Source organism: Melopsittacus undulatus, chromosome 1 (assembly GCF_012275295.1).
Source record: "Melopsittacus undulatus isolate bMelUnd1 chromosome 1, bMelUnd1.mat.Z, whole genome shotgun sequence".
NCBI classification, from domain to species: Eukaryota; Metazoa; Chordata; class Aves; order Psittaciformes; family Psittaculidae; genus Melopsittacus; species Melopsittacus undulatus.
Window position 1 is genome coordinate 142,320,718 of NC_047527.1, and position 50,630 is coordinate 142,371,347.

A 50,630-nucleotide genomic window follows, 5' to 3' on the forward strand; every position below is an offset into this window, starting at 1 on the left:
AGGCCAATAAATTTCTATCATGATACACCCAACTCAAGAATTCCCATGTTTTTTTCCTGCAATCATATATAGCATTTTTTTACTTCATATTTTTCCATTACTAGATTTTACACAATAATTATTTGGGTTTAAGACCAGTTCAAAGAAAGGGACAGTGTAATATCCCTCAACATCAGCAGAAAAGAGTGTCTGGCCATGTACTCACTAACAGCCTACTCATCCAGTCAGGAACATTTACTAATGTACATCTGGAGAGGGACTCTCCATTAGGGACTGTAATGACAGGACAAGGGGAAATGGGTTAAAACTTAAACAAGGGAAGGTCAGGTTAGATATAAGGAAGAAGTTAGTCTGTAAGGGTGGTGAGGCACTGGCACAGGGTGCCCAAGGATGTTGTGAATGCCCCATCCCTGGTAGTGTTCAAGGCCAGGTTGGACAGAGCCTTGGGTGACATGGTTTAGTGCGAGATGTCCCTGCCCACGGCACGAGGTTGGAACAAGATGATCTTAAGATCCTTTCCAACCCAAACCACTCTATGATTTTATGACCTCTGAACCTTAGCTTTCAAATGTTTCTTCCTTCTACCAGTATTTGGGCTTCACTCTTGATTACCAGGATTTAGAAAGTCAGAACAAGAGAAAGAGTTCTGAGTTGCCTTCTGAGTTCACTTTGCCTGTAAACACGTATTTGACATTTTCTGTTATTTCACATACTGCTGCACTGATATGCCAAATAAAAAGGAGGTCTGGTTTAATTATCAGGGTTCAGCTTCCATCACATCTGCTGTAGCAACTGTATTAAACTTCAGTGTAATAGCTAGAAGAGCAGAAATGCAGCATCCATCAGAAACATGAGAACAATTTTCATCTTTTTCTTTTTTATTTAACCACGTAAGTACATTTCAACAGTTGGCATAAACTTCATAAAAATACAGTTCCTTTTTGTGCTGTAACACTAAGTCACAATGTTTATATAAAGATTTCCTCCCCCCACTTCCTTGAATTCAATTAACATTTTAAAAAGTGACTTCCCAAAAGCCCTTTTTGTGATAGGTTTCCTTATAGAAATGTTTCCAAAATCTATTCTGTAAAAGTTAAAAAGCTAATGCATTTTCAGCCTTCTCCCTCGCCCTCTCAATAAACAGATCTCTAAAAAAATAAGAAGTCTTAGAATACTCATCCGTTGTTACACTACTACTTTATCATAGGATCCCATTTAATTGATACTGATACACGTGTGACGGATGCTATTCCTATAGCATCTAATATTGCTAGATGCTAGTAGGGCTAAAAAGACCAGTCTCACCAATAGACTGATGTCTGAACCAAAGAAAAACAAGTGAAAACAAAATCAAGACATGAATGATACACAGAGAAACATTCGACTTTAGAAGTAGAATGACACTTACTGTGATACTTCTCAATGGCAATAAACACACACAAATTCTATCAAGTCAGTTAAAGGACTGGGTACCTCAAAAGTGAATCCTCTATTACCTAGAATATTGGTGTGACACCAAGATGACAGGAAAACTGCACAACCAGTCTAATAGAGTTGGGGCAATTATACCCACACAACTGACTACACCCATACCACAAACTAGGTTAAATTTCATTCCTCTTTAATGCTGATGATAAAATCCAGGTAGGACCTATTACACAGGGAAAGAAAATAGGGCATGAATTTTGAAGGTAATTTCTCATCAAGTTAGACACTGAAGGTCTAGTTAAGGCAGTGAAGGATTTATTTTAGAATCTTTCTAAGGCTATGACAGATTTTTCCTGAATAAAGCATTTTCCCTTAAAAATGTCATGTATGTTATGCCAGCTTATTCTGAATGCATACGAATGCTAAAAATCCTTGGACACTGAGAAGCTAAACTATTGCTCACTGCAAATATTACCCTTATTAGTCATCTTTTTTAATATCAATAAGATTCCAAGAACATGCACCTAAATAATGAAGTTTCAAGTCTGCCTACAAAGTTTTCTCCATTTCAAAAGCAAGCTTAAAAGCACTTGTTAAGTGATCCAAAATGATGAATGTTCTTAATCCTCTCAAAGAAAACATGTATTTCTCTCAGACATGACTAGTGAAACTACGTGACTTTTAAGAGAATTTATAGTATCACCTTGTCCAGAAGGGAGACAGGTAATGCAAGTGACATGAGAAATGTGATGCCAGATGCTATAGCACCATTCCTTTGTTCCTAGCTGCTAGCACCAAAGCTTTAAACAAACCTGCTTTGCTAAGACATTCTGACAGTCCCATTTCACAATAGCATTGGTTTTGAGAATGGAGTTACTTTCCATAGCTACTTTTAACTCTTTTTGGATCAGTGTTAAATAAAATGTGCAAACATGTAATCATTTGCATAGCAAATCTCAAGGGACTGACCCTGAAATAGAAATCCAAACTGTTAGGTTTAAGATATTTCTATAATCAGAATTCACTTAAAATGGTAAAAAAAAAATACACATTTTTCCATTTTAAGTCTAGTAGAAAAGGTATTTCTGATGTAGAATTCTTATAGTGACTACTTTAAAAAGCTGAAAGACTGGTGGCTCTTTGCATTGAAATGTTATTCCCTTGGAATCTTTAAGACTCTGTAGTTGCTGTTTTCAAATACTGTGAAGAAATATGGCCTGGAATCCTTGCTCATAAGGGTACACAAAGGAACTCTGCCACTATTAGCAGGATCTTCAACATCCCAAATTTCAGGCATACTGCAGCCAGGCCTGGAAAACAGACGAATAAGAAAATAAAAATGAAGAAATGACAACAAAAACCATATAGTTTAGAAAAAAAAAAGGCTGCTTTTGTGGTGATATTATTATTAAGAATCAATGTGGAGGAGGAAGCTCATAAACCAATTCAAATTATACAATACACATTACCCAGGACCCTTAAAACCTCCTTTAAAATGGAGGGTGATGTTCACACTCAGTATTTCTAAACAAAACTCAGGAAATAAAACCACCTTCACAAAAAGTAGTGACTCTTTGCTTTTAGCCAACATCAATTCCCTGCAGCCATCTTTCAAAGGTAGAACTGCTGAGAATTTCCTAATTTTGTCAAAGATAACAGCAAAGAAGAGAACAGATTCTAAATGCAAACAAAACAAAATCAAAAATCCAAAGTAATCATGTTCTAAAGGACAAAAAGGAAAAGGTAAGGCTGAGAAGGCACAGAGGTTTTCTTTAAGGACAGCTTAAATGTGACAAAATTTGCAGTGACAAGCAATGGTCATATTTTAGTGCTGAAGCTGTCTTTTACTCTGCACCTTTTATTCATACTAGGCTTTCATTATACACACACATCAGTTCTTGCCATCACAGGATAATGACTTGTTTCCTTTGTGAATCTCTTCTGTATTTTACACTGAAGTTTAAAACTACACACAACACGGCTTCCAGCTGCACACAAACACCACGGGGTTGCTAATGTGGGTAAGTTAATTATACTTATCAATATCTGGACAAAATGTGTTTTGGACACTTTAATAAAGCAGAGATCAACACTGCAAAGCTCCAACGAATACTGGGCTATGTATTTGAGCAGCACCTCATTCTTGTTAGAGAGAGATGACTCACTTTTTTCTGCTTACACACAATGACTCTTCCAGAATGTAGTAATTTGCTCCTAGTTTTATCAATTCTCTTTTCACATCTTTTGCAGGTTTTCGACTGTACATGGAATACACTACTTTAGTTCTGGCCCTTCAAAAAGAGAAATACAGAAGTTAGCTAGCAACACAGCATGAAAATGGAAGCTCTAGCTTTAAGCTGGACAGGAAGGCTTTTCATTTCACAAGACAGCTAGGCTAAAACAAAGTTTAAATTCATAGTGCCATTTACTTTAATGTGACCATTTCTTCACAAATATGATTCCAAGAACAATGTATACGGCCCTTTGGGTTTTTTTGTTCTTTAGTAGGAGACAACTTTGTAACAAGATCCATAGTTACTGTGAACAGAAAATGTAAAAATGTTAAAGGAATTCATTCCCCATATAATATTCAAGGCTAGGAATGACCTTGCTTGGACTGGAGGTGATCAGAAGAAATTATCTGCCCAGAGTCTCCACAAAAAGTTCATATTCATCACCCTTGTTTGGACATTTTTAAATGCAGATTGCAAGCCCTGATGTCTGCCTATGCTGAATTAAGCAAAATCATCACTTGTAAACCCTGATCCTGTTCGTATTACCCAGCTGTATCTGCCTTTGATTGTGCAAAGCATGACATTGTTGACTCTTGCTCATTTTCTGATACTGTCTCATCTCTATTTTCCCCGAACATGCCCTGTATTTTTGCCATAGAATATTCCAGTTGGAAGGGATCTATAGTGATCATCTCTCATCCAACTGCCTGACCAGTTCAGAGCTAACCAAAAGTTAAAACCAGTTAATGCTAGAGACAGAACTAAGGAACTACAGCATGTAAAACTAATCCTCTCCTTTATCCCTCTGTTTTCTTGTTGCAGTTTTGGTTTTGTTTGTTGTTGCTTTTAACCAGTTTTATGAAATTACCAAAAAATAATGCTATGATAAAAAATATTTAACAAAGGAAATTGATGAGCTTTTCAAATAAATCCATTTAAATTTGGAAAATAAAGTATAAAACTCAGTAATTCCATAAAATTTCAATTTCAACTCATCTTAATAATTCAATAATTATCTATATTACCATGAAAAAATTGACAACTAAGCACTAAAAGCTGGAAGGAATAATGCAACAGCCTATCTTGAGAAAAAAAAAAAATCAAGTCTGTCTGCAATGTAAAGAGTAACCAGAATGGAGAAAGGATGTAACAGCACACATTAATTCCAGTTCCATAATTATAACCTGATTTTCTTTGCCAGTAGGTTGGAAGCCATATCTATCCTACAGTATATCCTTTCTGAGAAACACAAATCCTGAAGAAACACTGAATGTTTTCTTTCAATCTGACTAAAATCACAAATAGAATTCTACGGGGTTTGAATAAATCTTACAATACAATAGGAAAACATTCCTACTGTACATCAAAATTAAGAGAGTGAATAGCAAATAAAAAGAAACCCTCAACTTCAAAATCTACCTTAATCCTGCATCTTCATAGTGAGGATGATTTACAATAGGCCGAAGTGTAGACAATTTAACACTTGCCATGGTGGGCATTGCTCCTGCAAAAACTGCATCTGAAATACAGAATGAAAGGCATGTTTGAAATGAAGACTCAAGCAGTAAAAGCAGAGAAGCAACCTTCAATATCTTAACAGTAATCCTGTACAAAAAGCAAACCATTAAGAGGGGAGAGTCCTCATTAGATAATTAAACATCTAAGAACAGAGATTTAATACATCTTTTTTTCTTGAATAGGTAGAGTAACATATTCATTATGATGGTAAATGGGGAACATCATACATTATTCAACAGTTTACCTTGTCTGGTATTGACTTTTATCCACTCTAAAAGTTCCTCCTGTGGCAAATTGCTAAATTCTCCCATGATGTTCCATTGGGTTTGAAGGTTTGCTGATCCCTCTATAGCCATCAATGCTAAAATAGCAAAGACCAACGTTTTGGGCTGGATTTTACAGAAGAGCCATCCAAACAACTGCAATGCAAGCATCAATTAATTCTAGACAACAATTCTGCAATGTTGTATGTAGCACAACTCATTTTTATTTCTCTATAAGAAACCTAACATATATTATAATATGAAACATCTCTGCTATTGCTTGTCCGCGAAACTTCAGTGAGATCTCATAAGTATTCATATTTACTGAGTGTAGGGCATCATATCTGTAATTCTAAAAGCCAGAAAGCCAATGTAGCTTTTAAAGTTGTATTATATGTCAATATGTCAAAGTCTGCAAGTAAAGATGATTCAACAATGCTAACTGCACTTTTACAGTTTTTATCTCCTATTTATATCAAGAGTTCCTACCTGTAGTATATGGATTAGAGATTGTACTACAAACTTCCAAAAACATCAGAAAAGCAGACTTTTGGGATATAAGGTTAATGCTGCTTTATATCCTACTCTTCCACTTCTTGAACTGAAAAAGGTGTCCCTTGCTTTTTTGTTAAAGATAGTTTGCTGGAGGCTCTGAGCAAATACTCATAAATATGTGAAATGAGTAGTTAATTACAAAGGCAGTAAGCTGTAAAGAGCTGTGAAAACACAGTGTAAACAGTCAAACAGTGTTTGCATAAAATCAATAGTCAATAAAAAACTTGCAATGGTACAGAAGTGTAAATACAGTAAAATCTAGTCAATGACTTCCTATGCACAAGCTCAATACACAGCATTTCAACCCCTATAATAATGCAATTGGACGAATTGCATGAAATATGACATTTGCTTTATTTGGGGAGAGGGGCAAACAGAACTTGTGTAACCACATTTTTGAACAAATAATATAACCTGGTTTATTTCTAACTAGTACACTCAGATTCAGCAATTACACACACAGAAATCTGCTTTCAGATATATATCTGGGTGATATTATAAGTAGTGAGACAGCTACATGATTAAAAACAGACCTTACCTGCTTTGAACACACCAAGGAAGCCATAACACATAGATGTGGCGTCAAAAACAGTTTCAGTCTCATGATTAAAATAGCTAGGACACTGTATGCCAACAGCTGCAGTGCATGGTATACCAGCTGCAAAAAAACCCCAACAAACACACAGAAACAGAATATTTGCATACTTTCCATTTGTGCAAGGACAAACATTAACAATAAACCCAAAAAAAGCTGAAGAAATGGCTAGCTACGCAAAAGAGCCTAAAACATAAGCAGGCAATAACACACGTAACATTTCTTGTATAAGCTCTTTATAGAGGCAAAGGGACCTTGCCATTTAATACCTAAAATACCTAAGGTTTGAATGAAAGAAGCAAATAAAATCATCCTTGGCAATCACAAAATCACAGGCAGCTTTATTTAGTGTTTTCAGAAACGGTTAAACAGTATCAGAGATGTCACCACTCTTAACACTGAACCTAGAACTTCCACAAGTGCTGTGGTAAATTAGAGATAAAAGTACTGATTGCAAAAATGGTTCTGATTATCACATTTTGAATGGCATGAGACTCCATAGCACAAGCCACAAATAAACTGCTGCTAAGAACATTTTACATTGTCCTCACTCATTTAATTGCAAATAAAGAATCCACACAAGCGATCTACCATTCAATTATATTTCACAGAATCCTAGGGGTGGCTTGGAAGGGATCTTTACAGGTCATCTAGTCTAACCTCCCTGCCACAGGCAGGGAAACCTTCCACTAGAGAAGGTTGCTCCAAACCCTGTCCAATCTGCCCTCTAACACTGCCAGGGATGAGGCAGCCACAGCTTCTCTGGGCAGCCTGGGCCAATGTCTCACTATCCTCAACATAACTAATATTTTTGTTGTATGCAGTCTAAACCTGCTCTCTGATAGTTTAAAACCATTATGCTTTGTCCTATGAAAATAGGCCCTGTTACAAAAGTATGTCCCTATCTTTCTTACAAGCCCACTTTGAGTACTGAAAGATAGCAGTAAGTTCCCCCTCTCTTCCCTAGGCTGAACCAGCCCAGCTCTCTCAGCCTGTCTCCAGAGCAGAGCTGCTCCAGCCCTCACAGCATCTCCAGGAGCTCCTCTGGACCGGCTCCAACAGGTCCACATCTTTCCTGTGCTGAGGACTCCAGAGTTGGATACAGTACAATTTTTGGCATACCTTTATCAAAAGAACCACATATAGAATCCTTTTCACTATGGCATGTCTCTAAACAGAATTTTAACATCTGTCACATGAAACCCCAGTAAAGGAATCAATCTCCTTCTTAGTCTATATTGGGAAAACGAAAAGTCCAGTCTTAACTACAACATCTTTCCGCATTGCTACAGCAAAAGCCTAACACCCCTCTCTTACACTGCCACCCCACCATTAACCAGTATATTTCTTTTTGTTCAACATTCCAGAGTTATTCTGGTGACGTACGAGACCCAGAGGGAATAAAAGATACTAATAACTTAGCTTCAAATAAACCACGTATCAGCATCAGACTATTGCAATCCATATATCAATACTGGAATATCTGCATTAGCACACAAATAAAATTGTGTAGAAAAAAGAATCTTACCTCACCCTGGTTAAAATGTTCCTCTCTGAATGAAAAACAGAAAACCACATTATTTATGTACTACAGAAGCCCTGGTTTTACTTTGAAGTTATCTACAGCAGCTATAGACGACTAAGCTAATCCAGTAAACATAAGTCAGTGCCTGCACAGATTATGTTTTTTCCCCTCTATAGCAAGCTTTGAAATATATTGCAAATCAGTTAACTGTCTTCCTCAATACTTATATCTATTTGGAAAAATTTGGAAAACTGAAATTAATTTTAGCAGCTTTTTAATTACTTCCATTCATTATTTTATCTATAGAACAGCTTATTAGGGAAATTAAACCTCAGCAGCATAAAACAGGAAGAGCACTGATACCAAAAGTAGAGTCACTTGTTTACCCAGGTACTATATAGATTGATTTTGGATTCTCAGAAGGAAATACAAATGTGAAGAGTCAAAATCAAGTATACTTGTTCTTCAAAAACACGTGTGAAGGCAGGATACTAAATCCTGCTCACAACTGTGGAAATTTTGGTAACAGTCATTAGACGATGGTAAGCAGAAATCACCAAAATGGTCAATGATATGTCAGGGAAATGACAACATTCAGTCAGGCAAACTGATTGCTCTTGATCACAGCACCAACAAATGATGCCAAATGGCTGTGACAGGTAGAGCATGGGTTACAGATACTTAGAAAATAAAACAGATCTGGTTGGGATCCCTTCCTAAAAATGAAATTCAGGTATCTTCATAACCTTGAAAGAAAAAATTAATGGGGAAGAATTTTCATTCACTAATTATAGGAGAAAAGCAAATAGGTACATAAATAAATACTGATTTAGGAAGAGGGTTAAGATGTCTAAAACTAAGTTAAGCAGCTAAACTTACTTCTAAACATCCTATAAGAAATACCACATAGAGCATATCCAAACCATTCAGTGACTGAACTATACATAATTTACTTCTCAAAAGGACCAACATAATGTAGAATTATGAATTATTTATCAGACAGCAAATCAAACTTCCAGCAGTTAATTCAGTTTTACATTGAAAAGGAAGACAATATTTACCTTTCACATTGGCCTGCCTGAGATAAGGACCATGTAAGATGTTTAATTGCCTGAAGAAAACAAGAGCCAACAACAAGTATGAATAAACTTTCAAAAGCATTCTAAAGCTTCTAAAGCATTTTCAACATTTGCTACATTAAATTACACCTGAGTAATCTCATTTGGAAGATAATGGTGAGATAAAAGGCATGCAATGTTTTAGTTGAAACTTCTTTTTGAGGATGTTTAATTAGCCAGGCGGTTAGCAGTTATCCCATCTGTTCCTGTATAAACTGTAAGCTGTTTTTACACAGATTATACATAATCAAATTTACAAAAACAGTTATAAACTTCAGTTATAGCACTCATCAGCTTAAGTGACAAAATTCTGGGGGGCACTTAACATCAAAGCAAGTTTTATCACTGACTCAGGACTGAACCTGTACAGAAATCTATGTAAAGAGAACACAGAATTTTAAGTAGATATTTTTGAAACCCTGCATTTTATCTAACTGCATTGGCTTTACATGGTAAGGTTTTGGTAGCAGAGGGGCTGCAGGATTAGCTTCTGTGTGTCAGAGCCAGCTTCAAAACAGATTTACCAATGGCCAAAGCTGAGCTCATCAGCTGATGCTGGTGGTTTCTCTGTTGATTTAAGAAAATATAAAAAATACTGGGCAGCAGTGGGAAAAATGGAAGAGAAACATCCCTGAAGAAACCAAGGTCAATGAAAGAGGTCCAGGTGCCAGAGCAGAGGTTCCCCTGCATCTTCTGGAGATCACAGTGATGCAGGTTTTCCACCTACAGCCCATGGAGGACCATGCTGGAGCAGATGACCACCCTGCAGCTTGTGAAGACCACATGCCAGAGCAGGTGGACATGACCTGAAGGAAGCTGAAACCCATGGAAAGCCCAGCTTCTGGAATGAATTGCAGCTCCTGGCAGGAATTGCAGCTCTTGGAGAGAAGCCCACACAGGAGCAGGTTTTCTGGCAGGAGCAGCAGCTTATGAGGGACCCACATTGGAGTAGTCTGTTTCTGAAGAACTGTACCCTATGGAAAGCACCCTTGCTGGAGCAGTTCTTCAAAGACTTGCACTCTGTGAAAGGGGTGCACTGAGCCTGGGAAGAAGGAGGTGGGCTTGAAGAGAAGGTGGTTTATGTTTGATTTTTGTTTTTCACAATTCTAATCTATTTTTAACTGACAATAAATTAAATTCATTTTCCCAAATTCAAGTCTGTCTTGCTCACGACACTGAATCAGTGAGTGATCTCCCTGTCCTTTTTCAAGGCTTTTTTTTTCCCCTGAGGATGGGGAATAAGCCTGGCTTGGAAGGCACCCAGCCACCACATTAACTTCTTCCCATCTCAAAGTATGTAATGATCCCTTCAAAACAATCAGAAAAGTAAACTCAAGGTAAAGATGATTCATTAAATCAATCACTTACCTTTTTGATGATTACCCCCAAAACCACCAGAACAACTGGCAATAGAAGAGTCTTTGTGTACCTTACTGGAGTCTACGATGAAAATAAACTGCATTAATTGTTTTCCATTCACTTACAATTACTTTAATGGTAATTTTAAAGAAAACTATATAGAGTTCTTCCTTAAGCAATATGTAAAATTAAATACTCAGCATGAACAAGCAAGCTTAAAGAAATTCAAACTCCACTCAGCAATCACACACTAATAATACTGGGGTCATTAGAAAATTATTCCCAGTTCTCTGGCAAGCCATCCAAAGACTGAAAAGCAGTTGTATCTCATCTGAATTTGAGTGCTGTATTTTGAAATTTAGACTGCTTATAGGTTATGCCTAACTAGATACTGATGAACTAAGAAAAGTCTACTAACATTAAGAAACTAGGATGCTTTTCTGTAATCTAAAACTACCACAAGATCTTTGCAGCTCTCAGTTTATTTTCAATATACTCAAAACCAGCTCCTGACAGCCACATAAAATCTGAAGTAACCTTTCATATATCCCTGAGCAAGCACTTCTTTCATTCAAACAAGCACACTTCTTAGATCCAAAATCAAAACTTGGTTTTGGTTTCACTTCATTTAAAAGAAATCAAACCAGTTAAATTTAGCTGAAGTCCATTAATTAGTCTAATTTCACGACTAAGTACTTGAACTTCTGATGGCAGTAGGAGGTTATGGCTCTCAGATGTTTTAAGTTATGACTTAAGATAGAACAAGTTCCCTCTCCCATAATCATCTATTTGATCTAATTACCTCTTTTTCCATGAAGTCAAATTCTGCAGCACAGGTATACATTAATGTATCAAAATCCTTGTAGCCAATAAATTTAGATTTTAATATGTTTCCTATATGAGCCTGGTAGGATATACAGGGGGGAAAAGAAGAAGAAAGAAGAAAAGATGTAGTAAACAAAACCTGACCTGTTTTCCACAGTGAAGTACTTTAAATATATATGAAAAACATTTTTAATTAGAACAGAAATTTGTGCCATTTACAACACTGTTATAGGAACACCAAAAATCTATTACATGACATCTTTGAGTGTAACACAGGTTTGGACTGTGTTAAGTAAAAAGGAGAAAACAACTGAAAAAGGCTGTTACCATTGCAACTGGGTTCAACAATAATTATGCATACTCCTATTTTAAGGTATGAGCTTCCCATCTTTTGCCCCTGATGCATATCTGTACACAGGCTTTTAACAGTAGCATCTGACAATAAAGAAGCTGAAGGGAAGCAAGGAGCCCTAGTTACAACAAGCAATTCAAAAGTGTCTTAAAAATTAGCTTCAGAGGAAAGTGAACTAAGAAATTGAGTAAATAAATGTGTAGGTAGAAGATATCCAAAACAAAGCTCTCTAAATCAGATTTAAAAACAAACACACCAGAGTGTTTACTAACATATGACTAAAAATATTTGTCTTTATACAAACTGTGGTGATAACACCTAAAAAGTAGTAATATATAGCAAATGAGAAAGGAAATATTCAATCCTTCTCCCATTTATGCAAAACAAATCTTGGGATTTTAGGAAAGTGAATCAGTAAGATACCAATTCAGAGTTAAACATTTTTTGGAAGACACCAAACAGATACCCGGATAACTTACATCGTCAGCTATCCCAAACACTAAGGAAGTTAGGGATTTCAAGGTGACTGTCCCAAATAACCAGGCACATCCTTCAATGACCTTAAAAAGAATATATATATATATTCAGAATGAAATGAACATGTCTCAACAAACTTCTAAGGAAACATTCCCTTTTTTAAAAGGCTCACTAAATTTAGCTACAAGTTACAAATTTCCCTATCTTATCACCAATAAACACAATCATTCCTAACCAATTACACTCCCCAAACTTCAGTACTCTGGGGTGTTTTAATGTTTTATTTGTATTTTCTATTGCAGATGAAATAATGCTGTGCAACTGATTTATATTATGGCTGTACTGCTGCACACAGCATTGTAGTAGAGGTGGTGTCATAGTTAAACTTTAAGTAGGGGCAACAATTCTGTTTCACACACACCAGTGTGTAAAGCTTACTTCTCACAATAGCCTCTCCATATTATCAGGCTGTACTACTCTTGTCATTCAAATCTCTGGAAGAATTTGCTGATTTATAGTACCTTCTCAAGATAATCTCAAGTTAGAATTTGAAGAAAGTATAAAGCAAGTATGTACAGTTACTACTAAACCAGAAGTTATTCCTGTATTTCACTAAAACAAAAAGCCATATTCTGAAATTCAAAATATAGGAAATTCCTTACCCATACATAGACTTCTCTTCTGCTGCTTTTCAAGACTTTTGGGCTCAATTCAAGAATTCCCTAACAATAAAATCAATGTACATTTTCAGGTATCATATAGTAAACAAGATATTCTAGTACCCTGGATGAGAGGTTTTCTTCTGTTTGTTCTACCACACAGCTATTTATTAACCCCTCCTACATAATTAATACAAACTAAATATGAATATATAATATCATGATTTCATCCTGCATTGGCAAAATACACTAAGATAAAATCTTTTACTGCAGTTTATAAACAATTAATGGAAGACTATTCTCCTTAACGAGTACAATTCTATATTACACAGTTCTAAGCTTTTTTAAATCAAAGCCAACGGGAAACTGAATTATATTTGCTGCTACAGCCCAGGCTTCTTGAAGAAGCAACAAGACTCAGAAATGGAGATGATGTGTAGTATGCTAAACTAGATTTGTCCACACAATCTTATCTCCTGTTTCCTATGTACATAAATCCCTTAAGAGAATCTACAGGAAACTGAAGGAGGTTGACAGTTGTTATTCCTATTTAAGGAAATATTAAGATAATGAATTATTAGATTATGAGCCTTCAGTGAGTAATTTCACTAACAGGGCAGTATGACTCAGCAGTTTTGAATAATCTTAAACCAGTTTTCATCACTTGTCCTGCATTTCTGGTTTCACAATCAGTAAAGAAGCATTTAAACTTGTCCTTGCTTATGTTCCTGTCTCCCAATTACTCTGGTCAAGAATACATACGTGACAAATATTATTTTATAAAAAGAGGAGAAATATAATAACAAGAGAACTGAGCCTGAAGCACTTCTGGTGCCAAGCTGAGAGAACTGGACTGGGTCAGTCTGGGGGAGGCTCCTTGAGGGGAGACCTTAGAGCAGCTCCAGTGCCTAAAGGGGCTACAAGAAGCCTGGAGAGGGGCTTTGGACAAGGGCCTGTAGGGACAGGACAAGAGAGAATGGTTTTAACCTGACAAAGGGGAGACTGAGATGAGCTCTCAGGCAGAAGTTGTTCCCTGTGAGGGTGCTGAGGTGCTGGCACAGGGTGCCCAGAGAAGCTGTGGCTGCCCCATCCCTGGCAGTGCTTAAGGCCAGGTTGGACAAATGTGTAAAGGGTGGGTGTCAGGATGATGGAGCTAGGCTTTTTTCAGTGATATCCAGTGATAGGACAAGGCACAATGGGTGTAAACTGGAGCATAGGAGGTTCCACGTTAACATCAGGAAGAACTTCTTTACTGTAAGAGTGACAGAGCACTGGAACAGGTTGCCCAGGGAGGTTGTGGAGTCTCCTACGTTGGAGATATTCAAGGCCCGCGTGGACAAGTTCCTGTGTGATGTACTCTAGGTCACCCTGCTCTTGCAGGGGGGTTGGACTAGGTGATCTTTCGAGGTCCCTTCCAACCCTTGGGATTCTGTGATTCTGTGACACAGGGGCTTGGAGCAACCTGCTCTAGTGGAAGGTGTCCCTGCCTGTGGCAGGGGGCTGGAACTGTGTGAGCTTTAAGCTCCCTTCCAACACAAGCCGTTCCATGACTCTAACTTAATTTCTCTTATGAAGAGGTCGTGGTATAAAAAACATGTTTTTTTAAATTAGTATTTACCCATTCATAACATATCTTGTAAGTATAATTCTGTTTCCCATGTGAAAGATTTCTCAACTATCTGGTAATGCAGCAGTTTCACATTTTACATCAACACATACATAACAGTACAGCACTACAGTCTTAGTGTGTTAAATGATTTTTTTTCTTAACTTACCCAGATAACTACTAAAGATGCAGCATAATATGATGTCAATAACATTGAATTACCAAACATCAGAATAAAACACACTACAAGAGCTACCTGAAAGAAAATAAAAATAATTAGATTTAAAATAGAAAAGGTTAGAATTGCCCAAGTCTAATATTTACCCTGTATCAACAGCTTTCAATTTAAAGACACCTACTTCACAGCAAGTGCAAGCCTAATACTCCAGTGTACAGAATTGGTCTGTAAAAAATTATTATAAGGACTTCATGGCAACAGATAGCCAAGCATAGATTATTATGCTAACTTATATTTTAGAAGTACTTCAGAGACAAAAACACTTGATCATAAAACTAGCTCACCTCACGTGAGACAACAGCTACAGTTTTGAAGTTATTCCTAACGTACTCAGTAAATTACTGTATTATTTCTCCATCTTGTTTGTTATCTTTCGGAATCCTGGCCAAACACAGAAATTAAGAACAAAATGTTTGTTGTCTTCTTTCTTCCAAACTGAGAAGTATATATTTAACATATACTCTTCACCAAAGGCAAGGAAACAGCACTGTGATTATACGCACTTAATTATATGAGGTTGAAAGTCACGGCTGATACACAACTTTTATCTGCCATCCTGATCTCCTACTGTGCTTTCTTTTTAACAGAAAACAAGCTGAATTACATTTTCTATCTTGGAGAGCAAAATCAATGATCAATCTGTCTTCTACATAGAGGAATAAAGAACAAGAATGTAGTTACTTTTAAAATATGCAAGCTTTTCTATTCCCCATCTCACATAAGCTTTCATTTTCCACACAAAAGAGGGGGGTGACTGCAAAAACTAAAACCACCACAAAACATGGACTGGCAATGTACACGGCCTCATTAAGCTTTCTCTGTGATATAACCTAACTGCCTAGCTATCTGAAAAGTGCTTTTTATGACACTTTGGCACCAAAAATATGATACAGCTATTGACATAAGTGGAAAGGCTTAAGTATTTCATACTGCTTCTGTCAGAAGATTATTAAACTAAGATGATTATTTGCAAGTTTTCTTGGCAAGCATTTGGTGTTCCAGGTTTATATCAGAAAGATAGAATTTGCCACTTCCTTTATTTTATCATTTCCTGTATTTCAAAATACATTTGAAAACATATGAAATGCAATTTAGCTCAAAGCTTTTCTGTGGTAAACATTCTCTTTTTGCTGAGTTTGCAAGTAATCTCACTTTAAACAGCAAAACTTGTCAATATCTTAACCTTAAACCTGAAAATCAGATAATTATGCAGAAACTTGCATACTTTTTACTTATTTTCCCTTGCTTTCTCAACAATTTATGAAAAAACAGTTTTCCCTCAGACTAATAGTTTATCTTCTTTGTCCTCCTTTCTAAACATCTCCCCAGCCACAAAGTCTCTGAATGGTCAAGACTACAGTACTCTTCCAAGTCCAATTTTAATTGGGGTTCTTCACCCCAAGTGATAAAGAGTGTATTCTCTAATTATGACTTAATAACACCTATTATCTTGTTTCTGCTAACCTACGGTCTGAGACGAAAGCTGCCTTTTCTACCTTTTATTGCTCAAGCTTAATTACTTGGTCTGTTTTCTAGTGCATTGCTTGAGACAGTATCTTCAAGTCCATGAACAGAGACAGAAAGGAGAGAATAATATTTCTATACATCTTTTAGGTTGGCAGGTTTTCCGGAGTTCAAAAATTTCTGTGCACCACAGGGATCCTAGTTTCTGACACTGTGATATAAATATGCATAAGATCAAATATTCATATACAGGCCCCTCCATCCCTTATTATTGTATCTTTTCAACCACCTTGCAACTAAGGAAAACACTGCAGACAAACAGGGTCTTTTGGTGTTCTGACCTATTTGAGGGGATTTAAGTTTTTTTAAAAGCATTACCATATGAGCAGCAAGTATCTTCTGTAATTTGCAGGAGTCAATATAACCCATAATACACACAGCAAATAATGAAGCTATCTAGAATCAAAAGTGAAAGAGAAGTTAAAACAGTCTGCAGTGGTATACACGTTCATACAAAAATGAAAGATTATTGAAACAATCATTAACTATTCATACTGAAAAGAGATTACTCAAAGAATCATTAACTTTTTTTTTGCTACTTTTTTGCTAAGTACTTATAAAAACCTAAGTCACCAAAACACAGCATTAACACATCATCTTTCACCCTTAGATGTAAAAAAGCCAACCAAACAACCAACCAAAACTCCCCAAACAACCAAAAGAACCTTTCATCAACATTTTTTAGCCTTAACTTTTCAGCAAGGTATAGGAATATCCATAATTTGCTGCTGAGAAAAATGAGATTCATTGATTAGACAGCTTAGTTATTGTGAATGTTCCATTCCTGGCAGTGTTCAAGGCCAGGCTGGAGGGGGTCTTGGCTGACATGGGTTAGGGTGTGGTGTCTCTGCCCACAGCAGGAGGGTTGAAACTAAATGATCTTAAGGTCCTTTCCAAACCTAACTACTCTAGGATTCTACTAAAAGCCACCTGGGAAATTAATGACATTATGAATGTGTAATTCCAAATTTTAGGCCCAGCATTTGAATGTGTTACAGTGATAACTTTCTCACAATATTTTACAGAATTTAATGGCTTCCTCTTCTGCAGTTAGAAAACTTTCATACCACAGCATATATTGGTTGTACAAAGCTGTCAACTCAAGCCAGGCAACATCCAAGTAAGACAGACAAATGAAAAGGGATGGAGATATAGACAGATTTCAATCAACGGGCTATATTTCAATTAGTTTTAACACTAAGAAAGTGTGCTATATGACACTATCCTTCTGTGCACATTAGCATTTGCTGTATTTCAACACTTGCTAAAGTTATCTCAACTGTTTAAGCTCTCAGACAGTAATATTATGCCACGATTGACAGGCTTATCAAAATTAAATAGGAAATCATGCAAAATCATGCCAGATATTACATGCCATGCAAACATTGCTCCATTTAAAAATTTAGAGAGCCTGAAGAGATCCAAGATAAATGCCTTGTTTATTTCTGTACTTCAATATATTAAGTTTGCTCTTGTTCTGCACTTGTTCTAATACTGATCTCAGGCTGGTGGCTGCTTTTAAGGGAAAAGTAAATTTTCTGCTCCTAGAAACAGAATGCTGAGTGGTGTAAATGGTTAATTTTTAAGTTTTAAACTAGAAAAATATTGATGTGCTAAATGGTGTCAATCTTTCCTGAGTGCAAAAATGAAATCTGGCTAAGAGGAAAGCATCCGTATAGTTGTGAATCCAGTGGCTGTCTGTCCATAACAGTCAATTTGCCTAGATAAAACAAAGAGGTGAATATAATCTTACCTGTGTTAGGAGAACAAACTGAGCAAACTGCCAGGGAAGCATGAAAAAGATATTAGAAACACACAGTGCAATCAAGCTTCCTGTATTAATATTCGGAATCCTTGGGAAAAAGAGACAGAACAGGCATCAGTAAGTAAAATTACACAGGTGTTTGCACATTATTGAAAAGTACAATTGAGACTGCAACAAAACCAAAGTTACCTTGGAACTTAGCTAGCAATTGCGATCAACCACAAATAACACTGCTCAAGTAATTTTAATATCCATTCTCCATCAGTTTCTAAAATTAATAGTTCTGATGCTTAATGTTTCTTAACTATTAAGTCCCTCGTTACCAGACAAGCCTTCTCCTGGCAGCATGCAATACAGCAGGCCAACCTATGTCACTTGCAGCCGTCCACCTACAGGCATGTCACCACCATTCCCATTTCAGCTGGGATCATAACTGTTCTCAGAACAGTCTGCATTTGAAAGCAATTTCACTCCTCTGTCTCCCATTTCTTCCATATTTATATATTTTTTCAGCATCTTTTACAAAGCCTCAAGATTAACTTCTATCGGAAGTCATGCTGAGCATGAGTCTAATGCATTAAGTAATACATGATACAAATGTGATACAAGTGATATGAATAATGGAGAATATAAGTTCTAATCTCTGTTCCAAAGATAGTTCCTATACTTCATTGGAATACTGCTATACATTAAACAGAGCTGCTCTTGACGCAGGAATTGTAACTGAGAAACAGGAACTTAAAATGTTTTATCCCTTCTTTCGAACCTTGTTCTGAAATGCTTAGATTAATACATACTTCTCATCAATATGCAAGCCCAACTACTATTTATGTACCAAGATTTGAAGAACAGGAGTGACTATCTAATCCAGAAGTGTGATAATTATAGGTACAGAATATGCGCTCTGACCACCTTAACTTAAAGAGTAACTTCCTCTGTTTCTGTTTGACCTCACAATATAGCATTAAATGAACAGATATGACATCTAGCAATCACTCTACAAATCCTCAAAAAATTTTTCTACACAGTATGTAGCTTTTCCTCACCTAAAAACCACAAGTTCGTGACAACCAGGAAATATTTTTGGTTTAATCATCAATAACTACAAATCAGTATGAGCTAATAAAGGAAAAACTGAGGCTACATGTATAATGTTCATCTAAATCACAAATATTTTGCAAATCTGATGCAATGGACCTGGTGGAAAAGCCCTCAAGTATTAACAATCATGCTTATTTTTCAAAACAGAGGCAAGACAATAATGCAATCATGTTGCAAGCCAGAAACGAGGGAAAAGCAGGGCTAAGAACTCAAGAGCATCCCTGCATTAATGTAATTAGGTTGCTCTAAATCATTGAACTAGTTAATTAGACTAGTTAGTCAGAAAACTGTACAAACATACTAGCTTATGAGTGCCTATAGCATCCTCTGTTGCATAGCATAGGCGTATTCTAAGTGCAACCAACATACCACTCTCCAAGAGGCACAAAACCAATTGATGGAGTATCAGCTTGTTTCTCATGGGAAGGAAGTGACATCAACCAAACATTCTGACTTTTAGTTTAGATACGTGTTTGCCAACACAGTAATTCTGATTTTTATTTTAATCATGTCTTCAAGTTGCAAAGTTTTTTCCTTTTAATAAGTGAGTAATATGACTGCAGTTCTACTGGTGCAGCGTCTGCAATGTAACAGCCACAGGAAAGTTTCTATGTTAATAATATCATTGCTATAGCACACAGAGGCACTTACATAAATGCATTTAAATAAATGTCTTATGACATTCAACATTTTAAATAATTGTAAAGAGCTAAGTATAAACTGAGTAGTACCTGAGGATATAGGTCAAGAGCAACATCTGAAGCACAAGGAATGGGTATGAGAAACTTTCACGAAGAGGTGGAGTCCACATGACACGAGTGCACTAAAAATAAGAACTGGGTTAGATGATAACAGCTGCTGCTACATTTCCATAAAACAATGCATTTGTATATCAGAAAAATGGACCACAGATACTTCAATTAAAAAAAGAAAAAACAACAAAAAAACCCACAAGCTATGTAAGATTTTGCTCACAAACTTAAAAAAACCTCAAGCCAGGAAGCATAAAAGAGAAGGAAAAAGGAAGCGGCTTCCAGACTTGAGGTCTCTGATGCTCTGTTTAATTAAAATAGATCACTGCTGTTCCAAAATTAAATGTGGCAGCTAGAGAACATCCAAGAAAAAAGCCAGAACAGCAGCTGCTTGTCCCTGCTTCTGCTGAAACTAACAACTCACTCAAGAAATGAAAACCATTCTCAAATTCAGGCAGTTACTTGCCACACTTAGATGGAGAAAGTGTGTGGAGAAAGGAAGTGAAGGATAAACCAACATACTCTTCATTATAGGTTATGAACATTTCACATTTCTACTAGTAAAAGCACAGAAAGTGTAATATCCAAAGCTGCCCTTCAAAAACATGCAGGTAGAATTGAACACAAGAAATTAAGCTCTTACAGACCTTATACTAACTTGCATCCTTTGCTTTTTAACCCTAATATAGTAAAGCATAATACAATGAAGTCAACTGAAAAGCCTTTTTTTCTTTTTTATTCTTTTCTTGGGGTTCATGGCAAATGGCTCAGCCATAACTATCATCTTCATTGTTTATATTCAGCTCTATATAAAAAGTGCTTGCAGATGGCACTGACCATCAAAAGTGTGATTACAACTGTACAGAACAACTTTGACATACAAACAAATGTGTTTGAAATGGTTAGCAAGAGATTTGCACTAACAATTAGAAACAGGTTCTCTACAACTACAGGAAAAAAGAAAAAAGAATGTCATTCAACTTAACACGAACCCTAAGGAACCTATGAAATCTTATACAATATTGATGCCAGGATGTTTCTTCTTCACTTAAAATCATTTTTCAAAATCCTGTTTTGCCAAAGAAGCCATCAGAACCAACGTGATACCATTCCTTGTTTACTGTCTTGCTATTTCACAAATATATGAAATTAATAGCGTAAAATAAATGCAAAGTATAGAAGCTCATCACATGAATCACAGTCCTTGCTGTCTAAAAGCACTCTCTGTAAAAGCTGCATCAAGATTACCATTAAAATTAATCTTTCATAAACATATATACTAATATGCTGCCTCCGGCTGACTGCACAGATGTGATTATTTAATACTATTTTCATTAGCAATAAATATAATGATGATTATTCTAAAGCAGTCTTTTTGATTATTTTTCAAGACTATAGCAACATTTCATTTACCAAATCTTTCAATACTAGAGGAGACAAAGACAGGAAAGAAATGATGAGCATATAAAACCATAAAAAGGAAGCATTTCCTTAAAAGTAGATTGACTAATGTAGACCATTCTTCTATATTTGGAATGTAACTCTAAATCATCTGTGGATGATTTATCAAGGCTGTAAACTAACTTTGCTGCAGGTATAAATACATCAGCTCCATCTAAGCTTGAAATCATTAAAACACAGTAGCACAAGCACAACACAAACACATACTGCCTTAGGATCATTAGCTCAATGCCAGAAGGCTAACCACTTCTGCAAAGCATTAGATCCGAGATGCTCAGTCCTAACCTTCCAGAAAACGAAAGCAAATTTTCAGCAAGTGGTTGAGCATCACTGTATGTGCTGTTGAACCACACGCAAGATGATTTCCACAATCAAAGAGTTAAATAAAACAGCTTTCTTATACAAACACATGTGCATGCATATCCCTCACAAGATCCAACAGTATGCACAATGAAGCCAGACCACCTAGATACACGTAAGTACATGTATTAACATAACTCTATATGCACAACAACATCAAACACTTAACTCATTAAGTGCAGTGCAAATGCAGAGAGCCAGCTGAAATCTGACACTGCACCTCTGCAAGTAAGCCCTATTGCTCTCCAGAAATCCATACAGCTGAGCTTGAATCAGGGTCATCCTACTTCAGCTCCACCTAAGCCCAGATGCCATCTGTGTAGAGCTAGGCAGACCTAATTTCATGCCATTCTTCAAAATACACACATTATTGTGTTTTTCCCCCAAGTTACCCCTAGAGATGAGCTCTTCTACAGAGTTTCCTATGGGCAGAACTGCCTGTGAAGTAAATGCTTCCCTTCATTATTGCTACCACTGCCTTTGCAATTTTCAACTTGAAGTTACATTTTATCACTTTTACAGGCTTGGCAAGACAGTGCTCATTCAATCAGTATTTCCTAGCAAAGGACAAAACATTCACCTAACTTCAGAAAGCCATTAAGAATGGAAACCCTCCCAAAAACTTTGTATTTACCCTCTTACAGCACTAAAAAAACAGTGCAGAAACTCTGTAACATTTAGCTGGTCTGGACCTGACAAATAAAATGCTTGAGTGATGGACAATATATAGAGAAACATATTTCAAATTAAACTTAAAATTAAAATAGCTATTTCATCATACAGATTTTTGTTTCATAAGCAAACTGTCAAAGTTCACTATGAATAGAAGCATCTGTGATTTTGTTATGTGCAATTTCATATTCTTCCTACTCAGTTTTCTGTCAAGTTCAGCTCAGTAAAGAAAACAAATCATAAATTTAACCCTTAGCAAAATTATAAGGTAGCTAGTTTCCAGCTAGAAAATCTTAACACTACAGCTGCATTTTAAGTAAAATAGAACAAATATTTATATACATTTATATACACAAAATTAACATTAAAACCCAGAAACACTGCCTAAGTGTATCAGAATAAAAGCATGAATTTTCTTCCAAAGTATGAAACAATGATATGACAGGGAGACTGGGACACAGGGAGATGTTTTAAGTGATAATTCTGTTTGGTTTTTATCTGTAATGCAGCTTACTAAAGAAGTTTAGCATTGGAATTCTCTTTCTGTATATATATAGATACAGTTTCTAAATGCTGTGTATCCTGGCTATAATATACCAGTACTATATTTATTTGCCCTTTTGCCTGTGTGTGTATGTGAGCACTCATGTGTTATGCATTTTTGAGTTGTAGCCCGATTTTACTTTCAGTAATGTCTCACTCCCTTTAAATTCATCCCTTAACAAATAACCAACATCATTATCTTTAAGAAAATGAGTATTAGCTTAAACTTAAAAGAAAGAAAAAAGGAGGTGGTGGTTGCAGAGGGAGACCTACCTCTCCATGGTTGAAAAAGAAACATGCCACAGTAACAAGGCCTCCTAAACGGCTCCCACTGTGGAAAGAACAGAGAAAACATGAAGCAACACTGATGTACAGCTAAGTCTGCTGGGGGGGATGCTTTCAAGCATCAAGGGAAAGCAATACATACAATATGAAAATACTAGTTGGCAAGATAACGTTCATTTCAGAGCAGATCATGAGCTCTTTTCTGCAGAACAGCAATTTTAATGTCAATAATTTGTAAATGGTTATTCCACTCCTCACTAACTTTGCTTTAGATCATTACATCTTGTGCTTCATCTGCTGCATCAAGAGCTTGGCCTTGAAAGTGCCAAATTTTCTTTTTTCTTTTTCCTTTTTTTTTTTTTTTTTTCCTAAACACCAGGCAATATACATGGAGAATTTCTTCCCTTGCAGAAAACTTTAGAATTTGCATGCTCAGACCAAGAGGGAATTTTGGTCTGAATCCAAGACTATGTTAACTTAATCAAATCAAATACATTCAGAAACATATATAATTAATTCATGACACTGTCAACACAAGATACAATTTAACTCTTACATGAAACACTGTGATGTTAACATGAGAAAGTTTTTTAAGCCCCTGAGGATTTTTATATGTTTCTAAACCAATCAAATTCACCTGCTGAATACTTCGTACCATAGAGTCACTGCTAAAACCTAAGCTATTACTTAGATACACCTCATCACAAAACAGCCTTAGGTAAGGTATCTTTTTATTTGACTAGATATTTACTCATGTCCTCTGATAGAAAGTAAAGAACATTTTTGTGCAGACAGGTGCACTAATACTGTGAATGACAGCACATACAAATAACCCTCAGCTCCCTCCAGATCTTTTACCCATCACCAGTACCCAGATCAAACAGAATCAGTGAGTTCTGGGTGCAAAACCTGTAGGTTAAAGATACCAACTGTGTGCTAAAACAATCTCTAAGAATTGTACATTCTTGCACATCATACAACACAAAGCTTTCTTTCATGGATTTTAAAGGCATCCACACTGAAGCCCAAAATGACTAAAAGAATGAGCTTGTATTTAAAAATGTTAGTGTCAGAAACAAAGCAAACTAAAAAATACAAAAAAAAAAACCCAAGTATCCAAAACCAGAAACAAAATTCAATGCCCATGGTAAAGGCTAATATTGTGATAAAACCTTGAAGTCCAGAATACAAAGGTCTTGTTTGTATTATGAGTGCTTCAGAGATAGAAGCCTTTAAAAGGAATCACTATTCTGTCATATGAGGAAAGATCAGCAAATGTAAAGCACAGAATATGGAAATGCACCTTGTCAGTATCTTTTCCAGAAAGAGAAGTGAACGGAGCCTGTTTCACAGAGGGTTACGTATAGTATTTAGTCAGACTGGTTGTCTTCTAGCAGTGCAATGCTACCACTTACGAGAGACAGTAGTTATGCCTTTCTGCAACAGTATAAAGGATAACTGTTTCCACTGAAACTCCTGCACCATGCTACAAATGGTGAAGTCCGTGCCCTTCAGTTGGAACCTACTTGCTCCATGTTTAACAGAGAATAATCTAAATTTAATACATACTTAGTACTCTTAAAAGAAGTGCAGTTACGCTTTGTGCGTAATGAAAGAGCTGGTCTTTCACTCCCTCTATACAGTAAGCTGAAGCTTAAAGTCATCTGGGGAAATGCTGTAATTCATTGTTGATTAACAAGTAAGAAACTTCTCCAAAATACTGGAGAAGTACTGTCAGAAGGAGATATAGGAAATTTTCTCCAGACACAGTATTTGACAACCTGCTTAAGTATTTTGTGCCCTGACTACAAGAATAGAGGGGCAGGAAAGGTTGGGGGGAGGCAGGACCTTACAACTGCACGAAGTACCTATCAATCAAATACCATTCTTTTGTCCATAACAAAATAATAAAAAATGGCTTGAGTTCTCACCATATTGCTTCAGTTATCTTAACAGAGAATGTTTCAGAGCTTGAGACTAACTTGCGTTATGTAAAATTCTAAAGTGCATTTCATAACCATAGACCATACACAGAGACATACTATATCTGGCAATCTTCTAAGCCTGTGGGGAAATTGGTTAAGTCCTACAACAAAGAAGCAGTCCTACAAAACCACATAGCTTTCTGCTAGTGTAACACTTTCCACAAGCTCATTATAGAGTACAGTGAGCACAGATGTTAGAACACATGGTAGCTTAGAACAGAATGACAAGAAACTATCCTACCACCTTCCATCACTAGTCAAAGTTGCAAAAAGGCTAAAAGCAAACAAAGGCTGTAATAAAAAGATCACACATTCTATGAATATGATATATAGGAAAAAAAACCAAACCCCACAGTTATGTAAACTTGAGATAATAGCTGCTAATGAGCTCAGGAATAAAGAGGATACTAGAGGACGGTTTCCCACCATCAAGTAAGTCAGGCCATGAAGAAGCCTTTCAAAATGCATTGCAGAAACAAATCAGTTTTATGAAGAAGACTTATGCCAATTCATCAGATTACCTACTTCAGCGTAGTAGAACTGGATTACTCCAGATTCAGTTCTTTTACTTTTCACACCTATGGAAAAACCTAGATGTTCTGTCTTTGCTTTGAGTAAGAGGAACCTTAATGACTAAGCAGTCATCTTGATCTGGTATCCAGCTACGAATATTCACCAGAACAAAAAATAAGTAAGTTCAAAATCCTACCTGCAGGAAACTTTGTAGTCACTTGTTAATTATCATAACCCCAGAAAGCCAGTGGTTTACACACTGGAAGAACTGCATGCATATCTGTCATGGTTTGAGCATGTTTTGAGGGTGTTTTTGTTCAAGGTTTTTTTCCAGCCAGGTGGAGGAGGGGAGTCCGGGAGGAAGGAGAGACAGGACACCTGACCCAGGCTAGTCAATGAGGTATTCCATACCATAGCACGTGATGCCCAGGATGCATACTGGGAAAGAGAAAGCTGGAGAGGGAGAGCTCTGGAGGAAAATGGAGGAGGGAGCACATGGTGCTCGGCCGGGCAGGGTGGAGTGAGTTATGGGTCGGTGGCTGGTGGGGTGTTGTATTCTTTTCACTTGCTGTTTGCTGTATCATTATTATCTGTAGTAGTAAATGGCAGTAGGGGTTTTGTGTTATGCCTTAGCAATTAAACCGTTCTTATCTCAATTCGTGGGGGCTACATTCTTTGGATTCTCCTTCCTAACTCTCCGGGAGTTGGGGGACTTGGTTTAAACCACGACAATATCCAAGTTATCTTGACTACAGATCTACACTGCAAATCATTTATGTTAAAAACTCAATTACTATCAATACTTGATAGCTATTCATATTCAACACTGGCCAAGTACTGAGAAAGTACTGAGAAATTAAGACCTTGCTAATTTTTCAGTGACATTACTATAGAAAATATGGGTTTCCATACACTTTAAGAGAAAGATGACATGTTAATTATATGAATATTTGAAGGTTACTTACTTCCTCAAAACATGAGACATTAATTTCCTATGTTAAGAAATACAAACATAAATGTTTTACCCACAAACATCTAACAGTTGTACTAAGCAACTTCCTCTTTTCACTGTCAGTTCCTGCCCTGCACCGTTCTTTATCTGAACTATGAGCACAAGCTTTAGGGAGAGCAGGAAAAAAAAAAACAACAAGATAGCAAAGCCAGGGAGTGAGGGAGAAAAACAACATCTCTCAGAGGAAAATGTAGCAGTCTTTTGCTTTTTTGCAAAACTGAGAAATTAAAATAGAGGTAAGCAGAAAAAAAAATGCCACTTCCAGTTTTCTGCTGAATGGAGAGTCTATTTTTGTATGAAAGAATATTAGAGTTCCTGAAATTTAAGGATACTGAAAACAGAAATTCATAGAAAAAAGGAAGTGTGCAGATATCTCCAAAATATCTTAAAAGATATTTTGCTTTCTCACTTACATTACAGTTGAAAGACATGCAATATGACTTCACGCAAAGCGCTGGGAAAACTCCAGTCTTGGTTAAAAGTATACTGCCACCTAAACTCCTTTAAAAAATTACTTGCACTGATAATTTTAAGAGTAGAAACATGTCAAAAGCCATTACAAAATCCGTACAACATTCTGTTTTATCCACAACCTGGTGGTATCAATGAGATACCACTACACTGAAATTTTCCACAATCATTTTAAGCAAAAAGCTTTTCTGTTGCAGTAATTTTTTTAGTTGCAATGTGTATGTAATAAAAAGCACCACTACTGTACAAACAAATAAGCAATATCCCATAAAAATATTTCAGCATTCACATGTTCAAATTCCATATAAAAAAATGACAGCACCAACTAAATAGTTGTCTCAACTGCCTTACCTGAGGTATGTACCGTATATGAAGAACAGCGACATCATTAATCCATTCAAAAGAAAAATCATAGCAACATAAAAGGAAGCAGGGTCTCCCAAGCCTAACAAACAAACAGTTAATACATGTTGTCAAATAGAGAGGAAAGATTACATTGTTTATAAACCACCATACAATCAATATAATACAACACACAGTATACTACCTTAATACATCTACAGAAAGAAGAGAGCAAATCACATCCAATGCTGTTTACTTTGTTTCATTAGAAACCGAGAGATTTTCCAGTAAAGCACATATTTCAATTTATTCATTCAAAAACACTTCTGTGTTCAGACTTTTGTTACTCTCTTTCCCATTATTTCTTTACACCCTCCTGGCTCTAATCATTTCAGTAGTACAGCACAAAAAGTCTTATTCATTCTAAAGAAGGTAATAGAACTTCATAGTTTTGTATGTAGAAATTAGTATTCACCATTGCTGAAAATACAGCAAGATAGTTCTCTAAAGAAAGATGATGTTATGCTCATCAAACATGGTAGTCTCAATAGTTGGCAGTTTTGTTGATTTGGGTTTGTTTTTTACAGAAAACAGGAATGGAAAGTTATATTCACTATTTATTGCTCTGAATGATTCACTTTCTCCATTTATGTCAAGCTGTGAAGAAAGTTCTTATAGCCTTTGTCAAAGGAAAAACACTAACTTGTTGGCACACAAAGACATTTTTAATGATAAAATGAAATGACTTTACAAGCTACCATCTATCACTCAGCTTTAACTGACTGTAGAACATCTCAAAAGTGCCTCTCAGCATGGTACTTTTATCACATAATACTTACTTGACAAGCCAATACTTTAAATGTGGGGAAAAAAAAAACAACCCATCACAAAAAAATGGCAGCATGCAAGCTTTGATATAAAAAAATCAAGGTATACAATTGAAATTCTTATGCTGAATAGCAGGTCACAAGATGAAGAGGATTCTTCCCAGCAGAATCACTACACAAGATTTCTCCCAAAAGGAGTCTTGCTGTTACTGGTTTCCCCATCCTTCCCACTCCTGAAGTTGTACTTAGGGGAAGAAATACATAGAGTAAGATTTTGAAATGTAGGAACTTGGAATGCACTGGGGATTTTACAAAAGCTTCAAAAAATTAACACAGGTACAGTGGCCTCCAATTACCATTAGGAGTTCTTATTATTTATAACACTTCCAACATTATAAAGGCTCAAACTACAAACGTGAATTTTTGAAGCGCAGCACAGCCAATTCAACCTAGGTAGGAGGAGCTATCTAATATACAAAGCCCACAATCTCACCCCTACTGTTCTTCAAAGAACCTTTTTTCATACTTCTCGCTTTTGTTGGGAACCTGCCGAAAACACAGGCTTAGCCAACTGAAAACATGTCAGTGATAAAGACACAGGGACATTTATTACTTCTGAAATACATCAAGCCACTATTATATGCTTCCAGAAGAAGCTAGAATAAAACACAACTCACCCTCACAGCTTTCAACAGGACTAAGCCCTTTTCCTCTGTTTACAGTCCAACACATCTTTGTGGGTACACCAAAGAAATCCATAACGGCAGTATAGATACGGTACCAGCTGGCGAGGACCACCTGGGTGGAAAACAGGATTTGAAGTTGCTGAAAAGGAACTTTGAGATCAGCTCAGTGCTCAAGGGAACCTCCCATGACAAATGGCCCTCATCCAGGATTATTTTTTAACCCAGAATTTCTCAACTACTTTGCTTTTTTTGACCATAATTTCCTAAACACATCTGACATATACCAAGTGTTCATTAATAGACAAAAATTCTGCCTGCTTTAGAATAGAAATAATTTCATGCATCAAACTGCAATATTTGAAAAAATTATATATTTCAATACCATCTTCTGTTTATCAGATATTAAAAGCTCAGATTTTGTTGACAGAGGACAGTTGGCCAAATTAAATCCATTAAAACCTATTAATTTTTTTTCCACCTGGCAAGAATATGAATGGACAAAGACTTCACGGTTTTTACTCAGATAACCTTTGATAGGTTAAATTTAAGCATGCATTAGAAAGGGCTTTCAGATGCAATGTAAGACAGCATTTCCATTTTTTCCATGCAAAGGTTTTAATGTCTTTATAACAAAACCCAAATTAAATCTCAACACCCGACAGAGAAAACATCAGCATTTTATACACAGAAAAATGATGATTCATCTCACAGCAGAGTCACTAGCTAACATTACCAAGCTATGCTGTCAGGATATAACTGACTTTATAGAGTTCATAAATGAGTAATGTGGCCATTCCAGTTGAACTGCTTTGAAAGTTATAACCCAGGGGTTCCTAGGCTGAAAATATGTTTCACCGCTGCAATATTAGCTGTCTCAGCCCTGTGTCACAGAAAACACATACAAAAAGGATGATTCCCTCTTTCCTTTCCCCATACAATTAATAAAACTCTTCATGTCACTTCATTTTTTAAAAGGAAAACATGGGGAATTACACCTTGACCTCTGAAAATATGATGGAGTAAATAGTCCTGGAAACCACTTCTGAACATACTAAGGATTAAAGAAAAAAAAAAAACCCAACCTGATTGGAAGCAGTCAACATGGATTTATGAAGGGGAAATCACACCTGCCCGACTTCATAACCTTCTGAGGTGACCATCTTGGTAGTTGAGGGGATAGATGTGGATGGTTTATGTTTGGGTTTTGGTTTCTTTAAACTGGCGCCAATTTTGTTCTATGCCTTAAGATTTGATGATGGCACAAGAGAACATCTTCAGTAAGAGTGTGCATGATACAAAATTGGAAGGAGAGATCGATGCTTTTGCTGCCATTTAGAGTGACCTCAACAGGCTAGAGAAATGGGTCAACAGGAATCTCATGAAAGGGAAATGTAAAGACCTGAAGTGGGAAGGAACAATATCATGCACCACTACAGACTGGAGCTGACCAGCCAGAAAGCAGTGTTGCAGAAAAGGACCTATGTCTTCTGGTGGGCAATCCGTACTTGAGCCAGCAATAAGCCCTTGTTGCAAAGAAAGCCAAATGTATTCTCAACTGTATGTCACCAAGACAAGAGGCAATCCTTCCCCTCCACTCAGTGCTGCTAAGACTGTATCTCCAGTGATGAGTCTCATTCTGGGCTGCACAAGACAAGGAGGCCATAGAGTAAGGATAACTGAGAGACTTTTAACAAGAGATGATGATAAATTGAAATGCAGCAAATTCCACTTATACACAGGGAAAATGTTTCTTATTTTAAGGATGGTCAGACACTGGAACAGGCTGCCCGGAGGTGGAGATGCTCAAAATGAAATCAGAGACAGCCCTGAGCAACCTGCTCTGTTTCACTCTGCTTCAAGCAGTGTTGAGACTAGATCTCCAGACATCCATTCCGCAACCTCCACTGCTCTGTGATTCTATAAATTCATTACTGTGTGCAGTTCTGGTGTTCTCAACATAAAAAGGACATGGAACTGTTGGAACAAGTCCAGAGGAGGGCCATGAGGATGATCAGGGGACTGGAGCACCTCCCGTATGAAGACAGGCTGAGAAAAGTTGGGGCTGTTCACCCTGGAGAAGAGAAGGCTGCGTGGAGACCTCATAGCAGCTTCCAGTATCTGAAGGGGGGCTATAAGGATGCTGGGGAGAGACTCTTCATTAGGGACTGTAGTGATAGGACAAGTGGTAACAGGTTAAAACTTAAACAGGGGAAGTTTAGACTGGATATAGGGAAGAAGTTCTTATTGTAAGGGTGGTGAGGCACTGGAATGGGCTGCCCAAAGAAGTTCTGAATGCTCCATCCCTGGCAGTGTTCAAGGCCAGGTTGGACAGAGTCTTGAGTGACATGGTGTCCCTGCCCATGGCAGGGGGATTAGAACTTGATGATCTTAAGGTCCTTTCCAACCCTAACTATTCTATGATTCTATTCTATGATTAATACCAATGTTCCAATCATCATGGCTTACTTCATCTGTGGCCTTTACACTCTCACAGTATAAATCTTATATATTTAAAATATAGCTACATATTTATAGACTAAGACTTCCTGCCTCAATATTGTGTCCTGTAAAGTACACTATCTTGAATTCCTGCAGGCTTTCTGAATGCCTGTGCCCTGGCACTTCTGACTAAGTACGCACACATAAATGAACCTGACATTTGCCCCATCTCCAGATGGGCAACAATAGGACTGGGGAACCAAATCCACATCTTTCTTCCTATCACCTGACAGTGGTTTGTACACTGCCACAGAATGCATATGGCAACTCAGAGACATCTGTCTAACATATTTGCGTCACCAGCCCTGAAGCTGACATTACTCTAAGCACATAAAACACTCTTGCTTAAATGTTTTGGAATGAACCAATGTTGCACTAAAATGACCTACTAATTTATCAACTTAACCTTTTTATGTCACAAGTGCTTGTGTCTGTGGCAGATGTTACCACACATGAATACTCCTTAAAAAAGTACCAGGTTAAGTACTTCACGCAAGATATTTTTTGCCCAAAGCTACTTCCCATGGAACAGTTCACATGGGCATACAAACGCAAGTGAATCAGTAAGCAGTACAAAACTGCTAGGTCAATTAGAGCACAGTGGCATTTTTGTAATTTCTACTGTCTCGTATGAGACAAGACAGTGAATGCAAAACTTGGAAAACAAAAGACTGGGTCTCAGATCAAGGTCTCTGTGGGCCAGGCCACTCTTCTGGTGTATGAGAACACCAAAGTCAACCCCTTTTATTAGGTGCCTTTGATTAAGCACTTTAATGCCAACTATATGGGTCTTTGCAGCGCTCATCAGTTGGACTCCAATTTTCATCATCAGTGCTACACACAGAAATATAAACTGCTCCATAACAACGAACATCCAGGAAGCAAACCTGACATCTCTCCACCACAGAGATCAACACATTATCTCTCTACCCTTTTGCACCATGGATGACAGATGAAAACACCACAACTACAGGAACAACCTGACTATGTGGCAAGTTGTGCAGTCAGTTTATCATGGAGAGTAACTGGATTCCAAGGCTATTTTTGATGAAATTAATTCTGAAATCCACTAAACAAATATTTTATTAAAATTTAACCTTAATTCTACTATTACACCAGAAAAAAAAAGCTGGGAAGATCCTAAGATATCAAATAGGAAATGAACACTTTGCGAAAACATGACTGGCTACTGAGTATCAGAAGGAAAAATTTCACTGCCAACAAATAAATACACATAAATCTTCCCACGACTCAGCTCCATTATAATAATAAGTAACGCTAGATAAATTTGGAGAACATACTTCAACAGCCAAGTTGCACCTATTGACAGTTTTATAGATGTAGTTATGCAGAAACAAAGTACTCAAGATATACACTTAAAAAAAATTTACAGGAAGGCATCAAGCAGTAAATTACCATATGGAGCAGAGGAGACTATATGTCCGCTTTGCATGCCCACATAGGCAGAGACGAATTAATTCATACCTTACAATCAAGTTCTATGAGCCAGTACGATCCTAGAAAATCCTGAATGAATGGACAAGCCTGTACATTGTGCCCAGTAATCTACCTACCACTCTTACAGAATGTCAGCCACTATATCTGATTGCTCGTTTTGATTTCATCATCCAATTTACTTAGTCATCTTTCATAGTGATACTGATGATTCTCTAAAAGAAGCTCATTTGATCAGTTACCTTTGATTTTTGCAAGTCAGACTATAGCTGAAGTCAATAAATCTTTCTGAGCTAAAGAAAATAAATTCATAGTATTCAAGTAGGGCATGCGCTCCTAATATTGCATTTCTAGAACTGAACTGCAGTCCCTCTGGAGCTAAAAAGCAGAAACAAACCACAAAAAACACACACAAAAAAACCCAGAAAACAGTGAGAGGGTAACAAAAAGATCTCATCTATAGCATTTAGTTCTTCAGAGCAAGGAATTAAGAGACAAATGAAACCAATACATGCATGTTGTATAAGTACATGCACGTTGAGAACTCTTACACGTATAGCTCCCAAAAGCAGCTCTACTCAGAGAGAGCAAGAGAATGAGTATAAATGCTAAAATCCAACAATTACAGCCATTATTAGTTCTTGATTTTGATGCTGCTTATGCAGTTACAGAAATGTAATTAACCAAAGGAGATCTCCTTTTTCAAAAGTTTTGCAGAACACTGTCGAAACCATAAGAGAAAAAAAACAAACATTCCTGTAATTAAAAACATGTTCTTTTTGTGACAAAAAAAAACCAAAGTAGGAACGTAAGTTAACCAGGTAACAAGTTTAACATCAAGTATGTATAAAACAACAACAGTCAGTCTTCAACAGAGGATTTTTTTCTGCAACATGGAAGTAAACTATTACCATTCATGGATTTTAGGGCCAGAGTTAACTATGATGTGCTAATTCACCGTCTTACATTAAATGCATGCCAAAATAACCTCTCAATACCTGTATATCACTGCAGGCATTATTGTCACATACTACTGGTACCTTATGTGTCGTATTTCCTGAAGTACGCAGTGTCAGCAACATACTTGCTTTCAGTGAAAAGAACAAAAGACAACAAGAAGTGTAGAACTGGATTGTAACTTTAGGGCATGAAATACTGAGACATAGAAAGTATTCACATTTGATACTTGCAGTCTGAGAACTGATCACAACATATCAAGTAACTGTCTGGTTTTAAATCTAACTTAAGTAACACTTCATCAGTCACTGTATCTTTACAGCCACATTTTCCAGAGTAACATTTCTTACAAATTTGTAGGCAAATCTAAAGAAACCAAAGAGTTATCAGAAGGTATCATTTTTAAAATGTAGCTCACCTCTGGGTAAAGATTGAACCTTTGTAAGGTGTTAATCACTAAAGGATACTCAGTTAGCCTGTCATTCATAATTGCCCATACTCCATTCCAAAACGATGGTGCCTCAATAATGATCTTGAAGTAGGAATAATAAAGACCCTACAGGAAAGCAGAATTATTATTTATGATTAAAGAGAACACTTCTGCTTAAGTAACTGCCACATAAACCTTCTGTTTTTAAATGAAATTCTGTGATATAACAAATAGGACAAAATGATTTGACTATCAAGTTTTTCAAATCTCTTCAATTAGTGCCATTGAAACAAGCAATGTGGGTTTCCTTCCACCTTGCTTTATAGTACGTCTGGAGATCTCTCATTTGTGCTGGTAACTATGCACTAGCTCAGTATTTCACAATTCTCAAAATGAAAGCAGCCAAAAGGTGTATTTGTATGCAAAGATCTATTCATTTCAAAAATTATTATTTAAAAGAGGTGCATGAACAAGACTAGAATTGAAAGTAAGCTCTAAGGTACTTGCAGCTTTGTATTTTAGGTCCTTTACAATCATACTTTCTAATTATACTTGAAGTGAACTGTGAAGAGATATATTCATAGCGATCAGCTGCAAGACACACAAATGTTCTGCATGAAAAAGCACAAACCACCTTATTTGCAAGACATCAATATAAATATATTGATATATAAATATATATAAATATATTGATGGTATATATTATCCATATGGTATTAAGAAATTTTGGGAAGCCCACGATCGCAAGATTACAGACAGAAGTTTTCCAATCACTACATTTTTTGAAGCATAATCTAACCATTTCTGTGCGAAAAGCCATTTCTCTTTCTAGCGTTGAGAGGTGAGAAAAATGACGGTCGTTTTCAAATAGAGTTGTTATGTGACACCTGTTAAAAAATAATAATAGTTAAAACTGAATATAGAGGTTTTGAACCTTTACTAAGTCATAAATACCAAGGAGCAACTGGCAATACATTCAATGAAGACCAAACTTTTCATTTTACTCATATATTATATGAACAATCTCCTCCATTCAGATTATTTTAAATGGAAAAGATATGAACCTATAGAGCATTTATTAAATTCTACTCTGAAATTAGTCATAATACTCTAATTTATTTTAACTGAAGGATCAAAAGTTTAATGCTATTAAAACTATCAAGACTACATATAGGAAAGAAAATTCAAATACCTGATGAAAGAATCAATTAAAAACTAGTGAAAATAACAGTGTTACGTATTGTATGCTTTTTCTCCACAAGTCTTTCTTGACTTGTATTTTAACAGTTATCTGCCATTATGTGCAGATGTGCTGACAGACAGAATTTTATTTAATAAAGATGCAACTAGAGAGGGGAAGCCAGGAAAACTGCAAATCATTTTGGAGGCAAAATTTGCAAAGAGGAGCTTCACCTTCAGAAATGATGAAAAAGAAACAAGAGCACTGCACATGACTCTGCTTTTAACAGGAATTTGCAAGAAACAATCTAAAAATCAATAGTTCTTTTTGAGCTAGGAAACAAAAACAGAGTGGCAGAAGCTGTTACTTTTTATCTCTGCAAAAGCAGCTGGGGAAACCCACTATGGAAGCCATTCACTACAAAAAATAGGTTAGTGAGGATTAGGGTGGAACCTGAAACACAAGGATTGCATTGACAAAAAGTAGTTGAAAGGCCATTCTTCTGTCCATAAAGAAAATAGTGGCCAGACTTTTCTGAAGAGGTTAAAGAAAATATTATATAAAATCAAGAAATTAAAGCAGAATCTAAATAAGACTTTCAAAATCCACTGAGAGTAAAAAGGTCTGTGAGATGGAAATGCACCTGAATTTGTATAGCTAAGCAACAATTTTCCACCTGGAAAGCAGGCTTCACTCTTCACTGAACAGATTTAAGAAACCCTTCACATAAGCTTCACAAGACCAGCATTATTCATCTTGAAGAAAACAATTTAGTTTTGAGAGGAAAGATCTAAATATATGTATTATCCCAAAAGCCTGCATAAATACGAACCAAATTACATTTTAGTTATTTTAAAATACCATATTACTCTCAAGCAATAAATTTAACCTTACCAATGTAGGACTCCTGCAAAAGCAGCTGTAAAGAAAACAAAAGGTGCCAAGTTACTCAAATATTTAAATAACTGAACACAAAATCATGTTCATGAAAGTAATTGCAGTATTACTTCAGAGATGCACAGAAGGTACTCAGCCTCCAGAGGAAGAGAAGAATAGGAACATCTGAATTAACGTTCATGGCCAGCTCTCTGAAAATCTGAAATTATGCTGATGGTATTCAGCAATAGGCAATACTTCCCACCTGTATCTTGCATCACTCAAGTTGATCCATCAGAATCTACTACACCCATTTCAGCTACCAATAACAAAACTGAATTATTTTTCAAATAACAAACATGAATATTTTTTACACTCTGAAGTCACTACTTTGAGTGTTCACTCAGCTCCTGCTCAGATTTTGGCTAACACATAGCTCATGCTAAAGCCTGATGTATGCTAGCAGCAGCGCTGCTAAGTCAAAGCAAGGGAAACACATAGGCAGGACCTCTGCACCATGACGGAAGAGGAAAGATAAGCTCTCCCATTGTCAGCTACATAACATAAATTAGGAGTTACAAGATATGAGTTGTAGATTAGAGAAAATGCAAGTTAGAAACATCACACCTTACGTGGCAAATCAGTGAATTCCCACACTGGGTTACCCTGTACAAAGACTGAGCCCTTGTTTGTCATGTTTGTCGTTTTCTTTCCTAATGAGCTCATAGAAGTTTAATTTACAGAGTACATTACCCTGTAAATTTGACAGATCCAAACAGACCACAACAACCAAAACAAATCTAATTGAGACTGTAATTGCTAAAAAAGGTAGACTCTGCATGCAGTTACATTCCATTTATCCATTTGGAGACTATCTGCTCTGTTGTCACACAAATACAGAACAAGGAAGGCAGTCTAAGGGAAAAATGGAAAAGTCAAACGATGATAAAGTGGTGGCTAAACAGTCTAGGTCTCTTTCTTGAGCATGGCAAGATCGGCAGAGAGCAGAAGCCACTCGATTTTACTTGGGCAGTATTCACAACACATCCAGAGCTCACCATGGAGGTAAAGACAGCATGAGTGTTGCAACCCTCAACACAAAAGGGACGTGGACCTGCTCAAGCAAGTCCAGAGCAGGCTACAAAGATGTTCCAAGGGCTAGAGCACCTCTGCTATGGAGACAGGCTGAGAGAGCTGAGCTTGTTCAGCTTGGAGAACAGAAGGTTTCAGGGAGACTTAGTAACAGTCTTCCAATATATAAAAGGGGCCTACAAGAAATCTGGAGAGGGACTTTTTACAAAGTAATGTCATGACAAGGAGAAATGGTTTTAAACTGACAGAGGGGAGATTCCGGTTAGACACTAAGAAAAAAATCTTCCCTGTGAGGGTGCTGAGGTGCTGGCACAGGGTGCCCAGAGAAGCTGTGGCTGTCCAATCCCTGGCAGTGTTCAAGGCCAGGTTGGATGGGGCTGGGAGCAACCTGCTCTAGTGGAAGGTGTGCCTGCCTGTGGCAGGAGGTTGGAACTGGATGAGTTTTAAGGTCCCTTCCAACCCAAATCAGTCTGGGATTCTATAAAGGGCAGGCATTGAGAAGGCCCACATTCTCTTTCTTGGAAGGTGTCTTGGTTGCTCTCTGAGCACACAGGGGCTATGTGTCATAGAAAGGTCGGTTAGACTGGTTGCCTTCAATCCAAGAGAACCTTTATGGGCAATGAAGACCACTCTTATTCACACAGGCTATATGGAGCAGAGAGGAAGTGGAGGGGACAATCATCCTTACACCCAGCATGAGCCACAAAGGTGCTGAGCACTGCATCCCTCTCCAGGGTACTGATCAGCACACACAGCATCAGCCACCCTGATGGTATAGGATGGGTCAAGGTGCTTGCACAGTGTTAAACATACATCAGCTGCCTGCACACTGATGCAGAGTATAGTCAGAGAGTTAGCGAACACAGATGTGTGCTCAGACTGCATAGTATTTGCATATGGTTGCCTGTTTCTGGAAAGCAGCAGGGACAAGAAAAAACTCTGCAAACACATTAAATTTATGTGGAAGAGGAGTGAACTGAAGGTATACTTCATGTGCCAATGTATATCCCCAAACCACTTTTTCCTGCAACACAGAGCCTGGAAGTGCTCCTGCTAATAGTACATATTGTCACCACAATGCTGCTGCTGGCAATAATTGTCATCATTGTCACCACGGGTCATAAATGTCGTTTGATGCATTATGAACCTCAGTTTTAACACTGAAGTTTTGTACACAAAGATGTGTGAAGTGAAACTGGGCAACATGATGGGAGGAGAGAAAGAGGAAAAAAAAAAAAAAAAACAAAACAAACATCAGAATTACCTAAAGGGAAAAAAAAACACAAAACCCCAAAACAAGCTCTAAACTACCTGCCTCTACAATTCAATGTTTTCCTTACGTTACATGCTTCATATATAGTAGCCAAGGTTGGACAATACTACACTGAAACTTCCTTAAGAGTTTTTCAGCTCTGCGTTGGACACCAAAGTTATTGTCTCAAAGAGAAGCCAGAATTTCAGTTACAAAATGAGTACCACAAACTTTCATTTAGAACTTTACGTTCTTACATATGCTTTCTAGAATAAAAATAAATCACAAAAGGATTGATCAGTTTAGTTCACTTTAAGTGGAGTTTAATGTCTGAGGAAAGTTTCAGGAGTTTAGATTCTTTTTTTTTATATATTAAGGACATTTCCCTTAGTTCTCATGGAGAACTGCAAATTCCTTTTTTAGAAAAGCAAATACAGATATGATCTGGAATTCAAGGTAAGCCCATTTAGCTACATCAGCAACACGGCAAACCATATTCCAGAAACAAACACGTTTTTCAGGAATTGTACAGAAACAGAGTCATCCATACCTTTCTTAGTACTTACTGAGTTACACATTTGCACAAAGCATTATTTCATTTCTTGGCAACATCTCTAAGATTTCCAACCAGATTAGATGCTAAAATACATTTACACATACACACACCCCAACTATAAAAGAAATTCCATTTTAAGACAGATTATGTGTTAGTTAAGAATACACAGCAAAGTCAAAATAAATGCACAGTAACTGCCAGTACTGTTCGTGATCCCAAATTCATGTGGTTCCAAATAAGCCAAATATGCAGTATTTTATTGTTGCAAATAACTGATCTATTAATATGGAAATTACAGTTCAGATTCAAACATGCCACTTGTTTCACAGAGAAAACAATATATTTAAATCTGATTCTTCCCCGCAGTAAAAGTTTTATTTAAAGTCAATGCATTAAGTGTCAATACATTCACAATTATTTTGGAGGATTTCATATACATTTGTTTAAAACTTCACAATATCACTCTATTATAAGCATAAACCCAAGACCTATTATAATCACACAGCAATTCATGCAATTACTCACATTTCAAGAGACAATGCGCTTAATTCATAGACTTCCACTATGAGCCTAAATCGGCATTTTCAAACAGACTGCATCCAGACTTACATTAAGCTAGATTCTGATGGAAAACATGGAAATCAGCTCTCTAAAATTACTATCCTTCAATCTCATTAATATCCTTACTGGGGAGAGAATTAAGGAGAGGAATACTAAAGTCCTATTGCTACAGAGATTTAGACAGCTACTATGTACGTGAATTTGCAGATGCCATTTTCTCACCCAACCTAAGAATCCAACCTAAAAGCAAAGTGTATGATCAGAATTTTGCAGACTAGGGCTATTACGTAAAATCTGACAGTTTATTTCTTGAGATTTCCTATTTTCACCTGTGTTCTATTCTAACGAAAGTAATATGAATGGCATACTAAAAACATTCTAATTCTGGAAATTAAATACAGAAGAATGAAGCCACAATATATAGAACTCATTTACCAAGAGAACAACAAATGCTGACACACCGTAAAATAACAGGATGTGAAATGTACCAGAAACTTGAGCTTTGCAAGTATCCCCAAAGTGACTACATAGGAATACAGCAGAACTGTGTCAGGGAACAACGAGGAATGTGCAAGCATCAACTACTTAGTCAAGATGTTTCACTGCAAGATTCTGTAGAATCTAGAAAGGATGTCCTCAAGAATAAAGCCTCAATTCAATGGTCATTACAAAAAAAATCTGGACTTTAGAGCTTCAGCAAAACAACAGCAAAAATTTAAACACCACTAAAACCAAAGGCCCCTGTTTCATATCTAGCATAGGTACATTCTTTGCTACTGCCGATACTGCATGCTATTACATACTTTGCTATTAAGGGTTTACTCCTATTAAAAATATAAAGTGCTCCCGAAGTATTTAATTGGTTATCTGGGTTTCACAGCCAGATTGCAACTCCAGAAATGATAAAGCTCTCTGATTTCAATCACAGGAAAGCATTTTTTAATTCCGACCATCAGTTTAATGTTTCTGAATCATTTAAGTAACTACTCGCGTAGAAAACACTGAATAAACAAAGGTAAGCAAAGCAATTCAGGAACAGTTTAATCATCAATTAGTTTGTAAACTGAGGGTTGCTCCCCTGCTACTGCTCTGCAATGCAATTCATCAAACTGAAGAAACTCCCTCTGGCAACAAGGACTACTGGTGGCGTGATTAATAGTACCAGTATCTTTGGAATACCCTGACAGTCTTTTAATAGAATAGCTTTAGGAGTATATCTAATTGTACATCTGACAAACATGTTATTATTTAACATTAATTAATTTTAGGAATGCATTTCTTATTTAATTTTGCAAATATTTTTGGTGGTTTTTTCCAGACTTTGGTTATTAGCCATTTTATTATTCACTCCGAAATAACAACATGTGAATTTACAACCCCCTACTGTTCTATGTTCTCCTACCCATAACCCTTCCAAAACATGTTGTGTTGATTACATTACTTATTAAGAGTTGCTTCCTTTTTTTTTTAGCCTTAGAAATTAACGACTAGATAGGAGAGATCCATAAATACCTGAACAATTACTTTCCTACAAACGTTCCAATACCACACCAACTGCTACAATGCCAGTTTTACAAAAGTTACCAGGTAGGAAGTTTCCTGTCCCTTTTCAACACAAGCGATGCACTTTTACTTTTCAGAGTCCTATTTCGAAATACATTTTGATACAGTTTACAACTCCAGAGTAAGAAAGGTAAAAAAACAGTATTCCTCCCATTCAAACGTATTCCTGCTACTTACCCAGAAGGAAAGTGAGCCATATCTTGCTATCAGCTTTTACGATGGAGGCCTTCCTGTCATCCATAAATACTGCCAAATGAAAACAAATACCTTAAGCACCAATTAAGAACAGCCGCTGTAAAAGGGAAACTGCTCAAACTCTGCAGCATCAACTTTCTGTTTAAAAAGCTTGACTAGACTTCAAAAACGCTGCAAGAAGTTTCATACAGCAAGTTAGTAACTACACATAAAAGCTTCGAACATCACAGATAGACTATTAAGGTGACTACTCAAAATCAGCAGGCTTTTAAATCCTGAAATAACTTTGTCAAAACGAGTTGTCAGGGGATAATTCCTACATAGGTATGTTATTGACAAACTCGCTCAAACGGAAAGTCAGCCTTCCAAACAAGAAACAAACCAGAGGGAGGGTTGCTTACTTCCCCCCCCAAAGGATGCTTAAGTGTCAAAACAAGCCCTTTTGCTATCCCTCGCCTCCGATTCTCACCTATACCGGTGCGGGACTTGTCAGCTTTAATGTCCTCCCGCTGTGACAGACTAGAGGACGGGCCCGGGGAAGGCGGGAGAGCAGCCGACCGCCAGCCGCTGCCCCCGGCAGTACCGGACACAACCCCGCCAAAGGCAGGCGGCGTGAGGCCATGGGGATGGCCGCTCCCAGCGTCCACGAGCCGCTGTCCCGCCGCTCCCCTTCCCCAGTCAGTAGAGAACAACCACTCCGTACCACGGAGGCTTCCGTGCCGTGCCGGACAAGTCTCCTGACACCCGGAAAGAGCGCAGGGAGGCGAGACCGAGCCCCATCCCACTTCCCCCGTGCGGAAGGGCTGCCCCCCCAGCCCAGCGGGGGCAAAGGGGCGGCTTTCCTCCCTCACCCCGCACCTCACCTCCGAGCCGATCTCTGCAGCCGCGCAGCAGCCTCAGCGGCCCGCGGCCCAGCACGTCCCGCAGCCCCTCCGCCGCGGGCCCCTCCCGGTAGGGTCTCTGGGGGTCGCCCCTGGCTCCCCGCCGGCCGCCGCCTCCCTTCCGCATGGCGCGGGCCCCGCCGGGGACCTGCCTGCCGGGCGAGTGCGGCGGGCGCCCGCGGCCGCCCCTGGGGCTAGCGCCGGGCGACTGCTGCTCCTGGCCCGGCTTGAGCGGCGGCGACTCTTTGTTCCTGCCTCGGGTCAGCACGACCATCTCCGCATAGTCCCCGCCGGGGCCAGGGGGTGGGTGCCGCGCCGGAGCAGCAGGCGAGGGGGGCGGTCCTCAGCGAGGAGGTTCCCCCCACCACCCCCGGGCAGGCCGGGGGGCGGAGACAGAGCCGGCGGAGCTCGTAGTAACGGGGCGAGGAGACGAGGGGAGCGACCGACGACTACTCCGCGGGCTGCGCCGCCACTGCCGCCGCCTGCTCCGCCCGGTTGGCCACGTGGGGGCGGGTAACGGCTCCCAGCGCCCCGCCGCTCACGCACGCTCCGCCCCGCAGCCCGGCGGGGAGCGGGGTGTTCCCGCCAACCCCACACAGCCCCCCCCCCCCCCCTCCCCTCCGCCTTCCAGAGGCGGTTTTCCTTTCGCCTTTCCTTTGCCGGTTCCTAAGCATGGATGGCCTCGGTCATATGGAAGCCGCGGCAGGGAGACGGGAGAGCTCTGGGATGTCTCCCGCTTCCCCCAGCTGCCAGAAGGGGACTTGGCTCTGTTGTTGCCGTGCTGCCCGGCCACAGAAAACGCCTCCTCTTCCTTGTGGAGTTTAAAGGTGGTTTTGCTTCACCGTGTGTCAGTGCTGTGGTAACTGAGCCCTGTGGCCTCCACCACAGGCAGGGCTGCTGGAGCGCTTTCCTCACGAGCAGCATGCAACTAACACGGGCCCTCGAAACTCAGAAGCATAGAATCACAGACTGTGTTGGAAGGGAGCTTAAAGCTCATCCAGTTCCAACCCTGCCACAAGCAGGGACACCTTCCACTAGAGCAGGTTGCTCCAAGCCCCTGTGTCCAACCTGGCCTTCAACACTGCCAGGGATGGGGCAGCCACAGCTTCTCTGGGCACCCTGTGCCAGCGCCTCAGCACCCTCACAGGGAAGAACTGCTTCCCTATATCTAACCTAAATGTCGCCTGTTTCAGTTTTAATCAAGTTACAATCCCTGGTGAAGAAATGTTCATGACTTTTAAAGTACCCATCCTCAGTACCTCACAGCAGCACTGTATTAATTCCTGCACTAACGGATTAATGCTCTTTGAAGGGTGGTGAATACACAACACAACACTTGAACACAACCCAGCTACAACAGAACGTTCTTTCTTCCTCCTACCTGTGCTGTCCTGCTCAACACACAGCAGTGGCCAGACAGTGACTCACACAATAGGCTTAATTCATTTAATTACCACTTTTTGACAATGGTGATTAAATAGAGCAGGGTACAACCTCTTCATTAACTGTAGCATCCCCAAAAGGATCCATTTCACTCTTCCTTCCCTTACTTCTTGTTATTTTTTCCCCTGGAAATTCTTTCTTGACCTCCCAGGTACCCTTCATTGCTGTCTTCAGGCTTTTCTTTGACCCTGCTCACTCTTCATTTCCACGTTTTCTACCTGTTTGAGTTCTCTCGGCATCCTCTTTCCACTCTTTGCTTATATTTCCTGGCCTTTCCACCCTTTTCCTCTGACATAACAGATGTGGGACTCTTTCCAAAATGTTTCAACTTCTGCTTTTTGTTGTCATCTCCTTTTCCTATTTATTTTTATGAATCCTATCCTATGAAACACAAGGTTTGACCCTTACATAACAAATACCTGACTAAGATAGTGTTTAAATAATACGTTTAAGATTGTCAGCATATCATTAGCACAGGAAGGTAATTTTGGTTCAGATTCAGTTACCAGGATAATGAATGTGTGAAAACAGGACAGCCTTTGCTGTCTGTGTGGTAGCAGAAAGATTGTTACCACAATCAGGGTATAAAGATACAAGCTCGTACAGTGAGATAAAACAAGTCCATGGGACTGACAGGGAGCCTTTATGTCCACAAGTACTCTTAGCTCCACACTTCTTTGCTCGTTGAGGGAAAAGTGCCCTCCTACCCCCAGCTGTTCTGGGGAGATAACTGCAAAGGGCCAGTGTTGAGCTGATCTGGAACAAATGAGCAAGGAAGAAATAGTATGTTTCATTTGACAAGCTTACTTATACAAAATGTCCAGTCTCCTGAGCACACAGACCCTTCTTGCAACCTGAATTACCTGCAGCAGTTTAATTTATCTGTGTTTATTATGTACTAAATATAAACAAAAGCATAAAAGGAGCATCATTTGAGTATTTGAAGACTACACATGATTTTCCCACCTGCTTCCCAAGAGAAAAACTTCCACAATCTGCTTTTATTTATATTTGGGTTTAATCGTGCAGCCTTGTCATAAATTTAGTAACCTAAGGAGTCTATTGTTGCTGTCTGAGTGACTGAAATGTACAGGCTCCAGATAGTTAAGGAGTTCTGCTGATTCTTAACTCCTGAAACCTATTTTTAATTTTTGCCAAAATCAATAGAGTCATGGAACACTTATGAGCTTGAAGGGCTGAGATGCTTAAGGTTCAAATGATTGCTTTGGGGTGGCTTGACCATTCAGATTAACTGGGCCTGCTCCAGCCTGCAGCAAATCAATTACCTTTAGGCTGTTTTCTTTGATTAAAATTCTTCAGGCAATTCTTCAGGAACTGGATTACAAAGGCACATACTACTGAACTAAACAACGCTACAGATTGTTAAAGTTACTATAAGAATGTAAAGACAGAACATCATGTACTTAAACATAAAGGTGTCTGTGTTCAGCAACTATGAATTGCTAAAGGAAACCATCAATGCTACTTCAGAAAAGCAGCAGCAGAGCAGTACACATCTAAAAATAAAACAACACTTGCTTCAGCCTGTATGTAAGACACACAAGTAGTAAGAAATAAACCTTGGGCTTATATCATCATATCAGTTGCATATATTTCCATGAGTGCTATGTTTATTTTTCAACATCGTGACACAGAGCAGCTCATTACTAATCCTGCACAGCACAGCAAAGGGAGTGATCCCAGTAAGCCAGCACATACCTTGCTGTTTATAACAAAACGTGTGTATGTGGGGGGGAAGTGTGATAACTCTGAAATTAAATGTGATTTCTCTCAACTCTTGAAGGTGCTGAAGGATATATACTAGGCCATAGGAGAGACGTCATCTTAATCAGCTTATCCTAATGTGTTTTGTCCAGGGACAGCAAAATCCATAAAATATTGCTCCACAGTTTTCTGCTATTCCAGGGCAAAGCATATCCTGGAACACAAATACCAGTTCCTGATAGGTCTTCCCCATCTCTCTAATTAATATATTTTCCATGATCACTAGGACCATCTCTTCGTATTTCCAAATCCTAGTGCCAAATACCAACCAGGATGCTGAGTTGGATGGTGGTTGTGAAACACTGTCAATGGAGATCACTCACAGTCCTCAGGTACCAGGCCCTGCAAGTAAAACACATTGCCTTGGCAGTTCTTTCTCCATTTTTTTCTCCAGCAGGATTTGTTCCTCAGGACATTACCAAACTGTCCAGAGCTTGCATGCTTTCATCCACATCATCTTATCTTCTGTTCTGTTTCTTGCCACCAGTTCTCTTGCTTTTTCTTTTCCCTCAAGTGAGACCTTCACTTTGAAGTTTATTACTAATACCAACCCCTTCTCTCTCCCAGGGTGATCTGGATAAGAGTGCCCATAGAAGGCATTTTATCTTGCCCATTTATCTTGTACTGCTTTGCATTGTTCCAGTGGCACTGCCTCAGAGCACACTCTGCAGATTTTATGCCAAGGCTGCCATTGCCACCTACCACAGGGCTTTGCTTCTGCAAAGTTTATGTTGATCCCCCACGCTTTCACACATTCAGCAGCAGACTTAATAATAGCAGGACTGCAATGTAGCAAGTTAGGGAACTTCAGCTCCCTTTCCTTGGTTTATTTAATCCAAGGTTAGTACACAATGAAGGTATAACCTGGAAAGTCTGTCTCTTCAGCAGGCAATAGTGTGTCTGCTGCTGGTTAGATATACACAGTCTAGCATTAAAATATCAATGTTGAGTGCTGACAGCAATATAGATGCCACAATGCTCAGAGCCTCAGGTAACTAGCCAGGCAGAGCAATTCAAGCTCCATACCATACAGCCACATATGACGTAACCCATTATTAATCCTACTTGAGCTTCAGCCACAGAAAAGCAGACAAGTTCTTATCTAAGGAAAAAACAAGAACAGAAATAGCTGGGACCTCTTCTTGTGAGGACTAGGCTGAACAGGAATGCAGAAGGCTTAGGAGTGTCTTAAGGCAGAAGTATGGAAGCAGGGTTGACCTTGGAGTTTGTGCATGGAGGAATCAGTAGGAAAAACCAGCAGAGCATAGTGGCAAGTTACAGTGCGTACCATGTCCTGTTTAACAGCTTTGTGGGGCCAGTTCTCTTTCTGCAATATACAAAGATCCCCACCTTGAGTAACTCCTTTAAACATGCATTGCCTGTATCCTTAAGAGGGCAAAATATGCTCCTGATGAGTTAGTAACACAGCAATCTGATCTCTCCTTGCACATCTTTGTTCACATCTATCTTCTCCCACTTAAAAATTGCACTTGCATTTTAACTATATATAACTATATATAAGTGGAGCAATATATAACTGGAGCAATTGCAGAACTGAAGTTGCATTTTAGCTATATATATATATATAATTATATTGAATTGGAACATCTACATCTGTAACCTTGTTTCTGTAGAAACAAATGAGAACAATTTACCCAGCTTGCCTACCCTGGCAACAAAAAAAAAATCACAGTTTTAGAACAGGAGGTCCTGAAGACCCCTTTTTGACACAGAAATTGCCTCCTTCATTTCTATCAAGATGATTGTAAGTCTCAAGCTGCCTGCTGCCAGAATAACACTGAAGAACATTAGTGACTCAGAAAACCCAATTACTCTCCATCAGACTTTTTCTCATTTCTTGGCTTTCAGTTGCCTGTACCATTTTCATGCTACCTTAAATGCTTCCCTGCAGCTCTGAAAAGAAAAAAATAATTAAAGAAAAAGAACAAGAAATACTTTGAGTATCAGGGGAAAAAAATAAGCTACACTGTGTACCTCATAGCTCTAACAGATCTCCATTTACCCTTCCTTTCTGCATACAGAACAATCAAAGCAGCACTTTGCCCTGTTGAGCAGCTGATTTGGGAGATTTGCCAATGTCCCTTCTTACAGCATGGAGAGTGATCATCTCCTCCCAACCAGGGCCTGGAATGTTTCTGTAATACTTCACTGTTTTGAGGACTTTTAACTCCTCTGCATGACATAATCTCCTTATAGCTTTCAAAATGAAGCTCTCTTGCTGTACGCTCCACGTTCTCACTGCGTGGCATTTGGCCACAGTGAGTAGTCATGCTAATTTGGCATAGATGCCGTGATTCACAGCCACAGTAACTGCATCTCGTTATGCTTCTATTTGGAGGAGCAAATTGTAGAGCAAGTTATCTGAGGACCACAGAACTCACAAGCAGAACCAGTGGATCCAGCTTACCCTAACCTGCATTTCTAGCCACCATGGTTTTGCTTCATTTTTCTTTTGCAGAGTCAGTGTTTATCTGGTGTGTCTCTAAGTAGCTGCTGCCAAAAGATGCTTCAGAGAAGACGGAGGAAACAGCTTGCAGTGACAAGTAAGAGCTAAGTGACAACAACAGAACATGGGCTGAGCTTTACTATATTTATGGCAGATGCCCTTTATGCGAGATTGAAAATGTGGACACCATTTATGGTGGAAACAAGGGAAGGCCAGCAATGAACACAAAAGGAACACAAGAAAAGGAATGATCTGGAAGTGCTCATAGAGTAGCTTTTCAGTTAACAACTGGCAGAGCAGCAGTAGGGCTCCTGAAATATGTTGCTGTATCAAAGTCAGCAAACCTGCACTGCTGGAGATATACTGGCAAGTCTATTTTGGCAAGAGAGTGAGAGAAGCTTGCGGACCACTGTGAAATACTTACAGACAGCTGTATCTGGAACAGCAGCAGGGGCTAAGTTTGCCTGCTCAGATGTTAGCAAGTTTATTTCTGTTTCATCCTTTGCTTACCCTGGTCTTCATTTCAGTGGGATTTCAGAATATCCATTACTGAAATCCCTGATTAATGAAGGTAGAGGAGAAACAAATTCAGTATCCACAGACAGTGACTGAAAGTACCTTTGGCAAACTAAGCACAATGGCAGACTGGATGGAAAGCTATATGATCCTATACATCAAACACCCCTTAAATGACAAACAGAACCATGACTTGGGAATCTTGTTTGCATCCTGTGTATGACTTGAGAAAAGGTTTCATGATATGTTTCTGAAACATTGCTAATAACAACACCTAAACCAGGCTTTAACAACTGTGTTCCCAAAACATTAAGATGTGTCAGAATCAAACAACTCAATGGAATTCATCCCTTTCTTTCCATTTTCCATGTGGAAATACAGATCATTTGTAAGCATCATGGCTTTATACTACCTATCAGACTGTCCCCCTTATTTTTCCACACCACCACTCATTCTAGTTTCTTAAACTATTATGAAACGAATAGCGCTGTCTTTCAGTTGGAATAACGCCTTTGCGTCTGTCCCATCAGCTGTGGTGACAGACAGGTACAACTGTGGCACCGTTTGTAGCTTATTTTTGAGGTCACAGTGCCCTCTACTGTCTAAAGCATCCCCTTCTGCATCATCTTTAGATGATCTTTAAGGTCCCTTCCAGCCCAAACCATTCTATGATGTTGTGATCTTGTTTAAATAAACAATATGCCAATTCTTTATATATCCACTAAAAAAGAGCCCCTTTCCCCCACCCAGAAACATTAGTTTGTGTTTCAAGGTACACTTTCATCTAGACTAGCAGGCCAGATCTGGATTATTTGATCAGACAGAAAACAGGTTGGCCAGGGAAAGTAATTTCTTGCTGACTCTGCTTTGTCAGCCACTGCTAATTTAAAACAAACCACTGATCTATGCAGAGCTTGAATCACACCTGACTTGTAAATGTTAAGTAATTCCACATAAGGAAGAACTCTGGCACACATGCAAAGCAAGAAGAATTGGGCCTGTGTTTCAAGTACAAATTGCAAATACATTTGCCACAGATTTGTATTGCTCCTCATGATCATTCTGACTCTGCAGATACAAATCAACTGTTACATATGGAGGTGTTATTTATAAGCTCCTCTACTGTTTGCATTTGCCTTCACCATTTCTCTCCATGAGTGATGTGGGGTACTGTAGGTGATTTCACTCTCTTCTGAGTATCCACAGACTGTCCTGCAGGGACCACCCATCCCTGCTCTCCCGCCAACCCATCTCTCATAAACAAGCACATGAGATTGTTTGTGACAGTTCCCCTCTCACCCCAAAGCCCCATTTACTCTGCCCACCCTGTCCCTACCATTATAAAACAGCTTTTGATTTTAGCAGACAGAATTCAAATCAAAAGAAGAATCTATAGCCAACAAAAACCCCCTAGCCTGGCCCACTTCCTAAGCAGCATGCAGCAGCTAGCACTTGAAGGGGTTAGGCTTGGGGGGAAACTTCTTTTTTAAATATGCTATTTGTTTCACATTCTGAATATATATAACTTGACAGAACTCTTATGCTCAAGAGAGCAGCAGCAGGCTCATTGTTTCACAAGGCAGGTACAACCACTCCAGCTCCTCAAGGTGCTACAACTCGTTTCCCATTAGGGGATCCTACAGCATGGTTCCCTGTAGCATGACACGTAGGAGTTCAGAAGATTTTCCTTCCAGAGAGCTTACATTAATGATATATATCAAGGTACATACTGATGGTGGACTGAAGCCTGAATATATAGCACAGCATTCATTTTTTTTTATGTTAGCCTGATAGCAAAATGAGAGTTCACTAAACAATGTACTTTCAAGTGTATACATATACATATGTGTGTGTTTGCATGCATGCCTGTA

General features: G+C 38.4%; 1 protein-coding gene across 1 annotated transcript; it reads right to left on the reverse strand.

Moving 5' to 3' along the window:
* Nucleotides 1-860: 860 nt before the first annotated feature.
* On the reverse strand, nt 861-42,822 carry DPY19L1 (dpy-19 like C-mannosyltransferase 1). Its single transcript, XM_034065336.1, has 23 exons — nt 42,531-42,822; nt 41,650-41,718; nt 36,467-36,491; nt 35,192-35,279; nt 34,381-34,518; nt 29,043-29,163; nt 27,548-27,641; nt 23,204-23,261; nt 19,874-19,965; nt 18,030-18,129; nt 16,595-16,672; nt 14,684-14,770; nt 12,912-12,971; nt 12,252-12,332; nt 11,398-11,499; nt 10,605-10,676; nt 9,180-9,229; nt 8,122-8,146; nt 6,537-6,656; nt 5,425-5,599; nt 5,082-5,181; nt 3,594-3,719; nt 861-2,738 (listed from the first exon to the last, which is right to left on the reverse strand). Exons 1-23 carry the CDS (start codon nt 42,820-42,822, stop codon nt 2,582-2,584), a joined length of 2,310 nt encoding a protein of 769 aa, XP_033921227.1. The 3' UTR covers nt 861-2,581.
* Nucleotides 42,823-50,630: the final 7,808 nt, after the last annotated feature.

What these genes read in the sequence shown, in the direction of transcription:
- DPY19L1 (XM_034065336.1), bottom strand. Translation starts at nt 42,822, where the DNA reads ATGGTCGTGCTGACCCGAGGCAGGAACAAAGAGTCGCCGCCGCTCAAG. An exon ending in ATATACGGTACATACCTCAG is followed by an intron (nt 23,262 to 27,547) that starts GTAAGGCAGTTG and finishes TTCTTTCCACAG; the next exon opens with TGGGAGCCGTTTAGGAGGCC. An exon ending in CAGGCAGGCCAATGTGAAAG is followed by an intron (nt 8,147 to 9,179) that starts GTAAATATTGTC and finishes TTTTTCATTCAG; the next exon opens with AGAGGAACATTTTAACCAGG.